At 41.6% G+C, this 60948-nt stretch overlaps 2 protein-coding genes across 4 annotated transcripts in view; both read right to left on the reverse strand.

The window, feature by feature from the left end:
* Positions 1-1124, reverse strand: part of tomm40l (translocase of outer mitochondrial membrane 40 homolog, like) — a 14104-nt gene extending 12980 nt beyond the window's left edge. The window contains exon 1 of one of the 3 annotated variants that reach the window (XM_020505712.2): positions 1000-1124. The gene's annotated coding sequence lies outside the window, so the exon portion shown is untranslated. Of the gene's footprint in view, positions 1-518; positions 788-999 lie in introns of those variants that run through there. The other 2 variants (XM_020505710.2, XM_020505711.2) reach the window with 2 other exon arrangements.
* Positions 1125-6838: 5714 nt separating this feature from the next.
* Positions 6839-60454, reverse strand: LOC109907626 (probable ATP-dependent RNA helicase ddx6). The gene is made up of 14 exons (XM_031793778.1): positions 59947-60454; positions 58011-58951; positions 57778-57841; positions 57560-57664; positions 57115-57244; positions 54380-54526; positions 51048-51142; positions 50620-50742; positions 45202-45330; positions 25428-25544; positions 15001-15064; positions 9907-10008; positions 9539-9766; positions 6839-9209 (listed from the first exon to the last, which is right to left on the reverse strand). The coding sequence occupies exons 2-13, from the start codon at positions 58196-58198 to the stop codon at positions 9552-9554; spliced, it is 1479 nt and encodes a 492-aa protein (XP_031649638.1). The 5' UTR covers positions 58199-58951; positions 59947-60454; the 3' UTR covers positions 6839-9209; positions 9539-9551.
* Between the last annotated feature and the right edge of the window lie 494 nt (positions 60455-60948).

The following is a 60948-nucleotide window of genomic DNA, read 5'->3' on the forward strand; positions in this document are numbered from 1 at the left end:
ACAACAAAAGCGCACCACTTGTTTACATGTCAACATAGATTACATTGTAGTGTTCAATTTACAGAGGGAACGCCTATAAAGTACAATTGTGGCCTAGCCATGAATGCTGATCATGAGTTTTATAACATATTCCCAAAGACTGAGTTGGATCATTAGAGGTTTACATACAAAGCATGTTTTTTTAGCTACATAGCTAGTTGGCACAGATTGCATTTACGTGATGGTCATCATTGAATGGGTAGCTCAAAACCCATGCCAGTAATGAAAGATTTCTTGTAGCAGTTACCATCTCACCCAGTGCTATGGTGCTGAATTAATTGGGATTATTTCTGGCCATTACTGACAGTTAGCAAGTTAAATAATTAAATCGCCTAACATGTCTCTAGATGGCCAACCCGTTAGCTAGTTAGCTGGTCTGCTGTAACTAGTAGTTAGCTAACGAATGGTGTAGGAGGTATGTTGTAAAACGACGGCAATGAAACGTTAGCTAGCTAGCTGCATAGGCTCTCCACACCTACTATATCCTGATGTTCTTATAGAAGACACGGATGAAACACCTTCTCGGGAAATAATTAAGAGCCTAATTCACAAGATCCTCAGCAACGCAAAAAGTACAATCTTTAGGCTGTCTATTTTCAATGAAAGCTCGCTGAAATTGCTACTCACGTTGTGATTTCCAGAGGACGATACAACACCCGGCAGTAACGTAAGAAGACCTCAAACTGCTATGCGTCATAGCTAAGACCGCCTACTTACTTGAGGTGGCACTTGGATTGGGCAAATGAGCCCACTTCTGAACAACGTGTGGCAGAAATACATGTCAATCTCAGCGTAAATAACCAGCACGGCACCACTGAGGTAAAAGAAAACTCAAGCTGATAATTCGAAGGCATGGTCTTGTTATTTCGACCACACCTCCATTTGTAGCCAACTGGTTATTAGACGTTTCAGTCACAAAAGAACTGCAATAAGATTGGACAAATGCAATATCTACCTTACCCAACAAACGCTTGCTGATAGATTTCAAAATGGACTATTTTTCTGATTTGGAAAAGGCAGCAAGGTTCTCAAGGGCTGAAGGTGGGGTCATCACTGTTTGGAGGCTGCTGATTGGTGGACGAGGGGAGTCATTGAGGTTGGTTGCAGTTCAGGGATGTAAAATTAAAAAGTGCTGCCTGTGAAGGTCAGTGACAGCACGAGGGTCTTGAGTCAAATTCAGAAAAACGAATGGAATAGCTCCTACACCACTTTTTCCGCAGGGCCGGATTACCACATGCTCTGGGATCACTGACCTTCAGAGGTTGGGGCCCTTCTGGTGGGGGTGAAGGGTCACAGAGCACATGATAGCAAAATGCATAGAATTGCAGAAAATTTGCTTTAAAACGGCAAAATTCTCTCTCAAATTGTTAACAAAATAATAAGATGTGCTATAAAAAGAAGTGTAGAATTGCAGACAATTTGCTTTAAAACATGACAAAATGTGTAGAATAGCATTATAAAACTGCACATTTTACTCTGCACCATTACGAAATGAGTGGACTTAACTTGCAACAATTTTCAACCACTAACAAACGCAGCAATGTTGTGGATGTGTGCTTTGTGCTGACACACGTCCGTCAATATCTATGGAAGCTTTACCTTTCAGTTAGAGTAATGACCTGAGCAGTCACTAACTTTACATCGCTCTGGATAAGAGAATCTGCTTAATTTGAATGTAAGAATGTAGGCCTAAACACCTGAGTGCCGACAGCAATGTGTAAAAGTATCACAAAAGCACACAACCTGTCATGTACACAAGCCTTCAAAGACAGGAACAATAGAAAACACCACACTTTCAATTGAGTTCATTTTTATTACATTTTATAACCCCCTGTATTAATTCCAATGTCATTAAAGTACAGTTTAAGACTCTGATAGAAGTAGATAATTGAAGTACGCTTCTTGTATTGATTGTTTCTAGGGTTATCGAGGGGGGAGGTGTAACAAGCCAAATTGACATAGTTGCATTTTAAATTGTAATATTGTAAGAAAATTAATGGTGCAACTTTACCCATCGACTTTCTCTATAATCAGATCAAGCATACATGTATGCTCCAATATAGTGGCTGACTACGGCTGTCTGATTTGTAAGACAAACTACCTCGTCAAAGTTTCAGTGTTAAGACCTCCGTTTGTAATTCTCACTCTAAATGGGGCTGAACAGTTTTGAAAATACCAAATGAGAAAGTAAAAGGAATAGCCACCAAGGTGTGTACATTCCCACATACAGTGCCTTCAGAAAGTGTTCACACCCCTTGAATTTCCCCACATTTTATGAAAAGCTGAATTGTCTTGAGTCAATAAGTATTCAAACCCCTTTGTTATGACAAGCCAAAATACGTTTGGGAGAAGAACATGTGCTTAAGTTTCATGGACTCACTGTGTGCAATAGTGTTTAACATGATTTTTTAGTGACTACCTCATCTCTGTACCTCACACATATATTTATCCCTTAGTCAAGCTGTCAATTTCAATCACAGATTCAACTGCAAAAACCTGCAAGGTTTTCAAATGCCTCTCAAAGAAGGGTACCTAAAGCAGACACTGAATATCCCTTTGAGGATGGTGAAGTTACTAATTACACTTGTGGTTGAATCTGTGTTTGAAATTGACAGCTTGACTGAGGGATAAATATACTGGAGGATGGATCAACAATATTGTAGTTACTCCACAATACTAACCCAATTGACAGAGTGGAAAGGAAGACTGTATAGAATAAAAAATATTCCAAAACATGCATCCTGTTTGCATCAAGGGGGTGTACCTACCTCACTGAGCTCGAGCTGTTTTGCAAGGAGGAATGGGAAAAAATGTCAGTCTCTCGATGTGCAAAACTGATAGAGACATACCCCAAGCGACTTACAGCTGCAATCGCAGCAAAAGGTGGCGCTACAAAGTATTAACTTAAGGGGGCTGAATAATTTTGCACGCCCAATTTTTCAGTTTTTGATTTGTTAAAAAAAGTTTGAAAAATCCAATAAATGTCGTTCCACTTCATGATTGTGTCCCACTTGTTGTTGATTCTTCACAAAAAAATACAGTTTTATATCTTTATGTTTGAAGCCTGAAATGTGGCAAAAGGTCGCAAAGTTCAAGGGGGCCGAATACTTTCGCAAGGCACTGTATATTAATTGTATTATACCCCAAACCCCTTTTACCTTTCCCCACCATAGACCACATAGGCTAGCTCTTACTCGTGTTTTTAAGGACATGATTACCTTTTCCAAACATCTTGGAGTTAACCACAAGTGAACCTTCCCTCCCCCATTTGTACTCATTCATTCACACAGTCACATCTTGACTCAATGGCCAAGAGCACGCACACACAGATCCACACAGGATTAGACAGTGACATACACTCAGTGGCCAGTTTATTAGGTACACTACACCGCTCACAAATGGTTCGCTCCTACAGACAACGAGTCACGTGGCCGTGGCTTGCTAAATATAGGCAATGTAGCATATACAGGCATCGACGCATTCAGTTACTGGTCAACTGAACGTTAGAATGGGCAAAATGAGTGACCTAAGCATCTGAGCGTGCTATGATCGTCAGTGTCAAGCGCGCCAGTTCCAGTATTTAAAAAAAAATGTCCGGCTTCCTTTTCATGCAAGACAGTGTCTAGGGTTTTACCAAGAATGGTGTGAGAAATAAAACACATCCCGCCCAGGGACAGTCCTGTTGGTGAAAACAGCTCGTTGATGAGAGGTCATGGTGAATGGCAAGAATCATGCAAGCTAACAGGCAGGCCACAAACAGGCAAATAATGGCGCAGTACAACAGTGGTGAGCAGAACAGCATCTCTGAAAGCACAACTTGTGGATTCTTGTCATGGATGGGCTATTGCAGCAGACGACCACACCGGGTTCCAAACCTATCAGCTAAAAACAAGAAGTGGTTCCAGTGAGCACGCGATCACCCACACTGGACAATTAAGGAGTGGAAAAACATCGCCTGGTCCGACGAATCCCGGTTCCTGTTGCGTCATACTGATGGCAGAGTCGGGATTTGGCGTAAGCAATTCCATGGCCACATCCTGCCTGGTGTCAACGGTACAGGCTGATGGTGGTGGTGTAATGGTTTGCTGAATGTTATCCTGGCACACATTAGGTCCCTTGATAGGAATTGAGCAATGTTTCCATGCCCCAAATAATTCAGGCTGTTCTGGAGGCAAAGGGGGGTCTGACCAGGAACTAGATGGGTGTACCTAATAAACTGAGTATACAGACATTTACCCACTGACATAGACTGAATATTCCATCTCTACACTCTTAACATTGCCTGTTTTCTAGGCCCCTTTGTGACCACTGATCGGAAAGAACAGTATGTGAAAGGAATTTGAAAAACTCTGTCTTGGGCTAGTTTGGGGTTTACACTATATGGCTAGTGTTGACCTATTCTGTCTTTGCACAGTATGGGTCACAAAGTAGACCAGAAAACAGGCTATAGACAACAGCCATACAGGTATTAAGACATTGTATGTCACTCACAGACAAACAAGCACACAGAAACATTCACAATTGCATATAGATATTCACATTTCAGCCAATTGAACACCCAACCAAACAATTGTACAGAACAGCCATTCATATACAGACACACAGGCAATCACATTCATACCAACAAACAAATGAGACGGGACACTAACTTACTCTTAAAACACACCAACCAACCCTGTTTCTCACACACCAAGTTTCTCTCTATGATGCACGTGCACACACACACACACACACACTTACTGACAGTCACTCACACAAAGCACACAAAATGCCATGACGTGACATTACACTTTTTTGGTTTCGGTTCAATATAAATCCTGAAAGTCAGTATTTAAAATCAAACAAAATAAAAAAAATCTAATATTCAAAACTACCTCCACCATGAAGCAAGTTCATATTTTTTGTTTGTTATTGTAAACAAATTGTGTAAACAACGAATCATTTACAAACCAATTCCCTCAAAATGATACCAACCACCTCGTAAAAAGATTGACCTAGATAACCAGTATGACTGCTCGGATAGCATTCTCTCCAGTACTTAAAATAAGCAAACTAATGGTCAAAATATAATACTTTTTTGTACTTTGGGGAAAAAATTACAAATGTGTTGAGTTTCAGATCTGTTGCAAACCATATTGGTTGGTCCACTGTTGTGCTGGAGTTCATAAGTACCAGAGAGAAGAAAATATTCAATATGACTCGCAAACCCACACAAACCCAGTGCCATAAAACCCTGCTCTGCCCCCCTCCCTGCTTAGCAAGCATTGTCAAAAATAATTTCAAAGAGAAGCAAAAAAAACATCACATATTTTCCTCTGCTTTCATCATCAGCTAAACATTTGTAGCAGGACCAAAAAATAGATTACAGCTGCCAGTTTGAAGATGCTACAATTAGCTTTCAAATATAATTCTGATGTGTGCCAACCCACCCCACACACAAGAATAGTCCCTCAGCTTTTCACAATCATAACAAAACTGTACGACCCCCCCCCCCCCCCCCAAAAAAAAAAACCTCAGGGTTTTCCCAACCTAATGAATAGCAGAGATAACAAATGAGAGTTCTGCCAAGTTCTCTGCTCTGTATGTATCATATCAAAATACCCTCCCTTCTTTCTTGGAGCCAGGCTGAGGAACATCACCCAAGAGCTCTGAGGTTTTTAAAATAAAAGCTTGGTTTCTTGTTACCTAGTTTTTAGTCTAAATATACTATATTTTGTGCCAATGGGCTGCATGTACCATTTGTCTGCACAGTACATATTGGCAATTAATACATTCACAACACTTTGGAGATGACATTTTTACATTTGAGTCATTTAGATAGATTCAAATTAGACCCTAAACCGAAGGACATACCCACAAAACTGTACCAACATGAAATGTCTGCCTCTAAAAAATATATTATATTACTTTGAGGGACCCTCACATTGAGGAAGAAAAAGCAGGTCTTAAAAATATGTTGAACCATGTTGTTTTGTACAAAGAAGAAAACGTCAAGATTGCCTCAATTCAGGCCAATGTTAGAGGGCCTTTTTACTGAATAATGTGTTTGTTTCCTTGTGTTTGTTTTTCATGTATTGTGTAATAAATGTGTATATAGATATTTATAGTTGTTGTTTATTGAGGTGTTCATGCAGGGCTCATATGTGAAAGAGACAGTGGTTAAAAAAAAAGATCCCATGCTGATCGTAATCTCCAACAACACCTTGTGCGTCTTTCAGAAATTGGATGCATATGACTGAATAGATTGTAAATTCTACCTGTTCTTTCCATAGCTGCAGACATATGGGCCTATTTCCTAAATAGTTCCTAAAGTAGTGCACTACTTTATGGGGCCTGGTTAAAAGTAGTGCACTACTTTATGGGGCCTGGTTAAAAGTAGTGCACTACTTTATGGGTCCTCGTCAAAAGTAGTGCACTACTTGATGGGGCCTGGTCAAAAGTAGTGCACTACTTTATGGGTCCTGGTCAAAAGTAGTGCACTTTATAGGGAATAGGGTGATATTTTGACCCATAATCACATCACCACCGCAACATAAGTATGAAAGCTCAGAAAATAGTTTTACTAAGTAAAATGCTGCACAAGCTCAGTAATTGGATGCTACTGTGTTTTCATGAACTGCTCCTGTACTGGTCTGAGATCGTTTATATATATTTTTGTCCGGTGCTATATTAGCTTGATTGTAGGTTACCATCCACAGTTTTTACAATGGGCCCAGTCTTATCTTCTTTAAGTAGTCTTATATCATATTTATATCTTATTCACATGATTGATTATTCATAGTGACAGTCACGTTGCGTCTAAGTAAAATATGCCCTTTTTTTATTGCAAAGTTTACATTAAAAGTACTTTGGCATTCTAGATGATGTCAGTCAGAGTTTGAGCCTTGGTTATTGAGCATCTAGAACATGAACAAGATTCCCTAGAAGGACAGTGCACAACAAACATTCTACTTGCATATATCTGAATCAACCAATGTTACAATTCAGCTTAATTGTGTTTGTATTCCGTCTGTTGTGTGAGAGAAAGACAGATGGATGAACTGATAAGAGAGCACGTGGGAGAGTAATTAAGGCACTTGAGTGACAAAAGGCATGTGAATGTAAGCGGGCAAGATGGCTAGTGTAAATGAGCCAATATAAAAGAGTCCATCTTGTCTCTACAATGGAGGAAGACCGGTTTAAATGTGTGAACGCGTTTGGGCCTTGTGTCCCTGGCAACCGCTTTGGTCCCGCCCACAAAGGGTAAAGAAAAAGGAATCTCTTGTTGAAATGCATTCATTTTAGTGTTAAATGGCTAAGTGTTTTTATTTTCATATAATAATGAATTCTATCTATAACTGAGTTGATGTCTGATGTGTGGGCCTCTATGTTGAATACATAAAAATAAAAAAACGTTGACCACTAATTTCAAGCTACGTATCAATGCCAGTGAAATGCTAGTAATTCAATACAACTGCATGAATGAAGGTGTGGTGTACCACTGTTAAAAATATATACGTTTGGTGGTTTTCTATCTAGTGTGAGTGGGAACACTACCACAGGCATTTGCATCTCCGTAATTTGAGATAAACAAAAAATTGTTTTTGTCTCGTGACATGCATGTCATGTATACCTAGGTAACTCTAGCTACAGTAGCCTGAGGCAAGGCACAAGCAGTGTTACTTTTAATCAGCAGAAATATTGTTGAAAAAATTAATAAAACATTACTTTGTGTGCAATTCTAAGACCTGAGCCAGCTAGTTGTCATCGGTAACAAATCAGGTTTGAATAACCTACCGTAAACATTTATTTTACGGTCGGGACTGACTGCACCTCTGAAAGTGTACATGACTCAAGCTGCTCATTTTGACCATGACCACTTTTAAGCAACCTAAAGCCATCAATCTATGTAGCTATTTTCCAATACAGGCATTATTTTGATAACCCAGCTAACTATATACACTGAGTGTACAAAACATTAGGAACACCTGCTCTTTCCATGACAGACTGACCAGGTAAATCCAGGTGAGAGCTACTGTATGATCCCTTATTGGATGTCACCTTCAATCAGTGTAGATGAAGGGGAGGAGACGGGTTAAAGAAGGATTTTTAAGCTTTGAGACAATTGATACATGAATTGTGTATGTGTGCCATTCAGAGGGCGAATGAGCAAGACAAAATATTTACGTGCCTTTGAACGGGTTATGGTAGTAGGTGCCAGGCGCACCGGTTTGAGTGTGTGAAGAACTGCAATGCTGCCGGGTTTGTCTCACTCAACAGTTTCCCGTGTGTATCAAGGATGGTCCAGCACCCAAAGGACGTACCAGCCAACTTGACACAACTGTAGGAAGCATTGGAGTCAACATGGGCCAGAATACCTGTGTAACGCTTTCGAAACCCGACGAATTGAGGCTGTTCTGAGGGCAAAATGGGGCGCAACGCAATATTAGGAAGGTGTTGCTAATGGTTTGTACGCTCAGTGTATGTAGTACAGAGAAGATAAGTTATTCAAGTCGAAGTTGGATATTAGTAGTGCTGTAGCAAAGGATTTATTATCCAACCATTTGTGAATTTATTAATAAGTTTAAAACCTACAAATATAGTATCTTAATTCCAATCTAAAAATGCATGTAAGTGAATGAGCTTTCCAACATTCTGATGCTTTCTTTACCCTTAGTGGTCGTTCCTACGGTTAACAATAGGCCTCATGTCATTGATGACACAAACCTGTCCTCCTCCAAAGCTGGCCATAAAAGTGGACGACATATTCAGCTGGAAACAGTACAACTTGATCAATATTTTGCATGGTTCTTACTTTTTTTAAGACAATGTTTTTCAGCTGATATGTTACCTTGCAATACCATGCAATACCAGGATACAATCCAAAAAACATTAGCCTACATGTCTTAAGCCAAAAAAGGATTGATTGATCTCATTCAGTGTGCATTGGGCAAGCTACCTTTGGTGCAAAACAACATGGTTAAACCATAAAAAAAAAAAAAAATGCAGGCAGCTCTTAATGAAATCATAAGGGGGAATAAGAACAGAATATACAAATCAGCAAAAAGTCAACTCGACCTTAACGTCCATGTGCCAGGTTTTGAAGGTTGAGAAAAGAGAAGTTGAAGAGGTGCCTGAAGCCTGTGTGCAAGAGCTGAATGTTGTGCAAAAGCTGGGTATGTCCTATTGTCCTGGATGGAAGATAAGGTGGCAAGGATTAAAAAGATGGGTCTCACACTTCATGCACATCACAAGATGGGTTCCCAATTTGATATATCCCTTATCCCCTTGTGTAGATCCACAATTACTTGATAGATGTAAGAAATATGGTAATGAGCCATATTGCCTTCTAAGGAATTTACCAAATTGCTTACGACCCTTTCAGATCTAAGTTAGGGTCGACCTAAATTATTAGGCATTCTCACTGGCATGTCCGACTGACAGGTATAATATGCCCATATAAGCAATAAAGCACTGGGTCCATCTCATCTTCGGAGGAATGTCAGAGTGAATGACTCACCAGTTGAGGGGTTCTAGGGCTCCTCCTGTTGGCAGCCTGTCTCCTTCAGCTCCTCCTCCACCTCGCAGTCTAGGTTGGCGGTGTGGAACTCGGCCACGTACAGGTTCTTGTCGATGCTGCCAGGGATGGGCTTGATGTCGGTGACCAGCTGGTCCTCGATGGACTTCAGGTTGAAGCGGTCCTCAGAGGTGATCAGGTTGATGGCCAGGCCCAGGTGACCAAACCTCCCTGAGAGAGACAATATCACAGAGGGATGGAATGGACATGTTGCCAGGATGCAAAACAGAGCATTCAGATATTAAAAGTTGATAAAAAGCATTGACATAATACCACAAGAAGAACATAAACAACACAAGAAAGTTCTATACCTGATCTTCCAATGCGATGCAGGTATGTCTCGGCGTTCTTGGGGAAGTCGAAGTTGATGACGACATTGACGGCTTGGATGTCAATACCTCTGGTGAACAGATCTGTTTCAAACAGTAAAATCAACTGTACTACATACCCAAATAAAATCTGATAGTACCAGACAAAATATACAGAAACAATTCATATGGACACGCAGTGCTTTACATAAAGACGTGTCATTGGTAGCACTGGTGCTCCCAACTTATAAAAGTTTAAGAGCACAACATAACATTTAGGAGCACCAGAGCATCCATTGAACCCCCCCATTGAATGAACTGCTGCCATTTAATAATGGAACACTAGTGACTTTAGTAATGTTTACATCCTGCTTTACTCATTTCAAATGTATATACTGTATTCTATTTTAGTCAATGCCACTCAGACATTGGTCGTCCTAATATACATGTTTTTCTTCATTCCATTATTTTACTTTTAGATCTGTGCATACTGTTGTGAATTGGTAGATACTACTGCACTGTTTGGAGCTAGGAACACAAGCAATTAGTTAGATACTACTGCACTGTTTGGAGCTAGGAACACAAGCAATTAGTTAGATACTACTGTACTGATGGAACTAGGAACACACGCATTTAGTTAGATACTACTGCACTGTTTGGAGCTAGGAACACAAGCATTTAGTTAGATACTACTGCACTGTTTGGAGCTAGGAACACAAGCATTTAGTTAGATACTACTGCACTGTTTGGAGCTAGGAACACACGCATTTAGTTAGATACTACTGCACTGTTTGGAGCTAGGAACACAAGCAATTAGTTAGATACTACTGTACTGTTGGAGCTAGGAACACAAGCATTTAGTTAGATACTACTGCACTGTTGGAGCTAGGAACACAAGCATTTAGTTAGATACTACTGTACTGTTGGAGCTAGGAACACAAGCATTTAGTTAGATACTACTGTAATATTGGAGCTAGGAACAAAAGCATTTAGTTAAATACTACTGCACTGTTGGAGCTAGGAACACAAGCATTTAGTTAGATAATACTGTACTGTTGGAGCTAGGAACACAAGCATTTAGTTAGATACTACTGCACTGTTGGAGCTAGGAACACAAGCATTTAGTTAGATACTTCTGTACTGTTGGAGCTAGGAACACAAGCATTTAGTTAGATATTACTGTACTGTTGGAGCTAGGGACATAAGCATTTAGTTAGATACCAATGCACTGTTGGAGCTAGAAGCACAATAATTTAGTTAGATATTACGGCACTGTCAGAGCTAGAAGCACAAGCATTTAGTTAGATACTACTGCACTGTTGGAACTAGGAACACATGCATTTAGTTAGATACTACTGTACTGATGGAGCTAGGAACACAAGCATTTAGTTAGATACTACTGTACTGTTGGAGTTAGGAACACAAGCATTTAGTTAGATACTACTGCACTGTTGGAGCTAGGAACACAAGCATTTAGTTAGATACTACTGTACTGTTGGAGCTAGGAACACAAGCATTTAGTTAGATACTACTGTAATATTGGAGCTAGGAACAAAAGCATTTAGTTAAATACTACTGCACTGTTGGAGCTAGGAACACAAGCATTTAGTTAGATACTACTGTACTGATGGAGCTAGGAACACAAGCATTTAGTTAGATACTACTGTACTGATTGAACTAGGAACACACGCATTTAGTTAGATACTACTGTACTGTTGGAGCGAGGAACAGAAGCATTTAGTTAGATACTACTGCACTGTTGGCGCTAGGAACACAAGCATTTAGTTATATATTACTGCTCTGTTGGAGCTAGGGAGCATTTATTTAGATACCAATGCACTGTTGGAGCTAGAAGCACAATAATTTAGTTAGATATTACGGCACTGTCAGAGCTAGAAGCACAAGCATTTAGTTAGATACTACTGCACTGTTGGAACTAGGAACACATGCATTTAGTTAGATACTACTGTACTGATGGAGATAGGAACACAAGCATTTAGTTAGATACTACTGTACTGTTGGAGTTAGGAACACAAGCATTTAGTTAGATACTACTGCACTGTTGGAGCTAGGAACACAAGCATTTAGTTAGATACTACTGTACTGTTGGAGCTAGGAACACAAGCATTTAGTTAGATACTACTGTAATATTGGAGCTAGGAACAAAAGCATTTAGTTAAATACTACTGCACTGTTGGAGCTAGGAACACAAGCATTTAGTTAGATACTACTGTACTGATGGAGCTAGGAACACAAGCATTTAGTTAGATACTACTGTACTGATTGAACTAGGAACACACGCATTTAGTTAGATACTACTGTACTGTTGGAGCGAGGAACAGAAGCATTTAGTTAGATACTACTGCACTGTTGGCGCTAGGAACACAAGCATTTAGTTATATATTACTGCTCTGTTGGAGCTAGGGAGCATTTATTTAGATACCAATGCACTGTTGGAGCTAGAAGCACAATAATTTAGTTAGATATTACGGCACTGTCAGAGCTAGAAGCACAAGCATTTAGTTAGATACTACTGCACTGTTGGAACTAGGAACACACGCATTTAGTTAGATACTACTGTACTGATGGAGATAGGAACACAAGCATTTAGTTAGATACTACTGTACTGTTGGAGCTAGGAACACAAGCATTTAGTTAGATACTACTGCACTGTTGGAGCTAGGAACACAAGCATTTAGTTAGATACTACTGTACTGTTGGAGCTAGGAACACAAGCATTTAGTTAGATACTACTGTAATATTGGAGCTAGGAACAAAAGCATTTAGTTAAATACTACTGCAATGTTGGAGCTAGGAACACAAGCATTTAGTTAGATAATACTGCACTGTTGGAGCTAGGAACACAGGCATTTAGTTAGATACTACTGCACTGTTGGAGCTAGGAACACAAGCATTTAGTTAGATACTTCTGTACTGTTGGAGCTAGGAACACAAGCATTTAGTTAGATATTACTGTACTGTTGGAGCGAGGAACAGAAGCATTTAGTTAGATACTACTGCACTGTTGGAGCTAGGAACACAAGCATTTAGTTATATATTACTGCTCTGTTGGAGCTAGGGACATAAGCATTTAGTTAGATACCAATGCACTGTTGGAACTAGGAACACACGCATTTAATTAGATACTACTGTACTGATGGAGCTAGGAACACAAGCATTTAGTTTGATACTACTGTAATATTGGAGCTAGGAACAAAAGCATTTAGTTAAATACTACTGCACTGTTGGAGCTAGGAACACAAGCATTTAGTTAGATACTTCTGTACTGTTGGAGCTAGGAACACAAGCATTTAGTTAGATATTACTGTACTGTTGGAGCGAGGAACAGAAGCATTCAGTTTGATACTACTGTACTGATGGAGCTAGGAACACAAGCATTTAGTTAGATACTACTGTACTGATGGAACTAGGAACACAAGCATTTAGTTAGATACTACTGTACTGATGGAGCTAGGAACACAAACATTTAGTTAGATACTACTGTACTGATGGAACTAGGAACACAAGCATTTAGTTAGATACTACTGTACTGATGGAGCTAGGAACACAAGCATTTAGTTTGATACTACTGTACTGATGGAGCTAGGAACACAAGCATTTAGTTAGATACTACTGTACTGATGGAACTAGGAACACAAGTATTTAGTTAGATACTACTGTACTGATGGAGCTAGGAACACAAGCATTTAGTTTGATACTACTGTACTGATGGAGCTAGGAACATAAGCATTTAGTTAGATACTACTGTACTGATGGAGCTAGGAACACAAGCATTTAGTTAGATACTACTGTACTGTTGGAGCTAGGAACACAAGCATTTAGTTAGATACTACTGTACTGATGGAGCTAGGAACACAAGCATTTAGTTAGTTACTAATGTACTGTTGGAGCTAGGAACACAAGCATTTTGCTACACCCACAATAATCTGCTAAATATGTGTATGTGACCAATAAAATGTGATTTGATTTGTGGCCCAAAAATATGGTATATATTTAAATGTTGACTTTTACTAATTTGAGCTTTTCATTCTTTTCATATTGAAATCAAGAAGAAGAAAAATAAGGAGAAATAAACATGTTTACCGTGCAAAGTCACACGCATCCCTATCAATGAAGACTAGGTTTGCTAAAATTGAAGCTGGTTCTGTAGGTATTCTAAGGATGATTATCAGGTTGCATAAACATGATTAGTGCATTCCCCTCACAATTTTGGCCTTCAAATGTGTTTTCTAACTAAATAAAGAGAATAGGTTGCTGCTGCTGTCTGGGAGGCAGACTGGGGAGAGAAACAGGGTTGCTTTGAGGTTCAGAGAAACAGCCATGTCTAATTCTGTAGCCTACTAGAAACCAGATATTTTAATATTTATAATACTCAAAATTGAGCCGAATATGACTGTTACCAATTATCACTCGTTTTGAGAAATAGCGCTCACACACGAGATGCACATCTTGTCACTTAGCAATGGAAACTTTCTCCAATTGAAAAATAATCCTTTTCAATATAATTATTATTTGTGCTTGAAAGAATTTACCATGTTAAATTTGACCGCACAATTGTATTTGTTCCAAGTTAACAAACACGCAAATATGTGGGCTAAGAAAAGAGGAGATATTGCACATTTCAAGTCTTACGCAACTTTTTTTCCTTCAAAAACCACGGCCTCCGAGGACCGGACCAAAAGCATAATTGGAGTTGAGGGGGGTTCAATCATAAAATAAGATATCACTGTGTGGTGTAGGTTTAAAGCCATAGAAAGCCAGTAGCTGCCTGCGCTTTATGTTTATAAATCATTTCCAATCAATCAAACTCATCAAGGTATAATATTGAAGGGGCATATAACCCGCAAGTTATGTGCCTGGGTACGACCATGAAACTAATGAATATGTGATTGCTTTTTCTCTAGGGCACTCAGAAACAACGGTAGAGCGAAGTCTAATCTTTACAAAAATTATTTGGTGGACTTTTCTTTCTAGGCGCATTGGTGCTCCCAAATTAATATTCCAGGTCGCACATGTAATATTTAGAAGCACATTCGAACCAAAATGGTTACACTTTAGAACCCTGTGGACACGTACCGGTGCAGACAAGATTTCTGCAGAGTCCATTTCTGAAGTCGTGGAACACACGATTTCTGTACTCCTGTGAGGATGAAAAGAACACTGCATGAGAGCACTGAACACACAACCTCAGAAAAGCATCTCTTCTCATGGCTCCCATACATTGACTAGCACAAACTCATATATTTTTTAATTACATTTTTTTTTATTTCACCTTTATTTAACCAGTTAGGCTAGTTGAGAACAAGTTCTCATTTACAACTGTGACCTGGCCAAGATAAAGCATAGCAGTGTGAACAGACAGCAACACAGAGTAACACATGGAGTAAACAATTAACAAGTCAATAACACAGTAAAAAAAAAAAAAAAAGGAGTCTATATACATTGTGTGCAAAAGGCATGAGGAGGTAGGCAAATAATTACAATTTTAGCAGATTAACACTTGAGTGATAAATGATCAGATGGTCATGTGCAGGTAGAGATACTGGTGTGCAAAAGAGCAGAAAAGTAAATAAATAAAAACAGTATGGGGATGAGATAGGTAAATTGGGTGGGCTATTTACCGATGGACTATGTACAGCTGCAGCAATCGGTTAGCTGCTCAGATAGCAGATGTTTAAAGTTGCTGAGGCAGATAAAAGTCTCGAACTTCAACGATTTTTGCAATTCGTTCCAGTCACAGGCAGCAGAGAACTGGAAGGAAAGGCGGCCAAATGGGGTGTTGGCTTTAGGGATGATCAGTGAGATACACCTGCTGGAGCGTGTGCTACGGGTGAGTGTTGCCATCTTGACCAGTGAACTGAGATAAGGCGGAGCTTTACCTAGCATGGACTTGTAGATGACCTGGAGCCAGTGGGTCTGGCGACGAATATGTAGCGAGGGCCAGCCGACTAGAGCATACAGGTCGCAGTGGTGGGTGGTATAAGGTGCTTTAGTAACAAAGCTGATGGCACTGTGATAAACTGCATCCAGTTTGCTGAGTAGAGTATTGGAAGCCATTTTGTAGATGACATCGCCGAAGTCGAGGATCGGTAGGTTAGTCAGTTTTACTAGGGTAAGTTTGGCGGCGTGAGTGAAGGAGGCTTTGTTGCGAAATAGAAAGCTGATTCTAGATTTGATTTTGGATTGGAGATGTTTGATATGTGCCTGGAAGGAGAGTTTACAGTCTAGCCAGACACCTAGGTACTTATAGATGTCCACATATTCTAGGTCGGAACCATCCAGGGTGGTGATGCTAGTCGGGCGTGCGGGTGCAGGCAGCGAATGGTTGAAAAGCATGCAGGTTTTACTTGCGTTTAAGAGCAGTTGGAGGCCACGGAAGGAGTGTTGTATGGCGTTGAAGCTCGTTTGGAGGTTAGATAGCACATTGTCCAAGGAAGGGCCAGAAGTATACAGAATGGTGTCGTCTGCGTAGAGGTGGATCAGGGAATCGCCCGCAGCAAGAGCATAATCATTGATATATACAGAGAAAAGAGTCGGCCCGAGAATTGAACCCTGCCAGAAGACCGGACAACATGCCCTCCGATTTGACACACTGAACTCTGTCTGCAAAGTAGTTGGTGAACCAGGCAAGGCAGTCATTAGAAAAACCGAGGCTACTGAGTCTGCCGATAAGAATATGGTGATTGACAGAGTCGAAAGCCTTGGCCAGGTCAATGAAGACGGCTGCACAGTACTGTCTTTTATCGATGGCGGTTATGATATCATTTAGTACCTTGAGCGTGGCTGAGGTGTACCCATGACCGGCTCGGAAACCAGATTGCACAGCGGAGAAGGTACGATGGGATTTGAGATGGTCAGTGATCTGTTTGTTGACTTGCCTTTGAAGACCTTAGATAGGCAGGGAAGGATGGATATAGGTCTGTAACAGTTTGGGTTCAGGGTGTCTCCCCCTTTGAAGAGGGGGATGACCGCGACAGCTTTCCAGTTCTTGGGGATCTCAGACGATATGAAAGAGAGGTTGAACAGGCTGGTAATAGGGGTTGCGACAATGGCGGCGGATAGTTTCAGAAATAGAGGGTCCAGATTGTCAAGCCCAGCTGATTTGTACGGGTCCAGGTTTTGCAGCTCTTTCAGAATATCTGCTATCTGGATTTGGGAAAAGGAGAAGCTGAGGAGGCTTGGGCGAGTAGCTGCGGGGGGCGTGGAGCTGTTGGCCGAGGTTGGAGTAGCCAGGAGGAAGGCATGGCCAGCCGTTGAGAAATGCTTGTTGAAGTTTTCGATTTTCATGGATTTATCGGTCTCAGTGCAGTGGGCAGCTGGGAGGAGGTGCTCTTGTTCTCCATGGACTTTACAGTGTCCCAGAACTTTTTGGAGTTAGAGCTACAGGATGCAAATTTCTGCTTGAAAAAGCTGGCCTTTGCTTTCCTGACTGACTGCGTGTATTGGTTCCTGACTTCCCTGAACAGTTGCATATCGCGGGGACTATTCGATGCTATTGCAGTCCGCCACAGAATGTTTTTGTGCTGGTCGAGGGCAGTCAGGTCTGGAGTGAACCAGGGGCTATATCTGTTCTTAGTTCTGCATTTTTTGAACGGAACATGCTTATCTAAGATGGTGAGGAAGTTACTTTTGAAGAATGACCAGGCATCCTCAACTGATGGGATCAGGTCAATGTCCTTCCAGGATACCCGGGCCAGGTCGATTAGAAAGGCCTGCTCGCAGAAGTGTTTTAGGGAGCGTTTGACAGTGATTAGGTGTGGTCGTTTGACTGCGGACCCGTAGCGGATACAGGCAATGAGGCAGTGATCGCTGATATCCTGATTGAAGACAGCGGAGGTGTATTTGGAGGTCCAGTTGGTCAGGAGAACGTCTATGAGGGTGCCCTTGTTTACAGATTTAGGGTTGTACCTGGTGGATTCCTTGATGATTTGTGTGAGATTGAGGGCATCTAGCTTAGATTGTAGGACTGCTGGGGTGTTAAGCATATCCCAGTTTAGGTCACCTAACAGAACAAACTCTGAAGCTAGATGGGGGGTGATCAATTCACAAATGGTGTCCAAGGCACAGCTGGGAGCTGAGGGGGGTCGGTAGCAGGCGGCAACAGTGAGAGACTTATTTCTGGAGAGATTAATTTTTAAAATTAGAAGTTCGAACTGTTTGGGTATGGACCCAGTATGACATTACTTTGCAGTAGACTGCAACTCCTCCCCCTTTGGCAGTTCTATCTTGACGGAAAATGTTATAGTTGGGTATGGAAATCTCAGAATTTTTGGCGGCCTTCCTAAGCCAGGATTCAGACACAGCAAGGACATCAGGGTTGGCAGAGTGTGCTAAAGCAGTAAGTAAAACAAAATTAGGGAGCTGGCTTCTGATGTTGACATGCATGAAACCAAGGCTTTTTCGATCACAGAAGTCAACAAATGAGGGTGCCTGGGGATATGCAGGGCCTGAGTTTACCTCCACATCACCCGCGGAACAGTGGAGGAGTAGGATGAGGGTGCGGCTAAAGGCTATCAAAACTGGTCGCCTAGAGCGTTGGGGACAAAGAATAAAAGGAGCAGATTTCTGGGCGTAGTAGAATATATTCAGGGCATAATGCGCAGACAGGGGTATGGTGGGGTGCGGGTACAGCGGAGGTAAGCACAGGCACTGGGTGATGATAAGAGAGGTTGTGTCTCTGGACATGCTGGTTGTAATGGGTGAGGTCACCGCATGTGTGGGAGGTGGGACAAAGGAGGTATCAGAGGTATGATAAAATATTTTTTTCCAGGAACAGAATCAGAACCACGAACTAAAGTAATCTATACTGTTCCGGAACAGAATTGTTATTTTAAAACCAAGGGAACTGGTTAACAAAGTTATTTTAAGTTGCGGTCATTTTTTCCCAGTCCAACAAAAAGCAAAGCACTTATGCAAAGCCCTCACTCTGTCACTCAGAAACTTATTCCAGTGTCTGCCTGACAGAAAATCTTTGCCAGTGTGTAGGCAATCCTCTGTATGTGCAATTATGTGGGTCTAATTATGATAATTGTCATAACAACAAGATGCACAGTGCTTCAAGCTAAGCCTTCTCCTGTATCGCCTCTCACTCTCTCCCCACCCGCCAAATGTCAGTCGCATCTCGCGCCTTACTCTAGTCTAACCAATGCATGTAAATAGCTTGCCCGCTCCATAGCAAGCTGCTCTATCCGCACTGATTGGTGAAGTAATTAATGTCGAGCAACAATGCCTTCAGAAAGTATTCACATCCCTTGACTTTTTCCAAATGGTGTTGTGTTACAGCCTGAATTTAAAATGTATTAAATTGTGATTTTTTTTCATCGCTGGCCTACACACAATACCCCATAATATCAAAGTGGATTTTTTTTACATTTACAAATTCATTAAAAATGAAAAGCTGAAATGTCTTGAGTCAATAAGTATTCAACCCCAGTATGGAGAAGTTAAAAATCCCTTTGTTGTAACAGGGACAGACTTTGCCAAAACTTCAAACATCAAACAATGAACATTGGGACAATATATTTCAATATCCAAAGGTTGGGAATTATGACAAATGTAATATAGAAATTAATGTCTATTTTGTGATGTCATTAAAATGGTCAGAAAGACTGTATAACATGCTAACTGTAACTCTGAAAGTGTACACGTCCTAGTGATCAGGTTTGCATCTAAAATAAATGATTAAGTATAAGAATACTTTTGAAAAGATAGAAATGTGATTTTACCCTTTTCATATAAACCTGGGCCAAGTCGGTAACCACGCCCATGTGAGTACAGGCATTGTTTCAACATGACGGAACCGGCTTTCCGACCAGAGTGCTTAAAAGGACTCGCTGAAAAATTCACATTTTAGACCAAAATGGTCTAAATGGTTTAAAACTATAAGCCCAGAAAATGGTAAGACCCTCTGAAACTTTCAATGAGTGAAGGTGAAGGAAGACTAGACTACACATTCACAGCCTGCAGCTGTATATGTAAAATAGCCTAGGAAACTCGACCAAAGACGGGAGGCAAAGAACAGTTTCTCTCACCATCATGAGGTATCTATTCTAACAAACATAGGGAAATACAGATCCCTCTCAACACTGTGTGGGACCTCTGATGTATCCATTCTAACAAACACTCCAGAACAAAAGAAGCCTACAACTAAGAAGGACATTGTGACCTCTGGGGGACAACCAGAGACTTAAATCGAAACACTTCCCATAGACGGATCGAATTCAACTGAGAGATGACAAAGACATCCACGCGTAAATATATACATCGCAATTATTTTAGAATGAGCGGTCGTTCATGTGCAAAGTATTCATATTCCCATGAGCATAGCTTCCACATATCTTTGTCTCTCCTGCTCTTTATCTTTCCCCACCCCCTTTCCATTGTGTAACAATCTGTCATATTGTGTTAGTCCACTAGGGACTTTTCATATACATTAGGTTAGTAATCGATAACCTATGTGTGTTTATGTATTTCTGTGTGATTATTTAGTTAGTATTTATTTTTTATTTTTTTATTTTTTTATTAGGATCCCCATTAGCTGTTGCAAAAGCGGCAGCTACTCTTCCTGGGGTCCACGCAAAACATCAAACATAATACAGAATGACATAATACAGAACATCAATAGACAAGCACAGCTCAAGGACAGAACTACATACATGTTTTAAAAGGCACACGTAGCCTTCATATCAATGCATACGCACAAACTATCTAGGCGTTGTGCCGCATGTTGCTTTATCTGTTTTTTGAAACCAGGTTTGCTGTTTATTTTAGCAATTTCAGATGGAAGGAAGATCCTGACAAAATATCCCGTTTACTACGGGAACGTTATTTTTCCAAAAATGAAAATACTCCCCACTAGCCACAAAAGGTTAATGACTCCAACCTAAGTGTATGTAAACTTCCGACTTCAACTGTATATTAGCCCTCAAGATTACAATTAAGAGCATCTTTGCAACCATTGAATCTATATGTTTTGACAATAACAGCTTACAATCTAAGGTAACGCCAAGTAATTTAGTCTCCTCAACATGTTCAACAGCCACACCATTCATTACCAGATAAAGCTGAGGTCTAGCACTTAAGGAATGATTTGTACCAAATACAATGCTCTTAGTTCTAGAGATGTTCAGGACCAGTTTATTACTGGCCACCCATTCCAAAATAGACTGCACATCTTTGTTAAGGGTTTCAGTGACTTCATTAGCTGTGGTTGCTGATGTGTAAATAGTTGAATCATCAGAATAACCGGACACACATGCTTTGCTTAATGCCAGTGGCAGGTCATTGATAAAAATAGAAACGAGTAGAGGGCCTAGAAAGCTGCCCTGTGGTACACCACACTTTACATGTTCGACATGAGAAAAGCTTCCATTAAATAAATAATTAAGCCAATTTGTGTGTCACTGATTCATCACTTAGGCTAAGGTTCTTGTGGATTAAGATATTTGCGATGTTCAAAATGAGACTGATATGAGGAAATGATTGATTGATAACTGGTATATCGATATATTCTTGAGTTAATTTGGGAAACTAACTCATTAAATAAACTTTTCCCATGATGCCCCAAATTACTAATGAATTAGTTGCATGATTAATTTAATTGAGTAATAATTAAACGTAGGAGGTAATTAAGTACCAAAAAAAAGAAAAAAAAAAAAGATAAAACCCACTATTCATAAATTTATTGATCAGTAATCACAAGAAAAAAAAATGTTTTGTTTAAATGTGTGTGTGCATGTGTGTGTGAGAGATAGGCTATACAGAGGATATTACTGAGCAGTTCGTTTCATCAGGCTGACCCCCAGTCTGTCCGTAGAGCTCCGATGCAGGACTGTGTCGAGGCACAGATCTTGGGAAGAATACCAAAATATTTATTCGGGCATTGAAGGTCCCCAAGAACACAGTGACCTCCATCATTCTTAAATGGAAGAAGTTTGGAACCACTAATACCCTTCCTAGAAATGGCTACCCGGCCAAACTGAGCAATCGGGGGAGAAGGCCCTTGCTCAGTGAGGTGACCAAGAACCCCATGGCCAATCTGATAGCGCTACAGAGTACTTCTGTGGAGATGGGAACCTTCCAGAAGGACAACCATGTTTGAAGCACTCCACCAATCAGGCCAGACAGAAGCATCACATCTGGAAGAAACCTGGCACCATCCCTACGGTGAAGCATGGTGGTGGCAGCACCATGCTGTGTGGATGTTTTTCAGCGGCAGGGACTGGTAGACTAGTCAGGTTCGAGGGGAAGATGAACGGAGCAAAGTACAGAGAGATCCTTGATGAAAACCTAGACTAGGGCGAAGGTTCACCTTCCAACAGAATAATGACCCTAAGCACACAGCCAAGTCAACGCAGCAGTGGCTTCGGGACAAGTCTCTAAATGCCCTTGAGTGGCCCAGCCAGAGCCGGACTTGAACCCGATCTAACATCTGTGGAGAAACCTGAAAATAGCTGTGCACCGACGCTCCCCATCCAACCTGACAGAGTTTGAGGGGATCTGCAGAGAAGAATGGGAGGAACTCCCCAAATACAGGTGTGCCATACTTGTAGCGTCATACCCAAGAAGAGGCTGTAATCGCTGCCAAAGGTGCTTCAACAACTGAGTAAACGGTATGAATACTTATGTAAATGCTATATTTCATTTTTATTTATTTTTTGCAAACATTTCTAAAACCTGTTTTTGATTTGTCATTATTAGGATTGTGTGTGTGTGTGGATTGATGAAAAATGATGAAAAAATATTTAATACATTTTAGAATAAGCCAGTAACATAACAAAATGTGCAAAAAGTCAAGGGGTCTGAATACTTTACGGATACACAGTAGATTGGGGATAACAAAAGTCCAATTATCGAACGCTGTGGCATGTCACAGAATATCTTGGCCCTGGTAGATGCACAGCCATTTGCATAAACAAATGGTTCTCTATCATAAACATAATTATATAACCAATTATATGTATAATCATGAAAACCATAGTATTGCAATCTAGAAAGTAATATTTCATGATCAACCTTGTCAAACGCTTTGGATACATCTAAAAAGATGCCAAGAGAGTATTCATTGTTGTTTAGGGCAGTAAATATTTTCTCCCCAAGTTGCAAAAGAGCCATATCTTTGGAGTAGTTTTTACCAAAACCATTTAGTAGCTCAAATAGAATACAGTGTTTATTTAAATGTTTCAATATTCTCATAGACACATTTTACAAGGATTCTGTAAAAAACATGGTAGTACAGATATTGGGCAATCATTTGTAAAATTTCAAATATTGTCACGGCCGTTGAATGAAGAGGACCAAGGTGCAGCGTTGTGAGTACATATTCTTTTTATTAGAAAAGACGCCGAACAAAACAAACACTACAAAACAAACCGTGAAGCTAAAGGCTATGTGCCCTATACAAAGTCAACCTCCCACAAAGACAGGTGGAAAAAGGGCTACCTAAGTATGGTTCTCAGAGACAACATAGAAACACAAATAATAGAACACAGAATACCCACCCAAAATCACACCCTGACCAAACCAAATGGAGACATAAAAAGGATCTCGAAGGTCAGGGCGTGACAAATATTTAGAAACAATACGAGTTTGCGAAGCTCAGTAATTGAGGAAGACACTGACTTCACCAAAAAGGCCCCAATCTCATCATGCTGCTGCTGATCTTAAAGCGCTCACAATTAATTTAGTTTAAAATTCTACATCTACTGCTACTAATCAATACCATCTGTTCATTTCCAGCGGCCAAAGAGAAGTGGAAAATTGGAAAGTGGTCAGAAATGTCAGTATAAAGTATACCTGTATTAGCAACATTATCTAAATAATTAGTAAAAATATGATCAATAAGGGTGGCAGACGACCTGGTCAGTCTGCGGTCTTATAGATGAGGGGATACAGATGAACTGGTCAGTCTGTGGTCTTATAGATGAGGGGATACAGATGAACTGGTCAGTCTGTGGTCTTATAGATGAGGGGATACAGATGAACTGGTCAGTCTGGGGTCTTATAGATGAGGGGATACAGATGAACTGGTCAGTCTGTGGTCTTATAGATGAGGGGACACAGATAGATGGGAGTATAAAGTATTCAACAAGTCAGGCGTCAGTGAGTGGTCTTATAGATCCAGTATAAAGTATTCAACAAGTCAGGTGTCAGTAAGTGGTTCTCTTCAATAAGTTTATGTTGTAATCATCCAATAGAAAACAAATTGTATCTTCATTATTAATCAAATCCAAGATTGATGCAAGGACAAATGAAACTCCCAATATTGGAATCGGTTAGATGGATGCAATACCACTTTACCACTCAAAAATGATGTGGCTGGTGTAAGAATATTCTGAAGATAAATGACCAATAATTCTAATTGGTCAACCACAGGCTAGGGCTGGGGGTTGTAAATTACACCCTGTCGGTTTGTTCTGTGGAGAGAATCCCTGAGGACAGGGAAGAAATGACCATCTACCACCTACTTCCAAGCATGATTTGTCCTCTTTGAATAAACCTATTTTCCTCCCCCTGATTTGCTTTGGGGTTCTGTGATATTGAGGAATAACATCAACTGCTAACAGTGAGAATAAATATGTGTGTGTGGGTGGGTGTGTGTGAATACTTTCTGATGGCTGTCGTGGAAGATTCAGAATTTGTTGGTAACATATGTAAGATGTTTTATATTCATCTAATGTGTGTAAGTTAATTCTCATCAGAATGGTATTTTTGTATAATACTGTGGCGAGGTTGCAGTTATCTGTTCTATGTCAAGACTAAGTTGCATGGGCCGCTGAGAGGGGAGAGGTCAAAGTGTCATCATGTGTAAACATATCTTTCACTCCCTACCTTTTTCCCAGTGGAGAAAGGAGGGTGGCAGTGTCTGGAATCATTCTATGCTCCCTCTAATGTTGTTTCTATCTTAACCTATAGCCTCATTCTCCTCTCCGTGAGTTTGTCCAGGAGTTTGTATTTAGAGTGGGTTGTATCTAAATGATGATTTGATATATGTCTGTTGATATGGAGGATTGGTTTATGGTTCTGGGGTTTGGGAAAGGAGACAAAGCTGAACGATGAATTATGTCTATGCTGTCTGACTATGTGTGATCTTTGCTATAAAGGATCCTATTTTGCCATTGTGTGGGGACTCTCAACTTTTCATTAGAGATACTGAACTGTTGAAAGTCAAAATGCTATAGAGCTTATATGATTAAAGATGGACTTTTATAACTAACTCTGACTTGTGTGTGTGGTTTGCTCCCATGATTTGGTAAATAGAGGAAATTTCCACGACATGGCACAGTAAATGTAACTTTAAAAAAAATACAAATATTTCAGAGGTATAAAAAAAAGAATATAAAGGAACGATAAAAAACGTTATTTATTTTTTTGTACGAAACCATTCAGAACTTTATTTTTCTGAAAAAAATCAGGTTCCAACCCGATAATAATGTTTAACCTCTTTTCAGAAAGATGCAGATTTTTCTCATGTTGAACAATAAGCGTGAATCTAAATGGCTCACCTGCATCATCTTGGCGTGGATGTAGAAGCAGGAGTAGCCCAGCTGGGTGATCTTCTTGGCCAGCAGCTCAACTCTTTGGGTGGAGTTACAGAAGATAATGGACTGATTGATCTGCAGCTGTGAAAAACAAACCACAAGAGAAAGGAAATGTTAAAACTAACAAACAATAACAAACACTTTATACAACGTTTTTCATGAGAATCTCAAATCAACAATATCGAGTTCTGGCAGGTCTTAGGCGATGGTTTAATATGAATGTAACCATTTCTGAAGTGGGATTGAAAGATCAGAGTGGCTGCGGATCCAAACCCCCCCCCCCCCCCCCCCCGGACTAAAGAAGCTTATGCGCATGTGCGGAACACGTTCTACACGTGTTTATTCTCCACGCAGTCTCTGCTCTACTAGTCTGACTACCAGTCACTTTAGCTAACATTCCACTCGTCACAAGTCTAATAAATACATTTAATATAGCCTAAACCAACACAATTAATCCATTATTTAAGAAACATGATATGAAGAAAATGTATCCTATTTCAGAAGAATAGAATAGCAGATTCTGAGTTGTCCTTACGTTAGGGCCAGACCTGTGCCATTAGAACCTGACCACCTGTGCAATATGGCTGTGGGCTACACTAGTTCATTTAGCAGACAGGTTAGAATTACGTAGCATTATTGTATAGTATGAAGAATAGGCCTACAATTGAACATAGTTGAATAAATAGAAAGGATATTTTCCCCAAATGATTTGCGAGGGACCTCACACATGTGGTTATTCTGTGTTGAGTGGTTAACAAAGAAACATGTCCCCCTATATGCTTCATTTGGAGTTATTTATGTAACTTTAGTTGTGATACAAACGTTGGGCCATATGTTTGAATTTTAACACATTCTAAGGATGCATGATGCAACAACTAATGATGATTTGAAAAAGTTACAAAAACCATCCTTAGCTTACACTCGAAGAACTAATGCAGTTTACGTGCAGTTTACGCAAGCATGTCCATAAGGCTAGGGGAAGCTAAGCTTTACCTAATGTAAACTGAATTAAAATCGCCAAAATTATATAGCCTAATTAGCAGGGATGCACGGTATCGGTGAACATATCGGAATCGGCCAACATCGTTATCAGCCCGATGTCTAGTTTAATGCCGATTTCAAAACCGATGTCAAAGCTGCATACCTATAAAACGTAGGTACATGACGTAATGACGGCACGTAAAATTCTGTGCAACACGTGCAACACAGTATTCCTAACTTAGCCCACAATGTCTGCTGTCTGGATCGAACAGTCAACAAGGCGAGCAGTCATTTGATGGAGTAAGAAAATTTCTGAGAGACAACTGAAAGGTAAAATCCATTAAAGCCAAGATAATGGAATTAATTTCCCTTGACAATCAACCATCTCTGTCGTGGGTGATGTTGGCTTTCGCCGACTGGTCGACCAGTACACACTACTAAGTGCGCTATTTTTCAGATGTTACCCTACACAGTAATAGCGTCACTACTATTAGCATCACGACATGCATACTATGGAACTCCGTTTGGGTCTTTGCATGTCAAAAAAGATACAGTAGCACTGTCAAAGCTGTACAAAAAAGTCTGCAAACAAGCAAACATCGGCCACAAACAAAGTGTTTTCAATACCGCGTTGGTAATAAAGCATAATTTGTTCGACCGCAACTTCCGGGGTAGCTAGCTTTAGCTTGGTACCTAGCTAGCCCCAATACAACCAGCCTCAAACAATGACCAGTAGAAACTGCAGTCATTTTCATTATTCTTAGCAATGATTTAGGAATCCTTGTAAATATTAGCTAGGTTGCCACTTGTTGTTCGCCTATTGAAATTGAACTTCAGTTCATGAAAATAAATAGCTATGCAGGTACTTAACACTGTTGTCCAAAGCTAACACAATAAGCGGCTAGCTAGCTTCATCTGGCTAGTGAGTCTCGACCGGACATGTGTTGTGAAGCCACAATAAGGATTAGGCATAATATAGCTTGGTGTCATCATCTAAAATAACCCTAATTTATAAGACAGTTCTTATTTGATTAATGGTGGTCGGACCCATCACTACCAGTGATGTTCGATCGGCGTCTATAACTCACTGTTGGGGAGTTATTTTATGCAAATGTTTACAGTTATAATTTATCAAATAAAAAAAAGGATAGCCTGAACATGTGAAAGTTGGTTTGGTGTCTCTACAGTGGTTCTTCAATTAAAGGTTTAGAGTTTATACCCCAACCTTTTGTGGTAGATGGTGGCAGATTATGGTAAATTGTATCATTCTGTCATTGCACCACACTATCACAAGGCAGAGTTAGAACGCTGATCTATAGGTAATCTAAACTGTGGCACAAATTGAGAATCTTTGTCACGTCGTGTATGTAGGTGGCAGGGAAGTCAAGCGCAGTAGAATTAAACTTGGTATAATTTGAGTATTGTAATAACTTAAAACATAAACTACAAAACCAAAGTCCATAATAAAATAAATGTGGGTACAAGAACTCGTCGCACACCAATCCATAAAACATGAACATAACAATAAACAATCTCTGACATGGACATGAGGGAAAACAGAGGGTTAAATACACAACAATAAATGAATGGGATTGGAACCAGGTGTGTAGGAAGACAAGACAAAACCAATGGAAAATGAAACATAGATCAATGAAGGCTAGAAGACTGGTGACGTCGACCACCGAGCCCCGCCCGAACAAGGAGAGGCATCGACTTCGGTAGAAGTCGTGACAATCTTCTTGTAAAGTAATGGAGGTGTAAATGTTTCAGTCCAAGAGTCTCTCTTCTCTGGCACTGGAGTCCTGCATCAGGCACAAAAACATTTGCTGCCGGGTGGTCCCGGAGAGAGAACTTGGGTAAATACAATGGCACAGATACACTTGACATGTGGACTGACAATTTTCTAAAAATAGGCATGGTGGGTTTCTCTCCCTCTAAAAACAGAAATAAATCATTCTAAATAACAAATTGGCTTTATTTACCAGGGTGAAAGAGTGATAGCCCCTCTATATCTAGTGAGTTTCTGAAACACGGAGTCCTTCTTCACTGATGTGAAGAAGAAACTGAATGAAAGAGAGACCAGAGAGGGGAAAAAGGTTACCCATATTTTCAAGACCTGATCTACTTAATTTATTGATGTACTAGTTTATTTAGGCAATTTAAAATATAAATTTAGGCTTGGCCTATTTAGTCAGCTATTTTGCAACATAAAGCTGAGTGACTCACTCATTCATGGCTTTGGATCAAAATAAGTACCAACATTCAATGGGGCGGCAGGGTAGCCTAGTGGTAGTGTTGGACTAGTAACCGGAAGGTTGCAAGTTCAAACCCCCGAGCTGACAAGGTACAAATCTGTCGTTCTGCCCCTGAACAGGCAGTTAACCCACTGTTCCTAGGCCGTCATTGAAAATAAGAATTTGTTCTTAACTGACTTGCCTAGTTAAATAAAGGTAATAAAAATTATTTCTGATAGTCTTTAATTAATAAAATAAATGCTTTGACCAAGTTAACCTGCTCATGTTGTGTGTGTTAATTTATTGGTTACAATGAAGAATGTAAATGAAATAAATCAAATAAATCCTATTCATAATGAATAATCTCTGATTGAGACGCAGAGATGCGTGTTGGAAGGAGGATGAGGATACAGATATAGACCCAGACATAACAGAGTTACTGAAGGAGGATGAGGATACAGATATAGACCCAGACATAACAGAGTTACTGAAGGAGGATACATATATAGAACGAAAAGATGCTCGACTATGCATATAATTGACAGCTTTGGAAAGAAAACACTCTGACGTTTCCAAAACTGCAAAGATGTCTGTGAGTGCCACAGAACTGATGTTACAGAAAAAACCCAGATAAAAATCCAATCAGGAAGTGCCACATTTTTTAAAATCGCCTCATGCCAATGACTCCTTATATGGCTGTGAAGGAGCTAGGAGTCAGCTTACGTTTTCCACGTTTTCCCCAAGGTGTCTGCAGCATTGTGACGTATTTGTAGGCATATCATTGGAAGATTGACCATAAGAGACGACATCTACCAGATGGTCGCTTGGTGTCCTCCGTCGCAATTATTGCGTAAACTCCAGCTGCAGTATTTTTCCGTTTGCTTCTGATGAGAAGCCAACTGCCACCACTGATAGATTATCGAATAGATATGTGAAAAACACCTTGAGGATTGATTCTAAACAACGTTTGCCATGTTTCTGTCGATATTATGGAGCTAATTTTGAAAAAAGTTTGGCGTTGTAAGTGACTGCATTTTACGCTCTTTTTCTTAGCCAAATGTGATGAACAAAACGGAGCTATTTCATCTACACAAATCATCTTTTTGGAAAAAAATGAACATTTGCTATCTAACTAAGAGTCTCGTCATTGAAAACATCCGAAGTTCTTCAAAAGTAAATTATTTTATTTGAATGCTTTTCTTGTTTTTGTGAAAATGTTGCCTGCTGAATGCTAGGCTTAATGCTATGCTATCAATACTCTTACACAAATGATTGTGTAGCTTTGGTTGAAAAGCATATTTTGAAAATCTGAGATGACAGTGTTGTTAACAAAAGGCTAAGCTTGTGTTTGAATATATTTATTTCATTTGCGATTTTCATGAATAGGAAACGTTGCGTTATGGTAATGAGCTTGAGGCTATGATTACGCTCCCGGATACGGGTTAAAGAAGAAGTTACAGGTCTGTGAGAGCCAGAAATCTTGCTTGTTTGTAGGTGACCAAATACTTATTTTCCACCATCATTTGCACATAAATTCATTACAAATCCTACAATGTGATTTTCTGGATGTTTTTTTCTCACTTTGTCTGTCATAGTTGAATTGTACCTATGATGAAAATTACAGGCCTCTCATCATTTTAAGTGGGAGAACTTGCACAATTGGTGGCTGACTAAATACTTTTTGGCCCCACTGTATATACTGAAAGGCAGTTCTAGTGTTAAGAAATAATAATAATAATAATAATAAAAATAAAAACATACACAGTACCAGTCAAAAGTTTGAACACACACACACACACAGTACTGGTCTGAAGTTTGCACACCTACTCATGCAAGGGTTTTTCTTGATTTTTACTATTTTATACATTGTAGAAAAGTGAATACATCAAAACTATGAATTAACACAGAATTATGTAGAACCCCCCCAAAAGTGTTAAATAAAAATAAAATAAAATATTTGAGATTCTTCAAAGAAGCCACCCTTTGCCTTGACAGCTTTGTACACACTTGGCATTCTCTCAACCAGCTTCATGAGGTAGTCACCTGGAATGCATTTCAATTAACAGGTGTTAGTTGTTTTAAGTTCATTTGTCAAATTTCTTTATTTTCTTAATGTGTTTGAGCTGATCAGTTGTGTGTGACAAGGTTGGGGAGGCATACAGAAAATAGCCCTTTTTGGTAAAAGACCAGGTCCATATTATGGCAAGAACAGCTTAAATAAGCAAAGAGAAATGACAGTCCATCATTACTTTTAAGACACGAAGGTCAGTCAATCTGAACATTTTAAGAACTTTGAAAGTTTCTTCAAGTGCAGTCGCAAAAACCATCAAGCGCAATGATGAAACTGGCTCTCTCCACCATAAGAAAGGATGACCCAGAGTTACCTCTGCTGCAAAGGATAAGTTAATTTATCTTTGCTTATTTGAGGTGTTCTTGCCATAATATGGATTTGGTCTTTTACCAAATAGGGCTACCCTCTGTATACCATCCCTACCTAACGCATTAAGAAGGAAAGCAATTCCAAAAAATAACTTTTAACAAGGCTGTTAATTGAAATGCATTCCAGGTAACTACCTCATGAAGCTGGTTGAAAGCATGCCAAGAGTGTGAAAAGCTGTCATCAATGCAAAACAATCTCAAATATATTTTGATTTGTTTAACACTTTTTTGGTTACTACATGATTCCATGTGTGTTATTTCATAGTGATGTCTTCACTATTATTCCACAATGTAGAATTATTTTTTTTAAATAAAGAAAAACCCTTGAATGAGTAGGTGTACAAACTTTAGACCAGTACTGTATGTATATATTTTTTTAAACAGTGATTTTGGCCTTACTGCTATGAGCCCATAAAAACGCATTGAATAACAGCTTCATACATGAATAAACAGTCCCACCAAAAAAACTGAAGGAAGTTTGTTCTATAGTGTCTGTCCTATATCTGAGGAACATAATATCAGAAAACTATTACAATTTTGACATGTATTTAACCCCTTATTTCATAAATACAATGCAGTCAGAAAGAATTCAGACCCCTTGAACATTTCCCACATTGCTACCTTATTCTAAAACGGATCAAATAAAAAAATAGACTCAAATCAATACACAATACCCCAATAATGACAAAGCGAAAACCAGTTTAGACATTTTTGATATGTATTTTTTATTTTTGATATTTTCGAATGTAAATACCTTATTTACATAAGTATTCAGACCCTTTGCTAAGAGACTCTAAATTGAACTCAGGTGCACTGTTTCCAATTATCATCCTTGAAAAGTTTTGACAACTTGGAGTACACCTGTGGTATATTCAAATGATAGGACATGTGGAAAAGCACACACACCTGTCTATATACGGTCCCACAGTTGACAGTGCATGTCAGAGCAAAAAACAAGCCTTGCGGTCGAAGGAATTGTCCGAAGAGCACCGAGAAGGGACTGTGTCGAGTCACAGATCTGGGGAAGGGTACAGAAACAATTCTGCAGCTTTCAAGGTCCCGAAGAACACAGTGGCCTCCATCATTCTTAAATGCAACAAGTTTCGAACCACCAAGAATCTTACTATAGCTGGCCGCTTGAGCAAATCGGGGGAGAAGGGCCATGGTCAGGGAGGTGGCCAAGAACCCGATGGTCACTGACAGAGCTCCAGAGTTCCTCTGTGGAGATGGGAAAACCTTCCAGAAGGACAATCTTCTCTGCAGCACTCCACCAATCAGGCCTTTATGGTAGAATGGCCAGAGGGAAGACACTCCTCAGTAAAAAGGCACAACAGCCCACTGAGAGTTTGCCAAAAGGCACCTAAAGGACTCTCAGACCACGAGAAACAAGATTATCTGGTCTGATGGAACCAAGATTAAACTATTTGGCCTGAATGTCAAGCATCACGTCTGGAGGTAACGTAACTATGGTGAGGAATGGTGGTGGCAGCAGCATGCTGTGGGGATTTTATTCAGCGGCAGGGGCTAGTCAGCAGCTGTGGTTGTGGTTAGTGGTGTTGGTCAGCAGCTGTGGTTAGTAGTGTTGGTCAGCAGCTGTGGTTGTGGTTAGTAGTGTTGGTCAGCAGGTGTGGTTGTGGTTAGTAGTGTTGGTCAGCAGCTGTGGTTGTGGTTAGTAGTGTTGGTCAGCAGCTGTGGTTGTGGTTAGTAGTGTTGGTAAGCTGGTGTGGTTGTGGTTAGTAGTGTTGGTAAGCTGGTGTGGTTGTGGTTAGTAGTGTTGGTAAGCTGGTGTGGTTGTGGTTAGTAGTGTTGGTAAGCTGGTGTGGTTGTGGTTAGTAGTGTTGGTAAGCTGGTGTGGTTGTGGTTAGTAGTGTTGGTAAGCTGGTGTGGTTGTGGTTAGTAGTGTTGGTAAGCTGGTGTGGTTGTGGTTAGTAGTGTTGGTAAGCTGGTGTGGTTGTGTTTAGTTGTGTTGGTAAGCTGGTGTGGTTGTGGTTAGTAGTGTTGGTCAGCAGCTGTGGTTAGTAGTGTTGGTCATCAGCTGTGGTTAGTAGTGTTGGTCATCAGCTGTGGTTAGTAGTGTTGGTCATCAGCTGTGGTTAGTAGTGTTGGTCATCAGCTGTGGTTAGTAGTGTTGGTCATCAGCTGTGGTTAGTAGTGTTGGTCATCAGCTGTGGTTAGTAGTGTTGGTCATCAGCTGTGGTTGTGGTAAGTAGTGTTGGTCATCAGCTGTGGCTGTGGTTAGTAGTGGTGGTCAGCAGTTGTGTGGTTGTGGTTAGTAGTGGTGGTCAGCAGTTGTGTGGTTGTGGTTAGTAGTGGTGGTCAGCAGCTGCGTGGTTGTGGTTAGTAGTGGTGGTCAGCAGCTGTGTTGTTGTGGTTAGTAGTGGTGGTCAGCAGCTGTGTGGTTAGAAATGGTGGTCAGCAGTTGTGTGGTTAGGAGTGGTGGTCTGCAGCTGTGTGGTTGTGGTTAGTAGTGGTGGTCAGCAGGTGTGTGGTTGTGGTTAGTTGTGGTGGTCAGCAGGTGTGTGGTTGTGGTGGTCAGCAGCTGTGTGGTTGTGGTTAGTAGTGGTGCTCAGCAGTTGTGTGGTTGTGGTTAGCAGTGGTGGTCAGCGGTTGTGGTTAGTAGTGCTGGTCAGCAGCTGTGTGGTTGTGGTTAGTAGTGCTGGTCAGCAGCTATGTGGTTAGTAGTGGTGGTCAGTAGCTGTGTGGCTAGTAGTGGTGGTCAGCAGCTGTGGTTGTGGTTAGTAGTGGTGTTCAGCAGTTGTGTGGTTGTGGTTAGTAGTGGTGGTCAGCAGTTGTGGTTGTGGTTAGTAGTGTTGGTCATCAGCTGTGGTTGTGGTTAGTAGTGTTGGTCATCAGCTGTGGTTGTGGTTAGTAGTGTTGGTCATCAGCTGTGTGGTTGTGGTTAGTAGTGTTGGTCAGCAATTATGGTTAGTAGTGTTGGTCAGCAGTTGTGTGGTTGTGGTTAGTAGTGTTGGTCAGCAGTTGTGTGGTTGTGGTTAGTAGTGGTGGTCAGCAGTTGTGTGGTTATAAGTGGTGGTCAGCAGATGTGTGGTTAGTAGTGGTGGTCAGCAGCTATGTGGTTAGTAGTGGTGGTCAGCAGTTGTGTGGTTAGTAGCTGTGGCCAGCAGTTGTGTGGTTGGTAGCTGTGGCCAGCAAGTGTGTGGTTGTGGTTAGTTGTGGTGGTCAGCAGTTGTGTGGTTGTGGTTAGTAGTGGTGGTCAGCAGTTGTGTGGTTGTGGTTAGTAGTGGTGGTCAGCAGCTGTGTGGTTGTGGTTAGTAGTGGTGGTCAGCAGTTGTGTGGTTGTGGTCAGCAGCTGTGTTTGTGGTTGGTTGTGGTGGTTAGCAGTTGTGTGGTTGTGGACAGCAGCTGTGTTGTGGTTAGTAGTGGTGGTCAGCAGTTGTGTGGGTGTGGTTAGTAGTGGTGGTCAGCAGCTATGTGGTTGTGGTTAGTAGTTGTGGTCAGCAGCTGTGTGGTTCGTCGTGGTGGTCAGCAGCTGTGGTTGGTCGTGGTGGTCAGCAGCTGTGGTTGGTCGTGGTGGTCAGCAGCTGTGGTGTTGGTTAGTAGTGGTGGTCAGCAGCTGTGTGGTTGGTCGTGGTGGTCAGCAGGTGTGTGGTTATGGTCAGCAGCTGCGTGGTTGTGGTTAGTGGTTGTGGTCAGCAGTTGTGTGGTTGTGGTTAGTGGTTGTGGTCAGCCGTTGTGTGGTTGTGGTTGGTGGTTGTGGTCAGCAGCTGTGGTTGTGGTTAGTAGTGGTGGTCAGCAGCTGTGTGGTTGTGGTTAGGAGTGCTGGTCAGCAGCTATGTGGTCAGTAGCTGTGTGGTTAGTAGTGGTTGTCAGCAGTTGTGTGGCTAGTAGTGGTGGTCAGCAGCTGTGTGGTTGTGGTTAGTAGTGGTGGTCAGCAGTTGTGTGGTTGTGGTTAGCAGTGGTGGTCAGCAGTTATGTGGTTGTGGCCAGCAGCTGTGGTTGTGATTTGTAGTGGTGGTCAGCAGCTGTGTGGTTGTGGTTAGTAGTGCTAATCAGCAGCTATGTGGTTAGTAGTGGTGGTCAGTAGCTGTGTGGTTAGTAGTGGTTGTCAGCAGTTGTGTGGCTAGTAGTGGTGGTCAGCAGGTGTGTGGTTGTGGTGGTCAGCAGCTGTGGTTAGTAGTGGTGGTCAGCAGATGTGTGGTTGTGGTTAGTAGTGTTGGTCATCAGCTGTGGTTAGTAGTGTTGGTCATCAGCTGTGGCTAGTAGTGTTGGTCATCAGCTGTGGTTGTGGTTAGTAGTGTTGGTAAGCTGGTGTGGTTGTGGTTAGTAGTGTTGGTAAGCTGGTGTGGTTGTGTTTAGTTGTGTTGGTAAGCTGGTGTGGTTGTGGTTAGTAGTGTTGGTCAGCAGCTGTGGTTAGTAGTGTTGGTCATCAGCTGTGGTTAGTAGTGTTGGTCATCAGCTGTGGTTAGTAGTGTTGGTCAGCAGCTGTGGTTAGTAGTGTTGGTCATCAGCTGTGGTTAGTAGTGTTGGTCATCAGCTGTGGTTAGTAGTGTTGGTCATCAGCTGTGGTTAGTAGTGTTGGTCATCAGCTGTGGTTAGTAGTGTTGGTCATCAGCTGTGGTTAGTAGTGTTGGTCATCAGCTGTGGTTAGTAGTGTTGGTCATCAGCTGTGGTTAGTAGTGTTGGTCATCAGCTGTGGTTGTGGTTAGTAGTGTTGGTCATCAGCTGTGGTTGTGGTTAGTAGTGTTGGTCATCAGCTGTGTGGTTGTGGTTAGTAGTGTTGGTCATCAGCTGTGTGGTTGTGGTTAGTAGTGTTGATCATCAGCTATGTGGTTGTGGTTAGTAGTGTTGGTCATCAGCTGTGTGGTTGTGGTTAGTAGTGTTGGGCAGCAGTTGTGTGGTTGTGGTTAGTAGTGTTGGGCAGCAGTTGTGTGGCTGTGGTTAGTAGTGGTGGTCAGCAGTTGTGTGGTTGTGGTTAGTAGTGGTGGTCAGTAGCTGTGTGGTTGTGGTTAGTAGTGGTGGTCAGCAGCTGTGTTGTTGTGGTTAGTAGTGGTGGCCAGCAGCTGTGTGGTTAATAGTGGTGGTCAGCAGCTATGTGGTTAGTAGTGGTGGTCAGCAGCTATGTGGTTAGTAGTGGTGGTCAGCATTTGTGTGGTTGTGGTTAGTAGTGGTGGTCAGCAGTGGTGGTCAGCAGTTGTGTGGTTAGTAGCTGTGGCCAGCAAGTGTGTGGTTGTGGTTAGTAGTGGTGGTCAGCAGCTGTGTTGTGGTTAGGAGTGGTGGTCAGCAGTTGTGTGGTTGTGGTTAGTAGTGGTGGTCAGCAGGTGTGTGGTTGTGGTTAGTAGTGGTGGTCAGCAGTGGTGGTCAGCAGTTGTGTGGTTAGTAGCTGTGGCCAGCAAGTGTGTGGTTGTGGTTAGTAGTGGTGGTCAGCAGCTGTGTTGTGGTTAGGAGTGGTGGTCAGCAGTTGTGTGGATGTGGTTAGTAGTGGTGGTCAGCAGTTGTGTGGATGTGGTTAGTAGTGGTGGTCAGCAGTTGTGTGGTTGTGGTCAGCAGCTGTGGCTGTGGTTGGTTGTGGTGGTCAGCAGTTGTGTGGTTGTGGTTAGTAGTGGTGGACAGCAGCTGTGTTGTGGTTAGTAGTGGTGGTCAGCAGTTGTGTTGTGGTTAGTAGCGGTGGTCAGCAGTTGTGTGGATGTGGTTAGTAGTGGTGGTCAGCAGCTATGTGGATGTGGTTAGTAGTGGTGGTCAGCAGCTATGAGGTTGTGGTTAGTAGTTGTGGTCAGCAGCTGTGTGGTTGGTTGTGGTGGTCAGCAGGTATGTGGTTGTGGTTAGTAGTTGTGGTCAGCAGTTGTGTGGTTGTGGTTAGTAGTGGTGGTCAGCAGTTGTGTGGTTAGTAGTGGTGGTCAGCAGCTATGTGGTTAGTAGTGGTGGTCAGCAGTTGTGTGGTTAGTAGCTGTGGCCAGCAAGTGTGTGGTTGTGGTTAGTTGTGGTGGTCAGCAGGTGTGTGGTTGTGGTTAGTAGTGGTGGTCAGCAGTTGTGGTCAGCAGTGGTGGTCAGCAGTTGTGTGGTTAGTAGCTGTGGCCAGCAAGTGTGTGGTTGTGGTTAGTTGTGGTGGTCAGCAGGTGTGTGGTTGTGGTTAGTAGTGGTGGTCAGCAGCTGTGTTGTGGTTAGTAGTGGTGGTCAGCAGTTGTGTGGATGTGGTTAGTAGTGGTGGTCAGCAGTTGTGTGGATGTGGTTAGTAGTGGTGGTCAGCAGTTGTGTGGTTGTGGTCAGCAGCTGTGGTTGTGGTTGGTTGTGGTGGTCAGCAGTTGTGTGGTTGTGGTTAGTAGTGGTGGACAGCAGCTGTGTTGTGGTTAGTAGTGGTGGTCAGCAGTTGTGTGGATGTGGTTAGTAGTGGTGGTCAGCAGCTGTGTGGTTGTGGTCAGCAGCTATGTGGATGTGGTTAGTAGTTAGTAGTGGTGGTCAGCAGTTGTGTTGTGGTTAGTAGCGGTGGTCAGCAGTTGTGTGGATGTGGTTAGTAGTGGTGGTCAGCAGCTATGTGGATGTGGTTAGTAGTGGTGGTCAGCAGCTATGAGGTTGTGGTTAGTAGTTGTGGTCAGCAGCTGTGTGGTTGGTTGTGGTGGTCAGCAGGTATGTGGTTGTGGTTAGTAGTTGTGGTCAGCAGTTGTGTGGTTGTGGTTAGTAGTGGTGGTCAGCAGTTGTGTGGTTAGTAGTGGTGGTCAGCAGCTATGTGGTTAGTAGTGGTGGTCAGCAGTTGTGTGGTTAGTAGCTGTGGCCAGCAAGTGTGTGGTTGTGGTTAGTTGTGGTGGTCAGCAGGTGTGTGGTTAGTAGTGGTGGTCAGCAGTTGTGGTCAGCAGTGGTGGTCAGCAGTTGTGTGGTTAGTAGCTGTGGCCAGCAAGTGTGTGGTTGTGGTTAGTTGTGGTGGTCAGCAGGTGTGTGGTTGTGGTTAGTAGTGGTGGTCAGCAGTTGTGGTCAGCAGTTGTGTGGTTAGTAGCTGTGGCCAGCAAGTGTGTGGTTGTGGTTAGTAGTGGTGGTCAGCAGCTGTGTGGTTAGTAGTGGTGGTCAGCAGCTATGTGGTCAGCAGTTGTGTGGTTAGTAGCTGTGGCCAGCAAGTGTGTGGTTGTGGTTAGTTGTGGTGGTCAGCAGGTGTGTGGTTGTGGTTAGTAGTGGTGGTCAGCAGTTGTGGTCAGCAGTTGTGTGGTTAGTAGCTGTGGCCAGCAAGTGTGTGGTTGTGGTTAGTAGTGGTGGTCAGCAGTTGTGTGGTTAGTAGTGGTGGTCAGCAGCTATGTGGTTAGTAGTGGTGGTCAGCAGTTGTGTGGTTAGTAGCTGTGGCCAGCAAGTGTGTGGTTGTGGTTAGTTGTGGTGGTCAGCAGGTGTGTGGTTGTGGTTAGTAGTGGTGGTCAGCAGTTGTGGTCAGCAGTGGTGGTCAGCAGTTGTGTGGTTAGTAGCTGTGGCCAGCAAGTGTGTGGTTGTGGTTAGTTGTGGTGGTCAGCAGGTGTGTGGTTGTGGTTAGTAGTGGTGGTCAGCAGTTGTGGTCAGCAGTTGTGTGGTTAGTAGCTGTGGCCAGCAAGTGTGTGGTTGTGGTTAGTAGTGGTGGTCAGCAGCTGTGTTGTGGTTAGTAGTAGTGGTCAGCAGTTGTGTGGATGTGGTTAGTAGTGGTGGTCAGCAGGTGTGTGGTTGTGGTTAGTAGTGGTGGTCAGCAGTTGTGGTTGTGTGGTCAGTAGTTGTATATTCCTGTGGTCCAGCTAAATTAATGCAATATACAATTACAACATATTTCATTCCACAACAGATATTATCTGACCCTGCTGGTCATCTATGAACATTTGAACATCTTGGCCATGTTCTGTTATAATCTCCCCCCGGCACAGCATGCCCAATTTTTCAGTTTTTGATTTGTTAAAAAAGGTTGAAATATCCAATAAATGTCGTTCCACTTCATGATTGTGTCCCACTTGTTGTTGATTCTTCACAAAAAAATACAGTTTTATATCTTTATGTTTGAAGCCTGAAATGTGGCAAAAGGTCACAAAGTTCAAGGGGGCCGAATACTTTCGCAAGGCACTGTATCAGCTGATGTAAGAAGGGCTTTATAAATACATTTGATTGATTTACTTTCACAATATGTTATCGGCTCTATGTAGTACTGTGCGCCTCCCAGTCTGTTGTGGACTTGGGGACTGTGAAGAGACCTCTGGTGGCATATTGTGTGTTCAGTAGTTGTGTGGTTATGGTCAGTAGTTGAGTTGGTAAGCAGTGTTGTGGTCAGTAGGATTTGTAAGTAGGTCTGTGGTTCAGTATATGTGTGGTTGTGCTAGGTAGCAGAGGTCAGTATTTGTGGTTTATAAATTTTTGTCAGTAGTTGTGTGTTGCAGGTTCTTTTGGCCTTACAGTATTGTTATGACGTGCCCGTTTTGGGTGAGGATCATAACCCCCTCTCTCTCCCGCCACAGGTTTATGACGGTCGTAAATACCGAAACTCCTTTCCCCACTCTGCCAAAATGAAGGTTGAGAATCCCTTAGTTACCACAGAGAAAGACTGCAGTACGGTAACCTCAAAAGGTTGAATAATGTAACAATGTTTCTGTATTCCAACCAGTTGAAATTGTCTGTGGGTAGTACTCAAAGAACAAACATGTCAAACTCCTTTTTGTAATTTGTAATCTAACTACCACAGCAGAACATCATAACTGTTTCTCTGAATGTGTATATTTCTCAGTTACCAGATTTACATCTAAATATTGTGGAACGTATATGATTAAATATGAAACTATTTGTGAGAAGATGAAAGATGTTAACATTTTCTCATTGAGAATGCTTTTTCAAATAAAGTTTAACTTGTCAGTGACCCCACTCCGTGAACACAGACATTTACATCGGCGACATGTAATGCCCCCTTTTCTACGCCAGTATAAAAACCACTTCCAGCTAAATTTACATTAGACCAGAAAACATGGGAAGTTGTCGCTACATGTTGAAATGGTTGGCAACTCTACCAAAGGACAAGATGTGGAGATCATCCCCACACTGAAAGAGTTAAGAAATCTACAAACTAAAGACCAATTATTCAGGCTGCAGCTGTTTAAATACTTTAGTCTGGTAAAGGCATTTGATCTAAGAACAATGGTACTCGGAAAGATCCATTCAAGAACATTTCTGAATGGTACTCTGATGTATCCATTATAACAAGCTACAACTACAAAAGACTGATCTCTGGTGGACAAACCAGAGACTTTCTGTTGACAATCTATCCAGCAGACGGACCGGCGATCACAGAGGGACAACAAAGGCTTACACTCATAAAATATGTACTGTACATTGGATTTCTAAAATCCAAATGAGCGGTTGTTAGGGTGCTAAATATCCATATTTACGATGGACGTATTCAACTGTATGTATGCATGTATGTAGTGGGTTAATTTTGTTCTCCCGCTCTTTCTTATCGGTCCCCACCCCTTTACTTTGTCTACCAAGACGTCATATCGGTTTCGTCCACGAGGGACTTTTTCTTTGTATCATGTTAGTCAATGTATGGCCTACTGTGTGGGTTTATGTGATTTGATTAGTTAGTAAATAAATAATTATACAAATTGGTTTATCGCCGATTCATGATTTATGTTATGGTTGGTGCAGATATCCAAGGGTTTGCGACGTTCAGGAATGAGACTGATGAGATAACAATACATTAATAGAAGACTAATTGATAAGATAAAATAGTTAGTCGGGAAATTGCAACTCTATAAACAATTTTCCCGTGGTGCCCCGACTTCCTAGTTAATTACTATTCCGTGATTAGTTTAATCAATAGTTATGGCAATAAGGAATAGTTACACAGAGAATGGATCTGATATAACAGTCTTCACATTTAATAAGAGCAAACGCTATGACAGCATGGACATGGTCAGTAGTTGTGCGGTTCATTAGCTGGGGGCCAGTAGCTGTGTTCAGTAATTGTGGGGTTGTGTTCAGTAGTTGCGTGCGTGGGCCAGCAGCTGTGTGGTTGTGGTCAGCAGCTGTGCGGTTGTGGTCAGCAGTTGTGTTCAGTAGTGGTCAGCAGTTGTGTGCATGGGGCAGTAAGTAAGGCCGTCATTGTAAATAAGAGTTTGTTCTTAACTGACTTGCCTAGTTAAAAAGGTGAAATAAAAAATACATGTAAAAAAGCTCCTGACCATAACTACTGACCACGTCCATGCTGTAGGGCTAAAGAATTTGTAACACAATCCCTCAACTACTGATCACTACTAACTAAAGCTACTAAATCACAACAACAAAAATACTGACCACAGCTAATAACCAAATAACTACCAAAACTACTGACCACAACCACACATCTACTGACCACAACTACTGACTACCATTACTGACCCCAATCACACAAATAGTTGAACAATTTTTTATTTATATAACCTTTATTTAACCAGGTAGGCCAGTTGAGAACAAGTTCTCATTTACAACTGCGACTTGGCCAAGATAAAGCAAAGCAGTGCGACAAAAAAACACAGAATTACCGAGAGTCAATAACACAGAGTCAATAACTGTCACGCCCTGACCATAGTAAGCTGTTATTTCTCTGTGTTGGTTGGGGCGTGATGGTGACTTGGGTGGGTCATCTAGGTGAATTTGTATGTCTATGTTGGACTGATATGGTTCCCAATCAGAGACAGCTGTTTATCGTTGTCTCTGATTGGGGATCATATTTAGGCAGCCATTTCACCTTTGTGTTTCGTGGGATCTTGACTGTGTAATTGCCTGTCTGCACTTTTTTGATTAGCTTCACGGTTCGCTTGTTCATTTTGTTGGTTTATTCGGTGTTTATTCATTAAAAGAGAATGTACGCATACCATGCTGCGCCTTGGTCCGATTACTATGACGAACGCGACAATAACATAATAGAAAGATCTATATACAGTGTGTGCAAATGGAGTAAGGAGGCAATAAATAGGCCATAGTAGCGAAGTAATTACAATTTAGAAAATTAACACTGGAGTGATAGATGTGCAGATGATGTGATGTGCAAGTAGAAATACTGGTGTGCAAAAGAGCAAATAAGTAAATTTAAATAATATGGGGATAGGTAGTTGGTAGGTAGTTGGATGCGATATTTACAGATGGGCTGTGTACAGCTGCAGCAATCGGTAAGCTGCTCAGCTGTGGCATCAGTATTTGTGGTCAGTAGTTGTGTGGTTAATTAGTTGTGGTCAGCAGTTATGTGCTTGTGGTCAATAGTTGTGTGGTCAGTTTTGTTGTAGTCTGTGGTCAGTATTTTAGTAGTTTTGGTCAGCAGTTGTGTGCTTGTGGTCATTAGTTGAGTAGTACAGTAGTTGTGTACTTGTAGTCATTTGTTTTATTCAGTAGTTGTGTGGTTATGGTCAATTAGTTGAGTGATTTTGGTTCAGTAGTTGTCGATCCGTAGTAATTGTGGTCAGTAGTGTGGTTGAGGTCAGTAGTTGAGTGGTTGTGTGATCAGTAGCTGTGGTCAGTAGTGTTGTCAGTTGTGTGGTTGTGGTCATTAGTTGTGTGGTGGTCAGTAGGAGTGTGGTTGTAGTCAGTAGGTGTGTGGTTCAGTAGATGTGGTCAGTAGTTGTGTAGTTCTGGTCAGCAGTGGTTGTTATATTTGTGGTCGTTATCAATAGTGGTTTAGTAATGTCACTAGTTGTGTTGCAGGTTCTTCTAGGCCTACATTATGGACGTGGTCAATAGTTGTCGTCAGTAGGTGTGAGTTTCACTATGTGCTCTCCAACCGTGTTCCAGGGGTCCTAGATCTATAGGCTGTTTAGAGTCATTTTGCCACTTTAGTTGCGATATAAACCTTATTAAAACATACAGGCCTATAGCCAAAGACAGATGTGTGCGACTATGATTTTTTTTTTTTAAAGGTATGTGCTATTTCTTGCCTTAGAGGCTGCACACACTGGGCATCATTCACAAATGAAAATACATAATTCACTAACGATAATATTGTCACCCATCAGACTATTGTCAATTTAATCTAGTCTTTAAAATATACCGTCATGGCCAAAAGTTTTGAGAATGACAAATATTAATTTTCACAAAGTCTGCTGCCTCAGTTTGTATGATGGCAATTTGCATATTCTCCAGAATGTTATGAAGAGTGATCAGATTAATTACAAAATCCCTCTTTCCCATGCAAATTAACTGAATCCCCCAAAAACATTTCCACTGCATTTCAGCCCTGCCACAAAAGGACCAGCTGACATCATGTCAGTGATTATCTTGTTAACACAGGAGTGAGTGTTGACAAGGACAAGGCTGGAGATCACTCTGTCATGCTGATTGAGTTCGAATAACAGACTGGAAGCTTCAAAAGGAGGGTGGTGCTTGGAATCATTGTTCTTCCTCTGTCAACCATGGTTACCTGCAAGAAAACACGCGCAGTCAATATTGCTGTGCACAAAAAAGGCTTCACAGGCAAGGATATTGCTGCCAGTAAGATTACACCTAAATCAACCATTTATCGGATCATCAAGAACTTCAAGGAGAGCGGTTCAATTGTTGCGAAGAAGGCTTCGGGGCGCTCAAGTCCAGCGAGTGCCAGGACCGTCTCCTAAAGTTGATTCAGCTGCGGGATCGGGGCACCACCAGTACAGAGCTTGCTCAGGAATGGCAGCAGGCAGGTGTGAGTGCATCTGCACACACAGTGAGGCGAAGACTTTTGGAGGATGGCCTTGTGTCAAGAAGGGCAGCAAAGAAGCCACTTATCTCCAGGAAAAACATCAGGGACAGACTGATATTCTGCAAAAGGTACAGGGGTAAAGTCATTTTCTCTGATGAATCGCCTTTCCGATTGTTTGGGGCATCCGGAAAAAAGCTTGTCTGGAGAAGACAAGGTGAGCGCTACCATCAGTCCTGTTTCATGCCAACAGTAAAGCAGCCTGAGACAATTCATGCGTGGGGTTACTTCTCAGCCAAGGGAGTGGGCTCACTCACAATTTTGCCTAAGAAAACAGCCATGAATAAAGAATGGTACCAACACATCCTCAGAGAGCAACTTCTCCCAACCATCCAGGAACAGTTTGGTGACGAACAGTGCCTTTTCCAGCAGGATGTGACCCAGAAGTTAATTGACAGCAGCATCAACACTGCAGATATTGACTCTTTGCATCAACTGCATGTAAACTGTCAATAAAAGCCTTTGACATTTATGAAATGCTTGTAATTATACTTCAGTATTCCATAATAACATCTGACAAAAATATCTAAAGACACCGAGGCAGCAAACTTTGTGAAAATTAATATTTGTGTCATTCAAAACTTTTGGCCACTTTTTGATTTAGAATGGACCATTATCAGGCACCTGAGGGAACAGGGGCTGTTGAACAATAGCACGTCACCCATATGGACTTAAATTGCAAATCAAGGATGCTTTTCCCACGGGTAACTGTCATGCCTGGCAGGTAGGCTACCCCTGTGATAAAGCAAAGCACTTAATATTAGGAAATTTGATAAATAAATATAGCAGGCCTAGCCTATAGAAAGCTGATGGGATCCTCTTTAAAATAGAGCCCATTAAAACGGTTCTCCTACAATTGCATAGCCTATAGAAATGTTGTGCAACATGAGTTGATTATATGGACAATAGAGCGCTGCATACAAGCCATTAGCGAGTGGCAGTTATAGCAAGTTCGGTAGGCTACTAATGAGCATCAGTGGCATGAGAGCGCAGTTTTGGAGAAGCCTAGTTACCGTGACTAAACGGGTCACATGGAATTTGACTGTGGTCATGACTGGTGACCGCCGGTGTGGCGGTAACACGGTCACCATTACAGCCCATTTAGTATGTGGATGCTATGACTTTTCACAGGTTAAACTTGAAGAATTATCATTCACGATTGACAGTGAGAAATGTGAAGGAGACCATAAAATGTGTGGGTAAAGTAGAGGTAAAGAAAATGTGATCCGAAACACGTGCAGAAGCTTCGGGACCTTTAGTCCTGGGGGAAAAAGTCGGATCTGCAGCCACGGCCTTAAAAGATTGTCAAACTCATTACTACCGACGGTAATAAAGGCTGCCTGTAAAGGCTTTGTGGTACACTAATCTGCGCCCACATACCAGACTACATGTACATTCTCATAAAAAAAGTGTATATGCGTCCAATGTTTTCAAGGCTTACCCGCGAGAAGAGCGTGTTGAGACAGTGGACTTTTTGTCTCTCAGTGACGTAGGCATAGTACTGGGTGATGCCCTTCAGAGTCAGCTCCTCCATCAGGTTGATCTCATAGGGCTTCTGCAGGTGCTTGGCCTGGTGGAGAGGGAGCAGAAAGGGAGGAGAGCGTGATGACAGAAAGGGGGACAAGAAAAGAGAAAAAAGGAGGAGAGAGGGTTATTGAAGTACCTGCTCCTAAATCAATGCTAGGATAACTACACAGGTGCATGGGCGCACACACACACGGCGAGACCCTTGCAGCAACATAAGACGAAACGGACATACAAGAACACCAATGCTTGATAAATAGTGCATAAACTATTGTCAAGGATAAATTGCATGAATAAATGAGGAAATAAACAAAAAATGTATTTGTTTAGATTGTATAATTATACAAAACATATCCTTGACAAAACATAGGCCTATAGCCGCAATTTAATTCCCCTTTAGCGCAATCCATTTGATCAACTTTATTTGTAGTAACTGGTTATGGTAATTAATAAAGTCCGGTTATAGCTTCTTTTGACAAAGTAGAAACTTAAAAGATTAATATAACCAGCCAGGTGCACGGCTGAAATTATTTGCTGTATTCCTAAACAAAACCACCAGCGCATGAACAATTGTAAAGGATGAACTGCATAAATGCATTTGTGGAAATATATTCATGACAAAATGATTTGTTGATTGTACTGGAAAATGTAGTGTCCTTACATGCATGCATGTATTTAGCATGAAACAATGTCGTCTTCCCTTTATGCTTCTGGTCCACAGTCAGCACACAGCTTCGTGGCTTTGTGTGAGCAAGCCCCACAAACAAAAACTGTTACACTGAACAGTTTTCACGGGCCTCGTTTCATATGCACCTGCCACAGGTGTGGCAGAATCATGGTCTCTCGTGGCATGGTCTCTCGGAAAAAGTCCACCCCATACAGTGCATTCGGAAACTATTCAGACCCCTTGATTTCCCCCCCCCCCCCCAAATTGTGCTACGTTACAGCCTTATTTAAAAATGGATTAATTTGTGTTTTATTCCATCAATCTACACAAAATACCACATAAAACAAAAACAGGTTAAGATTTTTTTGCAAATGTATTAAAACTGAAATTACTTAATTAAGCATTCATTTTGTTGAAGGATCTTTGGCAGCGATTACAGCCTTGATTCTTATTGGGTCTGACACTACTAGCTTGGCACACCTGTATTTGGGGAGTTTCTCCCATTCTTCTTCTTCTATTTTCGGGTCTCTCCAGAGATGTTCGATCGGGTTCAAGTCCGGGTCTCTCAAGGACATTGAGACTTGTCCCGAAGCCACTCCTGCGTTGTTTTGGCTGTGTACATAGGGACATTGTCCTGTTGGAAGGTGAATCGTTGCCCCAATCTGGAGCAGGTTTTCATCAAGGATCTCTTTGTGCTTTTCTCTGTTCATCTTTAACTCGACTCGGACTAGTTTCCCTGTCCCTGCCGCTGAAGAGCATCCCAACAGCATGATGCCACCACCATGCTTCACCGTAGTGACGGTATTGGCCATGTGATGAGCAGTGCCTGGATTCCTCCAGATGTAACGCTTGGCATTCAGACCAAAGAGTTCGATCTCGGTTTCATCAGACCTGAGAATCTTGTTTCCCATGTACTGAGTCCTTTAGGTGCCTCTTGGCAAACTCCAAGCAGGCTGTCATGCTTCCATCTGGCCACTACCATGAAGGCCTGATTGCTGGAGTGCTGCAGATAAAGTTGTCCTTCTGGAAGGTTCTGCCATCTCCAGAGAGGAACTCTGGAGCTATGCCAGAGTGACCATCAGGTTCATGGTCACCTCCCTGACCAAGGCCCTTCTCCCCCGATTGCGCAGTTTGGTCAGGCGGCCAGTTCTAGGAAGAGTCTTGGTGGTTCCAAACTTCTTCCATTTAAGAATGATGTAGGCCACTGTGTTCTTGGACACCTTTAATGGTGCAGAAATGTTTTGGTACCTTTCCCCAGATCTGTGCCTTGACACAATCCTGTCTCGGAGCTCTACGGACAATTCCTTCGACCTCATGGCTTGGTTTCTGAACTGACAAGCAATGGTAACTGTGGGACCGTATATAATGCCTTTCCAAATCATGTCAAATCAATTTTTTATATATTTGCAAAAATTTCTAAAAACCTGATTTAGCTTTGTCATTATGGGGTACTGAATCTAGATTGAGGAGGACCATTTTAGAATACAGCTCTAACGTAACAAAATGTGGAAAAAGTGAAAGGGTCTGAATACTTTCCGAATGCACTGTAGCCATCAGACCAAAATGACTCTACATACATGCTCTTCTGTCGTATGCACAGCGGACATACAAGAGTGCAATAAATGCTTTGAGTTAGTGCATAGACATGTCACAAGTATGGTTTCCTTTTCTGTCGCATGAGCAACAGTACAATGATGTGCCGCAACACCTGCATTTCACAAACTCTTAACTTTTTTACCCAAACCCTGCCATCCGTCCCAGACTGGTCTCACCGTGGCAGTTGGGATCACAGTCTTAGCTGGCTCTGTTCTGGTTTTTCTGCAGCGAGGCCCGGGCATTGGAGGCTTGAAGTCAACATCAGAATCAGATGAACACTTCATCAGCAACGTCAATTTCAAGCTCAATATCCTCCATCCGACTCATAATACACTGCTCAAAAAAATAAAGGGAACACTTAAACAACACAATGTAACTCCAAGTCAATCACACTTCTGTGAAATCAAACTGTCCACTTAGGAAGCAACACTGATTGACAATAAATTTCACATGCTGTTGTGCAAATGGAATAGACAACAGGTGGAAATTATAGGCAATTAGCAAGACACCCCCAACAAAGGAGTGGTTCTACAGGTGGTAACCACAGACCACTTCTCAGTTCCTATGCTTCCTGGCTGATGTTTTGGTCACTTTTGAATGCTAGCGGTGCTTTAACTCTAGTGGTAGCATGAGACGGAGTCTACAACCCACACAAGTGGCTCAGGTAGTGCAGCTCATCCAGGATGGAACATCAATGCGAGCTGTGGCAAGAAGGTTTGCTGTGTCTGTCAGCGTAGTGTCCAGAGCATGGAGGCGCTACCAGGAGACAAGCCAGTACATCAGGAGATGTGGAGGAGGCCGTAGGAGGGCAACAACCCAGCAGCAGGACCGCTACCTCCACCTTTGTGCAAGGAGGAGCACTGCCAGAGCCCTGCGAAATGACCTTCAGCAGGCCACAAATGTGCATGCGTCTGCTCAAACGGTCAGAAACAGACTCCATGAGGGTGGTATGAGGGCCCGACGTCCACAGGTGGGGGTTGTGCTTACAGCCCAACACCGTGCAGGACGTTAGGCATTTGCCAGAGAACACCAAGATTGGCAAATTCGCCACTGGCGCCCTGTGCTCTTCACAGATGAAAGCAGGTTCACACTGAGCACATGTAACAGACGTGACAGAGTCTGGAGACGCCATGGAGAACGTTCTGCTGCCTGCAACATCATCCAGCATGACCGGTTTGGCAGTGGGTCAGTCATGGTGTGGGGTGGCATTTCTTTGGGGGCCGCACAGCCCTCCATGTGCTCGCCAGAGGTAGCCTGACTGCCATTATGTACCGAGATGAGATCCTCAGACCCCTTGTGAGACCATATGCTGGTGCGGTTGGCCCTGGGTTCCTCCTAATGCAAGACAATGCTAGACCTCATATGGCTTGAGTGTGTCAGCAGTTCCTGCAAGAGGAAGGCATTGATGCTATGGACTGGGCCGCCCTTTCCCCAGACCTGAATCCAATTGAGCACATCTGGGACATCTTGTCTCGCTCGGTCCACCAACGCCACGTTGCACCACAGACTGTCCAGGAGTTGGCGGATGCTTTAGTCCAGGTCTGGGAGGAGATCCCTCAGGAGACCATCCGCCACCTCATCAGGAGCATGCCCAGGCGTTGTAGGGAGGTCCTAAAGGCACGTGGAGGCCACACACTACTGAGCCTCATTTTGACTTGTTTTAAGGACATTACATCAAAGTTGGATCAGCCTGTAGTGTGGTTTTCCACTTTAATTTTGAGTGTGACTCCAAATCCAGACCTCCTTTGATTTCCATTGATAATTTGTGTGTGATTTTGTTGTCAGCACATTCAATTATGTAAAGAAAAAAGTATTTAAGAATATTTCATTCATTCAGATCTAGGATGTGTTATTTTAGTGTTCCCTTTATTTTTTTGAGCAGTGTATATATATATATATATATATAAAAAATATATATATATATTAAATGTTTAAATAAATTTAAAAAAAAAAAATCGGCCAATTAATCAGTATCTGCTTGTTTTGGTCCTCCAATAAAACCGGTATTGGCGTTGAAAAATCATAAAATCGGTCGACCTCTAATTCCAGGTGACTACCTCATGAAGCAGGTTGAGAGAACACCAAAAGTGTGCAAAGCTGTAATCAAGGCAAAGGGTGGCTACTTTGAATAATCTCAAGTATATTTTGATTTGTTTAACACTTTTTTGGTTACTACATGATTCCATGTGTGTTATTTCATAGTTTTGTCTTCACTATTACTCAATGTACAAAAATAGTCAAAATAACGAAAAACCCTGGAATGAGCAGGTGTCCAAACTTTTTACTGGTACTGTAAATGCTACAGTAGCGGTCTAAAGTATTTCCACCATTTTGTTTCATAGCTGGTAAATAAAAACACAAAGTCAAAGAACTATTTTGTTCACAAGCTAGGTTGTTTTTCTATGCTCGAGTTTCAACTGCTGGGAAAGAGATGACAACGCTTCTACATGTCAGGATCAATCTCACAGGCACGAACCTCCCGCATTTAAAGGGGCAGGTGAACATTTGTCTCATCTGTTCTATTTTGGTTTAAAGACTCAGGTCACAATACATGAAATTAAACAATACACAACATTACTTCTTACTAGTAATACATTCAATTGTTTTAGGAACTTTACAAAGAACCATCCATTTTTTATGTTTTGTTGGTGTCATTTTAGAGCGGCTGAAGGACAAAAAAACGAATGTTATGCCCTGACTAACGCATTTCGCATTTATATGTGTGTTCAATGTACTACACCTGCCATTTAGAGTGTGCTGACTTTGGCTAATAAGGGTAACCTCAAGCAGGCTGTGAATCTGGGGTCGAGGCTCTGTGGGCTGCAGTGCAGGGAGCTTCAGGGCCTCTGATAAACGGGCAAGGGAGAAGTCCAAGCGCATCAGGTGACCCCACACACAATCTTGCCCAATGTTTTGAGCTGCTGTTCTCCGGAAGGAGGGTAACACTGTTCAGCAAGAATAGCAACATTTCCATGTAAATGGACAATAAAGTATATTTTCTAGTTACGGAATAGCAGAACAGAATGGCCTGTTGGTGATACCACATGGCTGCCAACATGTGGCACTACTCACCATGAACTTCTGCACGCTGATGGGGAAGGTGGCAGAGTAGAGTAGGATCTGACGGCCCTTGGCCAGGAAGCTGATGATATCCTCGATGAGCACTACAAAGTCCTGAGACAGCAGCTTGTCTGCCTGAGAAGAGAAAACATTCAAATGGAGCATTAGCAGAGTCACACAGTATTCTCAAAAAACTGTTTTAATCATGTATTTCTATTAATTTGCTACCACTGGTATGTAATTGATATTTAGCACTCGTTGCCGGGGAAATGTTACATGTAGCTCCTTTAACCTCTTTGGTAGGTTGATGAACCAGATGAGATTTGAATGAAGAATAGTGAGTAGCTCGTAACAAAACAAAATTCTCTGGAGTCATCTACAGTAGTTGATTACAGTCCGTGGTTGATGGACTCAGGTACCACATGTATTTACACACTAACCTCATCCATCACCATCATTTGGACTCTATCCACTTTGGCAACGCCCTTCTTTATCAAGTCTAGGATCCTGCCGGGTGTGGCTATGACCACATGCACTGAGAAAAAAATCAGAAACACCATCATTACAGATATGGCATTGTGTACAGCTTTACGGTTTTGTGACTTGTTTGTATTGTACAGTGTGGTCCGAAATGATTGACACCCTCGATGAAGATGAGTAAAACTGACTTTCAAATAAATAAACAAAATACAGAGCTACGCTATAAAGAGTTGAAGTCAGAAGTTTAAAAAGATTTAAACTCAGTTTCACAATTCCTGACATTTAATCCTAGTAAAAATTCCCTGTCTTAAGTCAGTTAGGATCACCATTTTATTTTAACAATGTGAAATGTCAGAATAATAGTAGAGAGAATGGTTTATTTCAGCTTTAATTTCCTTCATCACATTCCCAGTGGGTCAGAAGTTTACATACACTTAATTAGTATTTGGGAGCATTGCCATTCAATTGTTTGACCCAAGTTAAATGTTTCAGGTAGCCAGCCTTCCCCAAGCTTCCCACAATCAGTTGGGTGAATTTTTGCCCATTCTTCCTGACAGAGCAAGTGTAACTGAGTCAGGGTTGTAGGCCTCCTTGCTCACACACACTGTTTCAGTTCTGCCCACAAATTCTCTATGGGATTTAGGTCAGGGCTTTGTGATGGCCACTCCAATACCTTGACTTTGTTGTCCTTAAGCCATTTTGCCACAACTTTGGAAGTATGCTTGGGGTCATTGTCCATTTGGAAGACCCATTTGCGACCAAGCTTTGACTTCCTGACTGATGTCTTGAGACGTTGCTTCAATATATCCACGTAATTTTCCCCCCTCATGATGCCATCAATTTTGTGAAGTACACCAGTCCCTCCTGCAACAAAGCACTCCCACAACATGATGCTGCCACCACTGTGCTTCACGGTTGGGATGGTGTTCTTCAGCTTGCAACCTCCACACAATATCCCATAATGACAAAGCAAAAACAGGTGTAGAAATTGCAGATGTATACATAAAAAAAAAAAGATTAAATATCACATTTACATAAGTATTCAGACATATTCAGGGTATGATGCTACAAGCTCAGCACACATGTATTTGGGGAATTTCTCCCATTCTTCTCTGCAAATCCTCTAAAGCTCTGTCAGGTTGGAAAAGGAATGTCGCTGCACAGCTATTTTCAGGTCTCTCCAGAGATGTTCGATCTGGTTCAAGTCCGGACTCTGGCTGGGCCACTCAAGGACATTGTCCCGAAGCCACTCGTGCACTGTCTTGGCTTTGTGTTTAGGGCCGTTGTCCTGTTGGAAGGTGAACCTTCGCCCCAGTCCGAGGCCCTGAGTGCTCTGGAGTAGCTTTTCTGCAAGGATCTCTGTACTATGCTCCATTCATCATTCCCTCGATCCTGACGAGTCCCGGTTCCTGCCGCTGAATAACATCCCCACAGCATGATGCTGCCACCACCATGCTTCACCATAGGGATGGTGCCAGTTCTCCTCCAAATGCGACACTTGGTAACCAGGCCAAAGAGTTCCATCTTGGTTTCAATCTTCAGTGACCATCGGGTTCATGGTCACCTCCCTGACCAAGGCCCTTCACCAATTGCTCAGTTTGGCCGTGCTTTGATGGTTCCAAACTTCTTAAATTTTTTATGAATGATGGAGGCCACTGTTCTTGGCAACCTTAAATGCTGCTGAAATGTTTTGGTACCCTTCCCCATATGTGTGCCTCGACACAATCCTGTCTCGGAGCTTCACGGATAATTCCTTTGAACTCATGGATAGGTTTTTGCTGACGTGCACGGTCAACTGTGGGACCTTATATAGACAGGTGTGTGCCTTTCTAAATAATGTACAATGAAATTATTTTACCACAGGTGGACTCCAATCAAGCGGTAGAAACATCAAGGATGATCAATGGAAATAGGATGCACCTGAGCTCAATATTTCACCTCATAGCAAAGGGTCTGAACACTTATCCTACACAAACTGTTTCAAAGTTTGGGGTAACTTAGAAATGTCCTTGTTTTTGAAAGAAAAGCAAATCGTCTGTCCATTAAAATAACAGCAAATTGATCAGAAATACAGTGTAGACATTAATAATGTTGTAAAGGACTATAGTAGCTGGATTTATTATGGGATATCTACATTGTCCCATTTATTTTATTTCACCGGGTAGGCAAGTTGAGAACAAGTTCTCATTTACAATTGTGACCTGGCCAAGATAAAGCAAAGCAGTTCGACACATACAACAGAGTTACACATGGAGTAAAACAAACATACAGTCAATAATACAGTAGAAAAATAAGTTTATATAATAAGAAAGAAAGTTACTTGTTTCTGGCCATTTTGAGCCTGTAATCGAACCCACAAATACTGATGCTCCAGATACTCAACTAGTCTAAAGAAGGCCAGTTTTATTACTTATTTAATCAGAACAACAGTTTTCAGCTGTGCGAACATAATTGCAAAACTGTTTTCTAATGATCAATTAGCCTTTTAAAATTATAAACTTGGATTAGTCACAGCATCAGCGGACTGAGCTTGTTGTCGTTGCATCATCGGAGGGTGAGGGCTAGGGCCATTCCCTGCAGAAATGTCAGGGAACTTGCAGGTGCCTTGGTGGAAGAGTGGGGTAACATCTCACAGCAAGACCTGGCAAATCTGGTCCAGTCCATGAGGAGATGCACTGCAATACTTAATGCAGCTGGTGGCCACACCAGATATTGACTGTTATTTTTGACCCCCCCCCCCCCCCCCCCCCCCTTTATTCAGGGACACATTATTCCATTTATGTTCGTCACATGTTTGTGAAACTTGTTCAGTTTATGTCTCAGTTGTTGAATCTTATGTTCATACAAATATTTACACATGTTAAGTTTGCTGAAAATAAACACAGTTGACAGTGAGAGGACATTTATTTTTGTTGCTGAGTTTAGATATTCCATTAAAAATCAGACGTTTCTATTTACATTAGTAATTTACAACATTAACAGTGTCTACACTGTACTTCTGATCAATTTGATGTTATTTTAAATGGACAAAAAAATTAGCTTCTCTTCCAAAAACAAGGACATTTCTAAGTGACCTCAAACTTTTGAAAGGTAGAATACACACATGTAAAAATGTCTAAAAACCTATTTTGTCTTTGTCATTGTGGAGTACTGTGTGTAGATTAACGCTGTAACGTAACAAAATGTGGAAAATGTCAAGGGGTCTGAATACTTTCCAAATGCACTGTATTTATCACAAGGTTCCATTGTTGGTATTTAGTAATGGAATGTGATGCTGCTGTTGGGTAATTACCAGTCTCGTCCAGGCGCATGATGTCATCTCGCAGGTTGGTGCCGCCCGTGGTGGCCATGACCTTCACACCGCCCAGGTGCTTACTGATCTGGATACTGATCTGGCTAACCTGCAGGGCCAGCTCACGAGTGGGCACCATCACAATGGCTTGGGAGAGGGGGAGAGGTATAGATAGGGCAAGTGTAAGAGAAATGTGATTTGACAGAGTAGTAGGAGTATGGCGCCAAACAGTGACCATTTAGTCGCATTTTGCAACCCTTTGACTTGGCTGTGTGAGCTAAACTGTCCAGTCAAGGTTCCCTCTAAGCACCAGACTGAACATCACTCAACTTTCCAGAGTTTTCCCCATTAACACTATCAACATACCGAAAGAAAATGAACTATGCAATACCAAACATGCAAAACTAACTAGGCAAGACATTTTGATGTAGGCAGGACGCATCGGAGTATGATTTTATTGCATTGACAGACTCAGCCCGTACTCTACGCAGACCGGTGCGATATAACCATCAGAGCTGCACTAGGCCTATATGCAAATAGACTATTGCCATATATGGATCTCCGCCATTTACCTTGAACTGTTTACAGCATGAGTAGTCGTGAATAGATGCGCTTGTTTTGAGATGTACACATTTTGTTCATATTATTTTCTAGTTAGTGAGTTATTAGCCCAGTTATAGATCATTTGTAGTCAGCGATAGTGGAGTGATGGCTTCCTACTAGAGCACAAAATATGTACATTTCTAGACATCTTTGAAAAGCAAGTCAGCGTTTTGTCTTAAAGGGGCAGTGCTGTATTTTCAGACAGGCTTGAATAGGCTAAGTAGCCAATAGGCAGAGGGTAGCATAATTTGCCTGATTCTCTGTGATAATGGTATGGGAAATAACAATGCATTTTATTTTGTAAAGTGGTTTCCTGCATCAAACAACATTTTCAGTCACCTCCTTGTCTGATGGACAAGTGGATAAACAGGTTAATGTCAAGCCCTGCATGTTTTTCCCCCAAAAGTCTCATGGAATGTAGGCCAACATTGAACACCACAGATTTGCTGCTAATGTAGGCTGAATGGATAGAACCGTTATTTCCATGTTAAAATGTTATGGGATGCATTTTCTCCATTTTTTTTGATGGTAGGCCACTCTGGTAGGCCTAGATTATGATCAAAAACACAAAGCGGGTACAGCCTCAATGTTCACAGTAAACACGTGCTGAAGTTGAACAGAATTTCCGCAATGTTAAAGTTTGCGCTCAGCAGACATTAAATTTGCTCAGTGCTGAAATTCTTTTGAAGGAACATTGTGTTCAGTGCTCCCATATTTCATTGAATTATGACCTAGAATTACTTACAATGGTAATTAGGTATGCTAAAAAGGATATTTTCTGTGTTGGAATGGTTTGGGCATACCCCAACAGAATGGTGTGGGCACATACCAGTAATAAGGTATTAATACAAGTGTCCCGCTGACTGGCCAGCTCATCCGCTTCATCCGGAGTATGACATTTATTTATTTTGTTTAACTAGGCAAGTCAGTTAAGAACAAATTCTTATTTACAATGACGGCCTACCCCAGCCGATGCTGGGCCATTTGTGCGCCACCCTATGGTACTCCCAATCATGGCCAGTTGTGATAAAGCCTGGAATCGAACCAGGGTCTGCACTGAGATGCAGTGTCTTAGACCGGTGAGCTACTTGGGAGCCATTATACTCCATGAAGAAATAGCAAGCATTTTTGAAAAAGTCTTAGATAAAAAAAATATAAAAAATGTTTTTAAAAACTCCTCAAAAGTATTTATCTCTCTCCAATGTATGCTTTTGCCACAAATATGAGTATAGGATGAGTCAACAACATTATCTGGGTATGACTTAACAGAATACAAACTTCTAAAGTAAGATTTTCACTGGACAGTTACTTCAAATGTTTTATTTGTCGGTGAGAGCTGCCCATTCTACATGGTCACCTCACTCAAACATGATTTGTGCATTATGCTCATGATTCCTGTAATGAAAGTGTCTGCCCTGACGCTCTGCCTGTTTCCCTGGGGCCCGCTACTGTGATGATCAACCCACTCTCCCTACCTCTCCCACTTTGCTCTAGGGGAAAAAAATACATGTTGATTGTATAACATTTAAAAATAGGAAAATATACTTGTCACAGTTAAAGAGAGGAGGTTCTCCGATTTCTGTAGGTATATGTTTTATTTCTCAACTCTCAATTTTTAGCTCTATAGCAACTATTTTATAAATCTTTGGGATATGGAGTGTGCGAAATCCGCATTGGCCATTACGAGAGCATGGGCCTGATTGGGTAGTAGGCTACAACTGCAAAGTTATTTTTAGGACATTAAAATGTACTGTTAAGCTTAATATGGCTACTACCAGTGGCTATTATATTTAAGTTAGCTATCTAGCTAATGTGTTTTGAGTTTCCACTTACTCATGTGGTGAATTGGACCCAAATAAAAGTGTACACAAATTAATCTATATTTTAACAGTAAAATGTAACAATAGCCTAATTGTCAACCCAAAATGCATGACAACAACTGGATTACATTCTACATCAAAATATCTTGAATCACGCATTCCTGCTTAAACATAGATAAAACATAACTTGAATACCTTTTCAGTAGTCTATAACACTTTAATAAAGCACTGTGAATGACATAAAACTATTGTTGTAGTAGACAAGTCGAGTATAAAGGGAGGGAAAGAGTAACGTGAAGAGCCTTGACTCACCCTGTATATAGTCCTTCTTCAGGTCTATTCTCTCCAGCATGGGGATGAGGTAGGCCCCACTCTTCCCTGTTCCATTCTTGGCTCGGGCCAGGATGTCTCGTCCTGACAGGGCTATGGGAATGCTCTCCTCCTGAAAGTGACAAACTGTGGTTTAATGGAATTTTATTTAAAAAATATCTAACTATGACAAACTACAAAAGCTAAGTCCAAAGACTTCAGTTATAACTCAAGATGCAGTCCGGGATCTTAAGCTCAACAAATTTGCAACATATTCTACCCACACGCTCGAGCACCACTTTCAAAACTACCTGCTGAAATTATACAGAAGTTCTGGAGCATCTTTATAGGTTATAGGCATCAGAATCAGCAGCCAATTTACAGCAAGGGAATCCCCCAGTTTCAACAGGTCATCTTTGGGCAGAGACTCTCCCAGTGAGTGTCGTACCTGGATAGGGGAGGGCTTCTCCCAGCCCATCTCAAAGATGCCCATCAGGAGCTCCCGTTTAAGACAGTAGTCCTCAAACTCATTTCCCTTAGTGGACGTTACATCCTGGGACACAGCAAGAAAGAGGTTAGACAACAGAAGTAACAGACTTGATTAAAATGATACAGGGAAAATCCATGAGCTAGTGAAAAAGCATGCTGCATTGTACCATGACTTACAGAGGTTCTGACCCTGGTGTCTTTGGGAGGGAGCTGTAGGCTCTTTTTCCAGTCATCTCCAAACCTGACAGAGCAGAAGAGAGCAATTAAAAGAACACCTGCACTACTGATTTCTAAAACAAAATCTACTGGGTCATCACTTCTAAAACCTGGTATGAAGGTATAATAAACTATGAGCAGAACACAATTGTTTCAGTCACTGGGTGAAACAGGGGTGTGAGAGAAATATGTACCTAATCCCAGTTCCCTCCTGGGCAGCACCCGCTTTCTGGGATGCACCTGTGGCCTCGTCTGACAGAGAGCCCAGGACGAGGGGTCCTGATTGGGGAGAAGCCGGTTTAGGCGGCCCCCTAAGCTGCCCTTTCTGCTTGTTCAGTCCCATGACGACAGGACCAAGGTTCTCTGTTCTGGCAGCTGCCATTTCCGCTCTCCTGTTTTTATTCTCAAAATATTGATATTTTCAGTTTTTTTGCCCCCTTAAAAAGCCTCTTCAAAAGTAGATGAGTCTAATAAAGCATTAACAAATATTATCTTGTTTTTTTGTCCAAAACTTTTACAACAGAAGTCTATGTCCTTTTTACATGTATATGTACGTGCAGTTCGGTCCCCTTCAACAGAGTTTACTGCCATATGAAAAAAAATAGTATTTATACAAGAGCTCTCCCAAATGAAGAGATATATGCATTCAAATGCATTAATATACTGCACCTGCACACAATATAGAACATTATATGTGAACAAGAATCAAATAGTTTAATTCCTGCAATATAACTGCTATTTGAAGCGGGGGAATAGCATCTGTAATATAATCTTTGTTCAAACGTACATTTACATATTTTTATTTCCTTGTTTTGCATCAAGTCCATTTGAATTACTCAACATCGATGTCCTTTGTACAAATATTTCATCAAAATAATAATGTCCTTATTGTTCAACATTTGTTTTCCACTCTGTCTGTATATGTCCATCCACGTGTTAAAGTAGTTTCCTGATGTTGAAAATCAAACAAGGATAACTGTAGTCCAAAAGCAACGCAGCTTTAAGTTCCCCTTGGGCTCCTTTCGGTCTGTCCCCTCTGTTCCAGGTGAGTCTCACTTCTCTCTCAGCTCTTCTGTCAACGTGTGTAGCTGTGTGTGTGAGTGGTGGTGTATTCAGCAACTCAAACCTGTTCCACCTGACAGGAAGAAGGAGAATTTGATTTTAGAAGTAAAGTCAGAGTGAATACTATACAAGCCCTAGACTAGCTTTAAAACCGCATAATACTATGCAGAATAGATGATGCACAAATGTTCTATTCAAATCCCCGACTACATCATGTCAAAAATGTATTTGGCAGGCAGGCACACGGTAAAATTGCTTTTCTAGTGTTGGCTTGGTGGATCAGTCTGTAGTGTACTCCAACCCATTGGTGTACTGCATGAGCACATAGGAGTTGCCTATACTAGAAGCAGTATGAGCCCAGACAACAGGAGAGTAACGTTAGGCTATGTCGTCAACAACGTGGGACTACTTTATAGCCGTAATCACCTGCAGAACTTTGAAGTTACTTTGAGGAAATTAGCTAACGTTAGCTAGAAGCATCTGAACTTAAATGAAAGTGAATTGCAAATGTATGGACAACAAACACCTCACCGTCTTTAGCTAGCTAGCTAACATTAACGAACAACAGGGATGTCCTTATCGGCCAAATAAAGGTTTTAAAAAAAAAGACAGCTAATGTTACCAGTCAGTTGTTAGTCAACTTATCTCAATTGTGCCAACTGCAAAAGGTAATTCAAACGTGACTAATAGCGATTTGACGCTACAAAATGCCATTTATCTGGCCAACTTGAGAGAAAGATATTTAGTTAGCCAGTTAACTTATATTACTAGCAATCTAATGACGTTAGCCACATAGCTTTGACATAAACATGCAAGTCGGCTAGTAAGTTAAGCTATCTTAATAATTTAAATAGTAATTTAGTAAGCCATCTAGGTATCATTACATCACTGATGAAAGGGGATATTATAAACTAGCTAGTCAGATGAGTTAACTTGGATGGTTTGTGCATTGGGCTGTCGTTTTCTATGTCTGAATGTTAGCTGGCTATATTATCTAGCTGACAAGCTAACGTCGACTTTATCAAATCTGTATAATACAAATTGAATAGAACACCACGAAGTACTCACCTTTCTCTCACTTTGATGTTATATATCATAAATGTTTGCGGCAGATCAATTACTTATGTCACTGTTAGATTAAATTCACTCCATACAAAACGCTATTTCAACACGGTCTCTTCTCTTCATCACCGCCTTCTTCTTCTGTGGTATCATGGGGGTCCACAAACCAACGTTTAAAGTGCATGCCGCCACCTACTGTGCTGGAATGTCGATCAATCATGATCAGACCAACTATGTACTACCATGAAAATAAAATTCTAAACCAAATAAATCCCCAACACCACCAATTACAGCACTTAACCTTCACATTGCTTCTTCATTCATTCCTTGACCCTCATCCTCCCACTCCATGTCATCAGATCTGACACCCATCTTGTTAGCATTCCAACACAGCTGTTGCTTCCCCAAATTATTTCTCAATTTTGTCCGCACTACTCGCCACGATTTCCGATCTCCTACTTAAGACATTTCTCTATCCCAGGGCTCCCTTACCCTGTTGTTGTTGTTGATAATGATGATGATGATGATGTTGTTCTTCTTCTTCATCTTCTTCTTCTTCTTCTTCTATGAGGTTTAACAGCAGTTGGCATCCAATATGTTGCGTTACCGCCACCTACTAGACTGGAGTACAACTCCCTTGTGCTTTGCTTGAAAAATAAATAAATAAATACCCTACCATCTAACACTACACTCACAAAAAAAATACATAAAATAAAATAAAAAAATATTGCAAATATAACACCACCCTACTCCACTATGAAAATCTATTTAGTCCTACCTCAGGCCAATAACCTGGATGGATGGGACACCACCACTTAACATACCCTGAAACTCTTCTGATGTCTCGCACACCCAAGTCTCGCACACCCAAATACCTCTCTGCAGCACCACCACAACCTCAATTTTCTACGACTTTACGTTCCATCCCTGCAGTACAACTCACTGTGCTTCTACATCTGCATTGCTTGCTGTTTGGGGTTTTAGGCTGGGTTTCTGTACAGCACTTTG

The sequence above is a fragment of the Oncorhynchus kisutch genome, linkage group LG17, assembly GCF_002021735.2.
Source record: "Oncorhynchus kisutch isolate 150728-3 linkage group LG17, Okis_V2, whole genome shotgun sequence".
Taxonomy (NCBI): domain Eukaryota; kingdom Metazoa; phylum Chordata; class Actinopteri; order Salmoniformes; family Salmonidae; genus Oncorhynchus; species Oncorhynchus kisutch.

Coding starts and splice junctions, on each gene's coding strand:
- LOC109907626 (XM_031793778.1), bottom strand. CDS start 58,198: ATGGCAGCTGCCAGAACAGAGAACCTTGGTCCTGTCGTCATGGGACTG. Junction 57,245..57,559: donor AGAAGCCCTCCCCTATCCAG/GTACGACACTCA, acceptor TGTCACTTTCAG/GAGGAGAGCATTCCCATAGC. Junction 25,545..45,201: donor TCAACACGCTCTTCTCGCGG/GTAAGCCTTGAA, acceptor TGTTTTTCACAG/CTGCAGATCAATCAGTCCAT.